Here is a 72089-nt window from a genome sequence, read left to right as displayed (position 1 = left end):
ATCATCTATAGATTAGATTAGTTTTTTCTAGCTACAAAATCTCCTAAATTCTAGCGGCAGAAGTAGAGGTGCGACGACATCAATCAACCAGCAAGCAAACACTGCATCAAGAAACTGACGTCTTCTCCGAATCTCCACGTCCGCCATCAACATGCATTGAAGTAACACTGCCGATGGTCTACATCAACATGGGAACAACACGACACCGCTTCGTCCATAACGATGGACATTCATCTCGCGTCCCCTGAAAGGAATCTCTGCAAGACGCTTCATCAACGTCGGCATCAATCGCGTCATCTACGATGGGCAAAAACTGCATCAACCTGGCATCACTGCGGTGGTGACCTCCTACACGACGTACGAAGTACAACAAAAAATCAGTGACCTGACGTCAACAGCGTTCTCTGACATATGTAAAGACGCTTCCAATGGCATCCTCTGACATCTGCATGGTGCCTAATCTATGATTGCAGCTCCGTCTTATTTTTTTTTGCCTTCGGCTATATGCGGCTACATTAACTACCATGTCTAGAACGATCCTGGCAATCACATGATCGGCTACCTCGAAGGAAATTACAACAAATCATCCTCGATAACTCCGGTCAAAAGCGTCCGTGTCATTGTTATCATCCATGACACTCCCGCTATGACTGTGGGTGGGAATAGAGGAGGGAGATAAGGGACGACACATAAGGGGACGCAGTCACTAAGGTGGAGGACCAAGACGACACGGAAGGAAATATAGTCACCGAAGTAGAGGACTATCCATCAGAGATGCAATTGATGATGGAGAAACAAAGAAGAAAAATGGTGAGACACAGGATTTCAAATCCAGTCGTAATCGTTCGCTTTGCTCCCATTACGATTGAGGGGGAATGTTAGAAATATAGATACATAGGTTAGAGATAATAGAGTTCAATAGAAACTCTAGATAAAGATAAAATCCTAGAGAGATACGATAGAATATTTATCTTGTATTTCAAGTTAATTTCTATCTCCTATGTACTCTATAAATATACACAGGAGGATCAGTATAATACACAACAGATCACAACAAATCATAGATTTCTCTCCTATCCAATATTTTCCACATGAATGTCTTCTTTTATACCGGCCTCCTATCCAATATTTTCCACATAGATGTCTTCTTTTATACCGGCCGTAAAAATAAAGATGATCCTCTTAGGAGTTAGGAGGGTCTAAAATAAATTTTCTAGTAGTGTATAGGCTACAACATCTCATTATTGACCGCACGTATATACAATGACACCTTTTCTTTTATATATACTTTGTGCTTATCCAGTGCACTTTTTAGCGCAACATTCAGTGAATCGGAGCAGTGTGTTGACAGTGTTACCTCTTGTTTGAGAATTCTTTTTATCCTTGCGAAGAAAAGGTAGGAACTGTCCAGCTTTCAGTCATTTTAGGAAACTCAAGTTTTTGGTGTATTGTTTGGCAAACTGCTTTCGGAAAGAGAATAATTTAATGCATTACATCAAGTTTTCTATTTGAAAAAGTGAATGCAATCAATAACAAAATCCAACTGGGTGCCGCTATTTTTGTAGCATGAGCCCCTGACAGCAACAAGTATAATTGTCTATTCGTATACCAGACCACGTGAAGAAACAACTGCTAGAATTGCTGAACATTGGACGGCTGGACGACGCTTACTGGTCGTCCTGGCAGTTGCGACGTGAGTGCATCGATCAGCATGCATGTTGCACAGAACCACGGACAAGTCTCATTGCATCCAAAGGAATAGCAAAACAATTTAGTTTTCTAGCAATGTTATACTCATGTTTTGTCTGAAACGTGGTGAGCTTGGTCGGCATGTTTAATTGTCTGCAACTTCTTTTTTTATATAACAAACCATTGGCGTAAGTAGGGTAGAGTATAAATCCGCCCACAAGGCCGTGTTCTGCCGTGTTCTTTTTTAGCTTCTAGATGAAGATAACGTTAATTATTTTTTTATAACTATTTAATAATGTAAACAATATTACAAACTTAAATATCTATTTTAAAAATGTAAGATGATGAACTATATAAAAATATTTTCCAAAAATGCACCATTGTGCGCGTGTAATTAAATGCAGAGAAAAATTCTAACAAAAGTTTAGAGTAAAGAACGCAGCCAGCCAAGATAGTCCTATATCTGAAAATAATGGACAACAACAGGTCCCCTAGACTCCTGACATCATGTTTTAATCTTGTGTGTGAAGATAACACTTCAAGAATCTATATGCCGTCCCTCTTTCCAAAAAAATTCACAGTAGTCTTCTAGTAGGTGATTGTTTGGTTTTTTTACATTATATTTGTAAATAAAAAATAATTTATGCCTAGAATTTTTATTATACGTAGGCCAAAGTTAAAAAATAAAATTCAGTGAAAAAACCCTAAAATCAACTCTAAATTTAAGGCTAAAAATTTAAATTTTGACTTATAAGCATAAGAGAAAAGATGGGGTATAGAAATGTAGTACTTATGGGACGAAACGACTGCATAGTAAAATAGATGAGGATATTTTCTTTGAGTTGATAATTTATTTTGATGCGGCATTGAATATATTTTGTTTCAAGATTTATAGTAGTTTGAGGGTGCAGTTTGTATCTTGTGATTGTGAGGCCTCTTTGCTTTCTTACACTTCTTGTACTTAGATTTGCCCTTTCCGATAAGCACATGCCAGTCAAATCATTTGAGTTCTCGCTGGAATCTGCTGTTTATTTTGTTTCTTGATTTTGATGATTGAGGAATAAGGAATTTTTACAAGCATCTGTAATCTAGGACGTGAATAGATAAGTTAACTTATTCTAATACGAAAAACATAGTAATATATTAGTACATGATTAATTAATTATTAATTACTGAAAAACTATAAAATAGATTAATATGATTTTTTAAAATAACTTTTTTATATAAAATTTTTATAAAATATACACTGTTTAGCAGTTTGGGAAGCGTGCACATGGAAAACGAGGGAAGATAAGTTAACTAGTATAGCTGCCGAACGCGGTGTGTACATTCAGTATTTACTTTTGGTCCATTGATGGAATTCTCTACTATGTTTTGAAAGTTTTATTATCTTAGTGAAATCCTATGTTTATCTCAAAGTTTGATTAGGCAACGTGGACCAATAAAGTTGCAGGCAAGCCGTCATCTTGAGAATTTTTATAAATTTACGCATATTAAAGCTACTTTCTTTGTCACATTTTCTCAATCTAAACTAAATACAAAGCACTACAGGGATGGACCGGCCATTGGGTGAATAGCCATCCAGGTTCAACGAACCTAATAATATTTCTAGTAGGCCACCCCAATCCGCTGCACTGTTACGGCGGCACATTGCTTGTACTCATCCCATTTTTAAATAATTAAAAGTGGAACTGTTCATTCTTAAACTTTAACGTATCATCATTTTATAAAAAAAAAATCAAAACTTAAAAGGATGTCCTCTTATTAAAGTGTTCCTAAACATAAGCATAATACTTTCTTATACTATGATCTACTCCATCCATTCTAAAATTTAAATATTTCAAATATTTAAATTTTATACCATGATACGCGTTCATTACCATAATTCTCATTATTTCAATGATTACATAATCAATCAAATGCTTTTGCAAAGGGAATCTAAACAATTCAAAATTCAAAAGCTGACCACTAAAATGACTAAAAGGTAATCAATCTTTTGCCAGTCTTAATACTCCTTTTCCTTTCATAATATAAGACTTTTTAATTTTGCCTAAATTCATGAAGAACTAAAAAATCTTAAAATATGAAATGTATAGTAATTGCTAAACAACTTAAAAATACTTATATTTTAAAATAAAGACAGTATTAATTTAAAAGTAGAGTAAACTATGCTCAAATATGACACCTTCAAAGCATGGCTAGTAGTGCACATCTTTGTTTTAACCACCAAGGTCATTAATGGTCAAGATGAAAGTGTCATTTTTAATAACAGACAAAGTATTTTAAGAGAATTTTAGAGGGAGTGGTTTTTTTATCCTGGTTTATTTTTTACAAGGAAAAAGATGAATGCCCACTTTTCACCTTTTCCGTTTATTTTCAGCCTTAGTTCCCCATCAAGTATCCAACTGTGATGGCACTTTTCATATTGGTGGCCTTTCACTTCGAATTCCATCAAGTCAAGCCACTTTGGAAGAATTCTTTTTTATGAAAAGAAGTTGACTAAATTTCTCTATTACTTCCTTCAACTCATACTTACTACTAAAGTATCATCGTTATTAAAATGGGAAGTAACTTGACTATCCGCAGGTTAATTGCTGTGGGAACAAAGCAAGTAGTCTATGTGCAGGTTGTGAGAGTGACACGAGTCTTTGGTTTGTGCACGAGAGGCTTGGTTTCGAAGCAGCACATCGCACTCGTTGCGATTGACGAATGCAGTGACGGCAATTTTTTCATGCCCAAGTAAACTAAGGCCCCGTTTCAGTTCCAAAAAGTTTTTCCAAAAATATTACATCAAATTTATTTTGTAATTAGACTATGTTTAATACTTCAAATATGTGTAGGATCGAAACAGAGTAAATACACCTACCAGAGAGGAGTGAATGGCAGATAGAACCAAAACCCAAAAATCTTTTAGCGGAAATAAAAGATTATGCCGCCAATCTGGTGTAACGCCAGATTTTAGCAAATCGCCGCTATGGATTAATCTGTGATTAAGACCGAATCCGACAGGAAACAGAGCAATCGGATAGAAGACCAGGCGGAATACGACTTGGATTCAGCCGATGGAGTTCGAATCAGATAAGAAATAGAGTCCGATTAGGTCTAGAATGTTACAAATAGATTCGGGAATAATCAGAGTCCATGTAATTTAATTTTATCTGTTAATTAGAGTTAGTTTAGAATTTTCTTTTATCTCTAAGGTTGTTAGAGTCCAATCGAAACTTATGTGTTAAAGATAGAATCCATCTAGGAGTTTGTTATTTTTTTTATCTATTAGGAGTTAGAGTTGTATGTCATATCCAACACGGCCTAGCCTCAACCTGAGGGTATAAATATATATGCCCGGGGTCATTGTTTTTTATCTACACATCAATTAGATCAAACACTTTCGGCGCATCGCCACCCTCTTCTGAGGTTTCAACTCCGGTGGAACTTGGCACCTGACGTGGGGCTGCATCGTCTCAATCTCTGACGGAGGGGTAAGTCCTACGTTCTGCCGGGCCACGGTAATCGTTCGGCTAGATTACTAGTTATCGAATCAGTTTCACCTTAGATCATTTTCGTGTTTTGAGTTGATCTGGTCAACCATTTTGGGCGATCTATGTTAGTTTGATATTCGCTATTTGATATATTCAATCTAGTACTGTCTCGGTTAGGTCCGATCTAGTAGATTGCGTTTGTCAAATGGTTTATATCAGATTGATGTATTTTACTCATAGTTTTATCAGAGTACCAGCCGATAAGTTATCAGTCATCGACTCATTGGCTTGATATCAATCTAGATCTGTTTAGTATCTGTCCTGACATTGCTAAGTTTAATCTTGAACTGTCTCGGTTGGGTCCGATCTTCTATAATTATTCTTAGCAATCTGGACTACATATTTTATATATCTTGGTTGTTTATCTGCCGTATATAGCCGATGATTTGTGCCGATCTATATGCTTATCATATTTACATCAACTAATTGTTTTACTGCATTGTTTTTATACCAATCGGCTTGGTATAGTTAGATCGGCAGTTATTTATGTTGCATCGGGTTATGAGAATTACATGCAAATTGGTTTTAGCCGATCGTAACAAATGATTCATTGTTTATTCCAAGTAATTCGTCGGTTTATCTATGTCACGCCCAGAAATTTACACCAAATTTCTGAACAATAGCATGTATTAAATCTCGGTCCAGGCATCAGCCCGAGTACACACTATGACAAATTAATACACAGTTCCACGGCTTAAAAACAAATAAAAACAATTATCTATCGAAATGCAGCGGAAAGAGGAAAACAAGACTAGACCATCTAATCTTCAGCTTCAGCTTGCGAAGACGGCTCCACACCACAGGCACTCTCGACGGCGGACTGAACCTTACTTCAACCTTCGGAACAACCTTCTTCTGACACCGGCTCTGGCGCTTGCTCTGGTGGGGGAAAATTAAGCAAGGCTGAGTACAAACCACCGTACTCAACAAGTAACACCCAAGAGAGGGAGAATAATGAATGCAACAGGGTATCAAGGATAGGCTAAGGTTAACTTGCACAAAAGCTGCAGTAATTTAGCAAAACAGTAGATAAAATAGACTGAAATAAAAGTGAAGTAAACATTTAAAATAATCATCCACTGTCCAACGTTACACCACGTTGCAACAGGCCCAGACCGCTGTCGAACGTTACACCACGTAGCGATAGGGTCAACCCTCTGTCCAACGTTAAACCACGTTGCGACAGACCCAAACCACTGCCAACGTTACACCACATTGCGCAGGGTCAAACCAGTTCCAAGATTAATAAAATTATTAAAGGGGTTCAACTAATCCCAGTGAGTCTGTCGGTTCGCCCAATAACCGCGGGCACGGCTATTCGAATAGTTTTACTCTGCAGAGGTGTACAACTTTACCCACAAGACATGGCTGCCAAGCATGTTACCATGCCCCAACGTATCACCACGATACCTCAGTACGGAAACCATGATAAGACCTTTCACCTAACCCTCCCTAGACAATCGCACCACACTTCAGGTTTCACCCCCTCCTTTACACCAAGTCGGGCAGTCCCCTCTTGTGCCTTGGTAGATCCGGAAGCAGGAGAAGCTTTCGTTACACCACGATTGCCCGTCCATACTCCATCACGCCTACCCTTGCCTGGGTACGTCGAATAGGGACAAGCTAGATTACGAGTCTCACCGTTGCCCATTCTGGCTTGTGGTTAGTACGTGTAAGACCTTCAGGGTTTCCCGAGAACCGGTCCTTAATTGCCATGGGCACGACTCTCAAAACCATGCACCCACAGCCCACCATAAGCAATATTTTAGTTGTATTAAACCACATCGGGAAATGAATAATGATAACAACCATTGAAGGTGTACCAAAGTGCAACAATAATTAAATAATAATTGGTGAGCTAGTTGAACTAAGCATGGCTAAGCATTGACTAACCCTAATTCTAGTCAAATTAACCCTGGGATGACAATAATAAATGGGAATCAACGGATATAAAGGTAAATGCCCAATAGATAAATACAATAAATAGATTTGCATAAAACAATGCATGTTTGAATGTAAAAGCGGGGGATTTTATAATCATGGGTTCAATATGATCAAAGAAGGGTGCCACTTGCCTTGCTTAGACCCACGAGGAACTTCGGCGACGACTTCGGGAACGAACGGCGCTGCGACGGGGTCAAAACCTACGACAAACAAGGCAAAACAAACAAAACAGGCTAAAAAACTACTGAAACAGAGAAAGAAACTATTTTTAATGGATTCTTGGCATTTTTCTGGATTTAATGAAACTTGAATGGACCTAAACGGAGACTAGATGGATTACTTATGAATTTTAGAAGTTTTCTGGGTTTTTAACTAAACAGAAAAGTCCTAAATCAATTATTGCGCAATTAATGGGGCTGCTGACGTCAGCGAGGAGAGAGGAACTGACGGCTGACAGGTGGGGACCACCTATCGGTGAGAGAGAGGGGGAGGTGGGCGGCTGACACGCGGGCCCGGGGAGGAGAGAGAGGAAGGGGCTGGCGGGGAACGACTGACGGGTGGGTCCCACTCGTCAGCGAGAGAGGACAGAGAGGAGCGAGCAGAGCGCGCGGCTCGCGGCTCGCGGCGCGACGGCGCGGCGGGCGGCGACCGGCGGACGGCGGCGCGGACCGGCGGGTATGCGGCGGACGGCGGCGATTGGCGGCGGCGGCCGGGAAGCGAGGACGTCGGCGGCGCGAGCAGCGGCGCCCGAGCGCAGCGCACGACGACGACGGCACGGCGGCACGGCGACGGCTGAGGAGGAAAGGGGAGGTGGCGATGGCGATGACCGGCGGCACGAGGGCGTCGACGTCGGCGACACCGACCGGCGACCGAAGGGCGACGACGGCGTCGGCGAGGAGGAGGCAGAGACCGCGGCGGGGTGGCGCGGCTCGGAGCGGCGGCGGAGCAGAGCGGAGGGAGAGGGTGGCTGAGCGGCGGTGGAGCGGAGCGGCCAAGTGGCAGCGAGAGAGGAGAGGAGAGACGGCCTCGACGGCGGCGCGGGGACAGTGACGGCCGGCGACGGCTCGACAGCAGAGCGGCGGTTGGTGGTCGGCGGAGGCGAAGGTGGTGACGAGAACAGCGACGACGAGTCGGCGCGGACGAAGACGGCAGGTGGAGGGGCGATGGCGATGGCGCCGGAAGGTGGAGGCGACGGCGGGCGCAGGCAGCGAAGGCTTGGTGGCCGCGCGACGATGGTGGCGAAGGGCGGAGATGCAACGGCGAGCACCGGCAGCGCCCGACACCAAACGACGGCTCGCGGGATCGGGTGGCGGCGGAGGACGTCGGCCGACGGCGAGTGGCGGGGCGCACTTGCGGTCGCACGAAGAAACAGAGGAAGGGAGGAGAGCGGGCTCACCGGGGTGGCGCGGCGACGACGGCCGATGCGATGAGATCGGTCGGTGCCGGGCGACGGTGGCGCGACGGCGCTGCGGAGCGGCGGCGCAACCGGATGCGGCCAGAGGAGCTAGGCGGGAGCACGAGGGAGGAGTGGGGTGGAGTCGGCCAGGCAGCGACGCAGCTTGGCGGCTGAGCGGCGGACGCGACCGGAGCGGCGGCGCAACCGGAGCAGTGGCGCACGGTGACGATGGCGAACGGCACGGCAACAACGGCGTGACGGCGACGACGAGAAGGCGACAAGCGGGTGACGCGGCGGACGGCGACCGGCACTTACCGTTTGCACGGGGAGGTCGGCAGCGGCGGCGAAGAGGGGAGAAAGAGGGAGAGAGGAGCGGAGCGCTCACCAGTGGCGACGAGGAGCGGCAGCAGGTCGGCGAGGATGAGGCAGAGGTGATGACGCAGACGAGCGACGGCCTGCGACGTTCGGGGGCGAGATCGGCCGACGGCGTCGAGACGACGGGGCACGGCGGCGGAAGGGACGAAGGGGCGGCGACGAAGCTCGGCGACCACCGGTGGCGACGAGGGCCGGCGGAAGGTCGGCGAGGACGAGGCGGAGGTGGTGACGCGGGTGGGCGGCGACGTCCAACGGCCGACGGGGAAAACGGCGGCTGACGGCGACGGAGGGAAGCTTCGGCGGAAAGGGGGAAAGTGGCGGCGGGGCGGCGGCGCGAGGATTTTATAGGTGGTGGCGCCGGCTAGGGCGGAGCGGCCGGTGGAGACCGAGTCGACGACGCGGCGAACTCGGCGGCGGCGGTTGCGGCGGTGGTTGCAGCGGCGGCGCGGCGGAGGACTCGGGGCGGCGGCGGACTCGGCTGGCGCGACGCGGAGGCGGGGGCGCTGGCGAAACCTGGTCGCTGACAGGTGGGCCCCACCTGTCAGTGGCGCGAGGGGAGGAGGGAGGCGAGACGGACTCGCGGCGAGCGCGGGCGCGGACGCGCGAGCGAGCTGGGCCGGGCGGCGGCCCAGGCGGAGGCGCGCGCGGGCGGAGGAGGCTGGAGCGGGAGGCCGGCTCGGCTGGGCCGGCCGGGCGGGGAGAGGTGGGCCGGCTCGGCTGGGCCGGCCCGGGAAGGAGGAGAGGAAAAAGAAAAAGGAAAAAGAAAAGGAAGGGAGGAAAATTGGACTTCGGCCCAATTTGAGAAGGAAGGGAAAAAGAAAGGAAAAAGGAGGGAAAAAGGAAAACCCCACTTTTGCCGAATTTTAAATTATTTTGTTTGGCCAAATTTTATACTTCTGCAATTTGAATTTAAATCCAGTTAATCGATTTGCGAGCCTCGATTTAATTGAATTAGGTTCTTTTTAGAGGGATTTTTCCTGAGTTAATTAAGCCAATTGTTGCTTACGGATTTCTTTTTACGATTTAGGCTTGGGATAAAACCCCGGGCGTGACAAATCCACCCCCCTTAACAGAATCTCGTCCCCGAGATTCGGAGGAGCTGTTAAAGAGGTGCAGACAAGCAGCCTAGAGTTGGCAGAACTTACCTGGAACAAACTCGGGTGCGGCTTGAGCTTCCTTGGCTGAGACTTGATTGACTTGGGCTTGCACGAATCCTGGTTTGTTGCGTCTTGGCTGTGGACACTCCTTGGCGAAGTGACCCGGTCTGTTGCAGTTGAAACAAACCCCTGGCTTCTGAGCTGGTGTTGCCCGGCTTGGCGGTGGCAGTGCTGATAAGGGCTGCAGTGGTCCTCCATTGCTGTCGTTGTCATGGGGGTTGTAGTTGCTTGGGTTGAAAGGTCGGTGTTGACGAACAATCAGTGTCGAAGACCCCTGTTGTTGTCCAAAGTGCAAACGTGGCTTCTGGTTCTTTCCTGTGTTGACTTGTTCCGCTTTTCTCTTGCGATCCATCTGGTTGCACTGGTCCTCCTGGCAGATTGCTTTGTCCACTAACTTCTCAAAGTCCGCGAAATCCTTTGAGATCAGCTGTTTGGTCAGGTCATCATTCAATCCTTCAAGAAACTTCTCTTGTCTTTCAGCATCGGTGCGCACATCTTCCGGGGCATAACGTGCTAGGCGGTTGAACTCATGGAGATACTCTGTAACTGTCATATCCCCTTGTTGTAGATCACGAAACTCTCGCTTCTTCTGTGCCACTATTCCATCCGGCACATGAGCTTTCCGAAAACTATTGCAGAACTCGTCCCAAGTGATATCTGTAGTGGCAGTCCGAGTAGCCAGAAGGTTATCCCACCAAACGGAGGCGGGTCCCATCAGTTGGTGAGTCGCGAAAGCGACCTTCTCTTGATCACTGCACTCCAAAAGATTCAGCTTCTTTTCGATTGCATGTAGCCAGTCATTTGCTTCCATCGGGTTGGTTGTGCTCGCAAACGTCGGTGGTCGAACTCGAAGAAACTCTGATAACCTTGATTGTGCTGGCAGTGGTCCTTGGTGTTGATTTTGCTGCTGATTCATCCAAAGCTGCATCACCTGTTGGTGTTGTTGTTGCATCTGTTGCATCATCATGGTCATCATCTGAGCCTGGTTGGCTAGAACTTGGGCAATCATCGGGTCCTCTTGTTGCGGCGGTGGCGGTCCATTGCGCGAACCTTCATGGTTTTCTTGACTTCCAGTTGCTCCATTGTTGTTGCGGTTACTGTTCCTTGTGTTCACCATCTTCAGAGCAGAAGGAGAGAACAAAGGCAGAGGAGAAAATCAAAGGGGCTTTTCTTGAATTACTCGAGTGAAATTTTCTGATCTGGATTAAAACACTTAAAAGAGCACTCAACTCCTGGTGGTACGACCATAACGCCTCCACTTGTTATGGTGAACCGCTAACCCCAAAACAAACCTACACACACAAAAACTACCAAGCAACGACTAAAAGGCGATGCTAGGGTAACGTCTACGGCTCGAAACGGCTGCGACGACTGAAGAAGCAACGCTTGACTCTTGAACGACTTGTCTTCAACTTGAGAGCGACGCTTGGAGTAGCGCAGACCTGACTCTTCACCTCTGGAAGAACTTGACTCTTCGGTCTTGACACTTGATCAGCTGAAGTCGTTGTCGACTGCTGCGACGAAGGGACGGGCTCGTCGATGGGATGACACACATCTATAGAGATCAAGGTTTGAGAAGCAAGTATGCTCAGCTAAATTTTCAAAACCAAAAGACTCGACTCTTTTTTTTTTTAAACGACTCAAATTTTGCAAAATCTAATGCATATGAAAGAAGGCTCCTAGGGTTTCCATTTGGCTCATCCTACGGTCAAGATTGGCTCTGATACCAACTTGTCACGCCCAGAAATTTACACCAAATTTCTGAACAATAGCATGTATTAAATCTCGGTCCAGGCATCAGCCCGAGTACACACTATGACAAATTAATACACAGTTCCACGGCTTAAAAACAAATAAAAACAATTATCTATCGAAATGCAGCGGAAAGAGGAAAACAAGACTAGACCATCTAATCTTCAGCTTCAGCTTGCGAAGACGGCTCCACACCACAGGCACTCTCGACGGCGGACTGAACCTTACTTCAACCTTCGGAACAACCTTCTTCTGACACCGGCTCTGGCGCTTGCTCTGGTGGGGGAAAATTAAGCAAGGCTGAGTACAAACCACCGTACTCAACAAGTAACACCCAAGAGAGGGAGAATAATGAATGCAACAGGGTATCAAGGATAGGCTAAGGTTAACTTGCACAAAAGCTGCAGTAATTTAGCAAAACAGTAGATAAAATAGACTGAAATAAAAGTGAAGTAAACATTTAAAATAATCATCCACTGTCCAACGTTACACCACGTTGCAACAGGCCCAGACCGCTGTCGAACGTTACACCACGTAGCGATAGGGTCAACCCTCTGTCCAACGTTAAACCACGTTGCGACAGACCCAAACCACTGCCAACGTTACACCACATTGCGCAGGGTCAAACCAGTTCCAAGATTAATAAAATTATTAAAGGGGTTCAACTAATCCCAGTGAGTCTGTCGGTTCGCCCAATAACCGCGGGCACGGCTATTCGAATAGTTTTACTCTGCAGAGGTGTACAACTTTACCCACAAGACATGGCTGCCAAGCATGTTACCATGCCCCAACGTATCACCACGATACCTCAGTACGGAAACCATGATAAGACCTTTCACCTAACCCTCCCTAGACAATCGCACCACACTTCAGGTTTCACCCCCTCCTTTACACCAAGTCGGGCAGTCCCCTCTTGTGCCTTGGTAGATCCGGAAGCAGGAGAAGCTTTCGTTACACCACGATTGCCCGTCCATACTCCATCACGCCTACCCTTGCCTGGGTACGTCGAATAGGGACAAGCTAGATTACGAGTCTCACCGTTGCCCATTCTGGCTTGTGGTTAGTACGTGTAAGACCTTCAGGGTTTCCCGAGAACCGGTCCTTAATTGCCATGGGCACGACTCTCAAAACCATGCACCCACAGCCCACCATAAGCAATATTTTAGTTGTATTAAACCACATCGGGAAATGAATAATGATAACAACCATTGAAGGTGTACCAAAGTGCAACAATAATTAAATAATAATTGGTGAGCTAGTTGAACTAAGCATGGCTAAGCATTGACTAACCCTAATTCTAGTCAAATTAACCCTGGGATGACAATAATAAATGGGAATCAACGGATATAAAGGTAAATGCCCAATAGATAAATACAATAAATAGATTTGCATAAAACAATGCATGTTTGAATGTAAAAGCGGGGGATTTTATAATCATGGGTTCAATATGATCAAAGAAGGGTGCCACTTGCCTTGCTTAGACCCACGAGGAACTTCGGCGACGACTTCGGGAACGAACGGCGCTGCGACGGGGTCAAAACCTACGACAAACAAGGCAAAACAAACAAAACAGGCTAAAAAACTACTGAAACAGAGAAAGAAACTATTTTTAATGGATTCTTGGCATTTTTCTGGATTTAATGAAACTTGAATGGACCTAAACGGAGACTAGATGGATTACTTATGAATTTTAGAAGTTTTCTGGGTTTTTAACTAAACAGAAAAGTCCTAAATCAATTATTGCGCAATTAATGGGGCTGCTGACGTCAGCGAGGAGAGAGGAACTGACGGCTGACAGGTGGGGACCACCTATCGGTGAGAGAGAGGGGGAGGTGGGCGGCTGACACGCGGGCCCGGGGAGGAGAGAGAGGAAGGGGCTGGCGGGGAACGACTGACGGGTGGGTCCCACTCGTCAGCGAGAGAGGACAGAGAGGAGCGAGCAGAGCGCGCGGCTCGCGGCTCGCGGCGCGACGGCGCGGCGGGCGGCGACCGGCGGACGGCGGCGCGGACCGGCGGGTATGCGGCGGACGGCGGCGATTGGCGGCGGCGGCCGGGAAGCGAGGACGTCGGCGGCGCGAGCAGCGGCGCCCGAGCGCAGCGCACGACGACGACGGCACGGCGGCACGGCGACGGCTGAGGAGGAAAGGGGAGGTGGCGATGGCGATGACCGGCGGCACGAGGGCGTCGACGTCGGCGACACCGACCGGCGACCGAAGGGCGACGACGGCGTCGGCGAGGAGGAGGCAGAGACCGCGGCGGGGTGGCGCGGCTCGGAGCGGCGGCGGAGCAGAGCGGAGGGAGAGGGTGGCTGAGCGGCGGTGGAGCGGAGCGGCCAAGTGGCAGCGAGAGAGGAGAGGAGAGACGGCCTCGACGGCGGCGCGGGGACAGTGACGGCCGGCGACGGCTCGACAGCAGAGCGGCGGTTGGTGGTCGGCGGAGGCGAAGGTGGTGACGAGAACAGCGACGACGAGTCGGCGCGGACGAAGACGGCAGGTGGAGGGGCGATGGCGATGGCGCCGGAAGGTGGAGGCGACGGCGGGCGCAGGCAGCGAAGGCTTGGTGGCCGCGCGACGATGGTGGCGAAGGGCGGAGATGCAACGGCGAGCACCGGCAGCGCCCGACACCAAACGACGGCTCGCGGGATCGGGTGGCGGCGGAGGACGTCGGCCGACGGCGAGTGGCGGGGCGCACTTGCGGTCGCACGAAGAAACAGAGGAAGGGAGGAGAGCGGGCTCACCGGGGTGGCGCGGCGACGACGGCCGATGCGATGAGATCGGTCGGTGCCGGGCGACGGTGGCGCGACGGCGCTGCGGAGCGGCGGCGCAACCGGATGCGGCCAGAGGAGCTAGGCGGGAGCACGAGGGAGGAGTGGGGTGGAGTCGGCCAGGCAGCGACGCAGCTTGGCGGCTGAGCGGCGGACGCGACCGGAGCGGCGGCGCAACCGGAGCAGTGGCGCACGGTGACGATGGCGAACGGCACGGCAACAACGGCGTGACGGCGACGACGAGAAGGCGACAAGCGGGTGACGCGGCGGACGGCGACCGGCACTTACCGTTTGCACGGGGAGGTCGGCAGCGGCGGCGAAGAGGGGAGAAAGAGGGAGAGAGGAGCGGAGCGCTCACCAGTGGCGACGAGGAGCGGCAGCAGGTCGGCGAGGATGAGGCAGAGGTGATGACGCAGACGAGCGACGGCCTGCGACGTTCGGGGGCGAGATCGGCCGACGGCGTCGAGACGACGGGGCACGGCGGCGGAAGGGACGAAGGGGCGGCGACGAAGCTCGGCGACCACCGGTGGCGACGAGGGCCGGCGGAAGGTCGGCGAGGACGAGGCGGAGGTGGTGACGCGGGTGGGCGGCGACGTCCAACGGCCGACGGGGAAAACGGCGGCTGACGGCGACGGAGGGAAGCTTCGGCGGAAAGGGGGAAAGTGGCGGCGGGGCGGCGGCGCGAGGATTTTATAGGTGGTGGCGCCGGCTAGGGCGGAGCGGCCGGTGGAGACCGAGTCGACGACGCGGCGAACTCGGCGGCGGCGGTTGCGGCGGTGGTTGCAGCGGCGGCGCGGCGGAGGACTCGGGGCGGCGGCGGACTCGGCTGGCGCGACGCGGAGGCGGGGGCGCTGGCGAAACCTGGTCGCTGACAGGTGGGCCCCACCTGTCAGTGGCGCGAGGGGAGGAGGGAGGCGAGACGGACTCGCGGCGAGCGCGGGCGCGGACGCGCGAGCGAGCTGGGCCGGGCGGCGGCCCAGGCGGAGGCGCGCGCGGGCGGAGGAGGCTGGAGCGGGAGGCCGGCTCGGCTGGGCCGGCCGGGCGGGGAGAGGTGGGCCGGCTCGGCTGGGCCGGCCCGGGAAGGAGGAGAGGAAAAAGAAAAAGGAAAAAGAAAAGGAAGGGAGGAAAATTGGACTTCGGCCCAATTTGAGAAGGAAGGGAAAAAGAAAGGAAAAAGGAGGGAAAAAGGAAAACCCCACTTTTGCCGAATTTTAAATTATTTTGTTTGGCCAAATTTTATACTTCTGCAATTTGAATTTAAATCCAGTTAATCGATTTGCGAGCCTCGATTTAATTGAATTAGGTTCTTTTTAGAGGGATTTTTCCTGAGTTAATTAAGCCAATTGTTGCTTACGGATTTCTTTTTACGATTTAGGCTTGGGATAAAACCCCGGGCGTGACAATCTATTAGCCTTATTGATCTTCATGTTCCCTAAAATCATATCGTGTTTGACTGCATACTGTCTTGGCTCGTCCGATCGATTAAGATTAATGAGTAACTTGGCGGATTACGTTGGTCTAATATTTATTTCAAGTCTATCTCTATTGACGTTTCTAGCCGATACAAGCTTTTTACAGCCGATTGTTCTGTCTATCGGCTAACTGTTAAAGCACCTACATCCGATCGGTTGGATATTTAATCACCTATCGGCTCGATAGCCGATCGGTTTATTTTGCTGTTCATCTTGTTAGTTGCAGGATCAAACTGACTGGCACGCCTACGCACCTTTTCTAAGAATTTAGGTCCTGCACTGGAGCTGTCTAATATTAACTCGCAGGCATTCGTGTGTGACACATCAACGTTTATATTTTAACGTCAATATTTGGTTATGTCGATTCTGAGATTAGCTTGATCACGCCACTTTTGTGCCGCCGATCAGATTGTCGAAATCCAGAAAATCACCAGTAGATGAGAAGCAGAAGACGTATATTGAATGCTCTTAACTTTATTGCTTCAACTGATATTTACGAAGTGCACCAACAGCACTCCTCTTAGAATTATTGATCTATAATCAATAACTATTCTCTAATATTCTAATTTTAAATCTCAAAAAACACACCAGGAACATATTCTCGGTACCTATTAATCTTTACTACTGAAAAAATACGTAAATTTCTTTCATGGTACGTCGCTTACATCATCGTTCGTCAGCCACGTTCGTGTCCGTGTTGAGGAAAATCCGGCATTTTTTTTCAAATAGCGACCTGCGAAATACATCCAAACCGGTAGGGGAAAGATCTCGCGTGCAGTCCGAAAACCCATCTCGCACCACTGCCGGCTGGGTCCCACAAACCTCCGCCCCCACCTGTCAGAGAGATGAAGCTGGCGTGGCTCAGGTGACAAAAGGCGAAGGACCTGTGAACCCAGGCGCCTAACGTGCTTAAACCCGTCTCGTCCCAGCCTCCTGGCCCTCCTCCGTGCAAAAGCACGTGCACCGGGTTATCTCTCTACCGATTTCCCTGACCCGGTGGGCCTAGGAACGTCATGCCCCACGCGTCGGTGGGTGGGGGTGGGTGGGGCATGTGGATGGATGGGACCGACAACTGGAACCGTGCGGACTGGGAGATGTGAGATATCTCACTGAGCGGTGTTTCTTTATCGCATTGAATTGTTTTGATACTAATTAGAAGTATTAAATAAATATTATTAATAAAACTCACCTCATACTCTGGACTATTTCACGAGATGAATCTATTGAGTCTAATTAGTCCATAATTAGCGAATGTGGTGCTACGACAAACATTTGCTAATCGTGGATTAATTGGCTTAAAAAATTTGTCTTATGAAATAGCCTTTATTTATACGATTAGTTTTGTTATCGGTCTATATTTAATACTCCTAATTAGGCCCCCTTTGATTCAAAGGAATTTTAGAGGATTTTATTCCTATAGGAATTTTTCCTACAAGCCCTTTGAATCAATAGAATGATTTCTATGAAATCCTATGAAATTCCTATAAATGCATCTTCCTATACAAGTTTTGGAGAAATTTTAACAAGAGGTTGAACCTCATGGAAAAAATCCTTTGAGTCTATATCTCTCCTTAATTTTCTGTGTTTTTCTTGTGGTCCAATCAAACGGTCATTCCTATGTTTTTCCTGTGTTTTGTAATCCTGTGTTTTATCTCTATGTTCTTATCAGAATCCTATGTTTTTTATATTCCTCTGTTTTTTATTCTTGTGATTCAAAGAGGCCCTTAACGTCCAAACATCCGATATGACAAGTGACTTAAAAAAAATCACTGATCCAAACAGCCACAGATTGGTACGTAGGAGTATCTATCAAGTATATCTATGTGCCTAATCCCTTCATTAATTCATTTTTTTTGCTTTTTACCTGTACATTAAATTATATACATATAACATGTATATCTCGTGTATTTTATGGATTTTACGTGAAATGATTGTGTATCTTAGCCATGGTTCTGCGACAGCCTGAGGGGCTGCACTGCAGCCTCCGCCACAGAGAGAAGCGAGGAAGACAGAAAAATGATAGAGCGATAGTGTTTCCTTCTGTTTTATTTTCTCTTTTTTTTCGACCGATTTAGGTAATATGTCAAAATGTGCATTATACTAATGTTTTCAGTGCATTTCCAAGATGTGCATTATACTATTATATTTTAGTGCACTTCCATGAATAGTAATGGTGTCTAATTGCCATCTCTATAAAAATACATCTGGTCCAATCACAAGTTCTTTATCTATCCATATTTTATTAAAATAAAAAATCAATTCTTTTAGCTTGAATAATAAACAATAGACAGACAACGCTTGGGGCTTGCTGGTTTTTCCATCATCCAATCCACAACAAATCGAATGAAAACCGTTTCGGATTTTCCTTCGATGTTTTAGTTCGCTAAGTTTGAAAAGTCCAAAGAGCATAGACTAGCCACGAAGAGATCGGATTAGAAATAAGTCATTCGCAAGTCACAAATAGACACTCAGGCAATTCTTTCTTTCTTAAGAAATAAATAAGAGAGAATCTCCTGGGAAAGACGGCTATGCCTCCCAAATCCCAAGCGATCTCAGTTGATGCATAATAACCTAATTGGTTTTATCACTTTTATAAAACTTTGTTCACCGTATAGCAATAAAAATTAAATACTACTGGTAAGAATTTATTTTCGTGTCTCTTCATGACAACGCACGGACTTCTACATAGTAATAACAAAATAATCAATTCTAAACCATCGAATTTCTATCGGACTCGGCGGACACAGCCGCACAGGCCGAACCAAACTCCTACCGCGTACGTACCGTAAATGCATCCAACTGCTACAGCATTCACCGGGCACTGTTCACGCGAACTGTAGCATCTTCCTTTTTTATTTCTTCTTCGCATCCCATTCTTATCCAATTTAATTCGCTATTTTTCTAGTGCTTACACACAGCATGTGAACCCCATTACGATTTCATCCCACATGGTGTCCCTTCACCATGTGCCACCTCGTATTCAACATCATCAGTACCTCAGCTCGTCCCTAAGTTTAGTCAAGATGCTCCTAACGTTGACCGATATTGAGCTCTAAAGATCACGACTCTAGTCCAATCATGTCACATGTCATCTCGACCATCCAGCCCTCAGTTCCTCTCTGAACTTAGTCATGATCCGTATCCCGAACATCCAGACCTCAATTTCTCCCTGAACCTAGTCATGGTCCTCGCCATTGACCACAGTTGACCTCAAGTCATCTGCACACATAGAGACAAATAAACCGTTTCTGGGCACAAATATCGCAACCTAACGCACATTAGTTACACACACGACACCAACATCATAACTGTTATTGTTCATCACAAAATATTGATCATGACTATGATCTTACAATATGTAACCGTATGCGTTGATGTGATGTTTTTGCAAAATAGTTTTGCAAACTGAACGCGCTCTAAGGTATAGCAATATTTAGCTAAGGTGGTCAGGCATTCCCTCTCATGTCTCACCTTTCATTTGATATATCTGTTTGTCTTTCAGTTTCTTGCAGGTATATTGGAAAATAAAAAATAATATATAAATAATATATGTGTTCTTGGCATTTTAATAGCAGAGGCTTAAAATAAATTATAATAAAAAACCACAAATAATGTCTAGATTTAAGTTTAAAAATTTAAAATTTTCTTATAAGCATAAGATAAAGAAAAATAGCGGCGCCTTGATTAGTTTCATTGATTAAAGGAGGGTCTATGATTGATGTTGGATCTCCGGGATCTACAGCAGTTTCTAGCGATTTTCGGTTTTCATAGCAATAGAAAGAAGCATGCATAGACCCTTCTTTAATGTCAGTTCTAGAAAACGAAAGACATCATCAGGGCAAGAATTTCAATTTTTTTAAAACTTTTTATTTTAAAATTTTAAAACTAAAATGTCTCAACATATTTTCATATTTGAAACTTTTGATCATCACTTTGTCTGACATGACCAAATATGATCATGTCACTCTGTCTGACATGACCAAACAATATTGTCCATACCAATAAGAGTTTGACATGATAATATTGTTGTGTGATGCCATTTACGATAGTGTGGCCAAATAATGCTGAACTGTGACCAAATAACATTTTCACACCGTCCAGACAGACATGACAATGTTATTTAGTCACAGCAAATATAAAGATGTGACCAAAATATTTAGATATGATACTAAACTCTAAGATAATTTAATTTTAAAATTAAAAATAAATAAGGTTAATGAAAAATATTCTAAGGGCGACGCCACTGCAAATAGCTGCTCGTCACTAAGAACCTCAATTATGCTTATGTTAATAAGCCAAAATTTAAATTTGTAACCTTAAATATAGAGTTGATTTTTTTATTGTAGTTTGTTTTCTAGTGTTTTTGCTTTGGATTGTTGAAAACACGTATATAAAAGGTTTATTTATAAATTACTCTTTGTTTGCCAATATGTTATTTGATTTTTTTTTCTTTTTGCATAAGAAGCAAAACAATGATCACCTAATTTGCCATTGCCGGAGGTCGAGGGTAGCCGGAACCATCTATCCTTCAACGCTATTTGAAGTATCAACAAAGACAACTGACATGACCTAAGTATGTGATCAAATATATAGTCATTAGTCAGCACATATTAATAGATTTGGTGCCGGTGTTCAATGGTCAGTGGACGTGCACGCTTGTGTTTTGTGGGGACTACTAGTTTTGATGTCTCCAATCAAGCATGTGTATAGAAATTAATTAAGTGGTAATGTGTTATCGGGTGTCCCAAATTTTTGAATGGAGTGGATGACTTCAATGACGACGTTTATGATTTGACAGTAACTGACCAAGACGATAAGCATACGAGTAGACTACAGTACCAGTAACTGACCAAGACGATAGGTTTACGCCTTATCCCAACGTCTCCCGTTCTTGATCTTAACTAAGCACAATTAACCATATCCCGGTAGGGATACGAGTAGACTACAATGCCCTAAAATAATCTTCCATCATGTAATTTCATCACGTAAATCAAGAACCATGCAAGTAGAAATCATGGATCATTATCATACGGCGCGTTGTACAGTGAAAGAAGATACTAAAAAGATGAAGTTGTGTTGATGATCTGATGCATGATGATATAGAGGAAGCAGTCGATCGTTGCATCTCAATCTTCTATTCCACACGCATGTATAGCTTTGTCAATCAGCAATATAATTTGGCGGTGCCTCTTCTGTTATCCACACGTATAAAGAAGGAACGTCATGCACGCATGTGCTAACATCTGCATACCATAAGTATAGGGAAGGAATGTCGTGCAAGGATGTGCTAACGTCCGTGTGCGGCTAGGGTTTTGTCTCGGGAGGAGAACGGCTAGGGTTTTCTTATGCTAAACCAGCCTCCTTGCCCTTATATATAAGAACGGCTAGGGTTTTCTTATGCTAAACCAGCCTCCTTGCCCCTATATATAAGACTCGAAACCAGGCCTCCAAGGCTAGTACAAGTCCTATTCGGATCTATCCGAACTGGGCCTGTATATATTGGATCGATATCTAACTCCCACATTCCAACCCATTAAGTTGTGACCCATAGATTCATAAATACTCGGTTGTAAGGCGAAAACTTATTTTCGGTCCACATGCTAATAGCGACTCCTAGCAGAACATATTGACCCGCCGAGCATCCATAAAGATCACCTCAGTTGAACCTATAGTGTATCATTGTATTAACCTCTTTGCCTCACGATAAGTGTCATCCTTTCAATAGCTCAATGGTTTTCTTCATCCTATAATATATCACATAACTTGTGATTGACTTCTCAATTACCTTTGGCATGGCTATGCACTTTTATAATCTATAGCATCGAGGGGCCCAGAGATATCTCTCCAAGGGATGGGCAAATTCTATCTTGATTATGTACATCCCACTACATATTTCATGGTATGTCAGAAGACTATTTTTATGACTAACCAGTCATGATGTAGCGTTTAGTAGTCGCTAAGCAATCCATTACACATATTGAGAACCATAATAATCTTAAATCAAAGGATTATAATCAACACTGAGTGAGAACACTGATGGCACATTCGTAATGTCTCATGTTGGATCTATCCAACATCATGTTCTCCAACATGTGTCGACATGATCAATTTGGTATCTTCATACTATGATCCATAAGACATGATCATCAATCAATGCATGTGCTGATCATCTAATCACATTTGTTCCATATGTGATATTTAATCAGGGAACCTTTAATAAAATGGTAACTTACAACATAAAGAATCTCATAAACGAATCATATATTCATTAATCGATAATAAGTTATCTATGTCAAAGAACGATGCATGATAAATATGTAAACATAGTATGTGATACAACCAATCTATGATTGCCTCTAGTGCACATTGCTAACAGTCCCGAGAGTATCTGTTATAGAAGTAATTGAGAACTTACACACATAAGATGAACAAATAATTTGATAATTCAAAAAGATGTGGTTTTGAAGATACTCCATTTTGTCTCAAAAAGACATTAATTTTTTGTTTATGAGTCCAGCTTTAACTATCCGTTATATTTGAAAAATTTATAAAAAACTCTAAAAAATTAGTCACACATAAAGTATTATTCTTGCTTATCATCTAATAGTAACAAAAATATTAATCATAATTTTTAAATAAGACAAAAAGTCAATCATTGTATCAAAAACTAAAAAATAAACTTATTTTAGGATAGAGAAAGTAAGTACTTAGGTGATTTAGCCTACGCATATAACCAGGAGGCGAAGTACTCCCTTCATTTCATAACGTAAGATGTTTGATTTTTTTTGCTTATATTCAAAAAATTATGAAAATATCATTTATTTTGCTTGTGATTTACTTTATTATCAAAAGAACTTTAAGCACGACTTGTCATTTTTTTATATTTGTACTAATATTTTGGATAAGACAAATGATCAAACGTTGCAATTAAAAAAGTCAAACAACTTACATTATGAAATGGAGGTGGTATTAATTACTATCTTTCGATGAAACAAAACTCATCTAACTAGGCAAAGGATGTGTTTATCATCTAACGAGGCAAACGATGTGTTTAATTTGTGGATCAAGTAGGATGGATTACAACCAAACTAAGATCGTAGGATGGTTGGTTGTATTTTTTTTGTTTGGTTGAAGGGATAAGTTTAATTATGTTTTTTTTTGGATGGAGGGATATGATGAGATGGAGTGATCCTGTGACATATTTAGATGACAGGATAGAGGTGGAATGACTTATTACTTGCCCATGTTCTGTCAGTGAGGTTACCTTCACAAAGAAATTTTCAAATAAAACAATAAGTTTGGTTCATTTTTAAAAAATTACACAACATAATTGTATTAATATTAATACATATAATATTTGAATTGTTCGTGCTATTTTAAATAATAATAGAGAAATACTAAATGTAATTGCGCATGCCATTCCACCAAAAATTAGAACAATACACATAATCATGCATCACAGGTGCGTCATGGACAAAGTGGGAAGAAGCCGTCTAGTTGTTTTTGGCGGATTATCTCATCCTGGATCGAGAGAATATTTTCTACCTGTGTATATCCCATCTCATATTATATACGAACCAAACATCCATTTGATATGGCTTTGACCCAACCTACTTAAACCTTGCAACAAAACACATCCTAAGAGAAATTCAGTATCTAATGGCCAAAAATCCTAGGGGCGGCTGGTAGGGATGCACATAATCGTAAGTTCAAAAATTATTCCATTGTTAATTTGTTATTGTGTGCACAGCAACTTAGATACGATTTGGAGGCCATATTAATGTCGGATCAATTAAAAAGAGGACTTAATTTGGGGGTTTTCCATGCATTACTCGGGGACACTTGGATAGATGGCTAAGATGGGCATGCTTCTTTTAATTCGGGCAGTCCACGAGACTGAACATAGAGTTTTTTTTTTAAAGGAGACTGAACAGGAATATTGTGAATTGCATTATCCTTGAGCTGACGCATGTTACCACGAGGCGACGGAGTAATTACTAACTTTCGATCAAACAAAACTCAAATAAAAATCTACGCTAAACTAAGTAATCCCTTGTAAAAAAAATGAGACGGAGTATCTCGGCTTGTTTAGGAGAGGTTTAGATTATGAGAAACTGCTGTTTGGTAGCCAGCTTCTTTTTTCAGAATTCTCAGAAACTGTGGACTGTTTAGGACAGCTGCTGACAGAAGCAACTTTTTCGAAAAGCTACAGCTGTGAGAAGCTTCCTAAACAGACCCTCTATAAGCAAAAAAGACATAGGGGCGGCTGGTAGGGATGCACATAACCCTACATCACACCATAGGGCTATGGGTCCAAATTCATACAGTTTGTCATCATTTTCAGAAACTTTCTAAAACTATTTCATTGTTAGTGTGTGCAGCTAACTTAGATAGGATTTAAAGGCTATAATTTTGGATCACTTAGAAAGAGGATTTCAGGAGTTTTCCATCCATTCCTCGAGGATCCCCATATAGGCTCCTGGACGCATGGACATGTTTCTTTTAATTTGGGATAGTCTAGGCTCTGTTTAATTTAGCTTAGGATTATTATAATCTGGCTTATTAGAAACAAGATAAAAGAAACAGATGAATTATTATAGCATATTATTATATCTAGAGCCCAGGTTACCATAAACCGATAAGCTCATCTAAAGTGTTCTTTTAAAGATTATTGGGTGATACCTAATACCGTTCGATACTTTAAAATAATTACCCAACTTTGTCATTTCTTTTTTAGTTTAGCTTATAGAAATCTGACTTGATAGTCTAAATTATAATAATTTCATGTTCAAACAGACAGGGTCTAAATATAGAGTTAGAAAAACAAAGAGACTAGCCATGAATATTGAGATTTGCATTATCCTTGAGCTTGTGTGCGTCTCCCTTTATTGGTGAGTACAAAAACATCATCACAGAAATTAGTGGCACACATTTCTTAAATTTCGACTTATACAAATCTAGAAACACATTTATCGATCTAATAATTGAGCTGTCCTGCCCGAGCTCTACTGCACTACATGTTCACAGTAACAGATATCCTTATCAAGATGTATCAAGCATACCAATTAATTAACGATAAAAACTTAATATAATAGAATACCATATTGGTATATTTTTTGAGGTCATATCTGAATCATTGATTGTGTTGGGTTTAGTTTTCGAGAAAAATGTAAATATTGCTTACCCAATCTGAAGAACCGGCATAAAAGGATCACTATCTTGGAGAAACCAGGGAGCGCCGGCAATGGTGCACGCCGTCAGAATCCGTACGCACCTCTTGTTATTGGTTTTAGCTCGAGCATGCTTTCTCAACGTCCTTAAAAGTCACCCATTAATTCTATCTAAACAAGAACCTTCTCCATTCTCTCTCTCTCTCTGACATCATTAGCTTCCAAACTATTTGCGCATTTTTTGTAAGAATCCATAATCTGGTAGATCTCCTATTTCATAATTACTCTTTTCACCTTATACAATCACTCTGTTGTTTATGTTACTCTGTTTCTATTAGTTTTGGTCAATTCAGAAGCGACCGATGGCGGCAAACAATGGAACAGCAGTGAGGAAGATGGTATGCCCCAAAATAGAAATACTTGTATTTCTAGACGAAGGAAGTACTCTTAATGTAGTAGAAGATGGATTACAATTTAAAGTGTTGAGGAGGTAATGCGTTACTAGGTGTCCTAATTGTTCGATAGAAGTGTTGAAACCTTGCACAAACAAGATAAACAAATAATTTGATAACTCATAAAGATGGGATTTTGAAGAGGAGTAATTAGGTAGTTTAGCCGACGCACGTGATCATGAGGTGAAGTAGTGATGACTAACTTTCAATCTAATAAACTCAAATAAAAACCTAAGAGAAACTAAGTTATTATAGGTGAAAAAAGTCAGCGTGCACAAACCCTACCATTTGTCGTTGTCTTTAGGAGCCATCTAAGGGTCTGTTTGGGAGAGCTTAAGATTCTGATAAGCAGCTGGTGAGAAGCCAGCTTCTCAGGATCTGGAAGAGTTGGGTTTCCTAGGTTCCGATTTATAGTTTATTTTCTGGATTCTGTAACTCCACATTCTTATTACCTGAGTATTATTTGGAAGAGTTTCTAACTTCTGAAGATTCTATGAGAAGCTGCAACTACCAGAAGCTCCCTAAAAAGGTCTAAACTATTTCATCCATTGCAACTAATCCAAATTGGATTTGGAGACCATAATACCAGATCGATTAGAAAGAAGACTTTAGAAGTTCTCCATCAATTACTCAAGGATCCCCATATAGACCATCGGACAGATGGGCATGCTTGTTTAAATTTAGGAGGGTCCAGGAGGCTGAACATGAATATTATGAATTACATTATCCTTTAGCTGGTGTTTTGTCTCTCTCTCCCTTCATTCCTAAGTAAAAGGACATAATCACAAACATTAGTAGCACCTATTGCTCAAATTATATTTACGCAAATTTAAAAGCATATTCACCTGGTAATTAAGCGGGTCATGCACGAGCTCTTGGGCACTAGATGTTCACAGTCAGAGTTGCCCTTGTCAAGAGGTATCAAGCATAAAAAAAAATCAATTAATGACAAAAGCTTAATATAATAGATACCATAGTGATCGATAAATAATATTTATCGAGCCCATAACCGAACCATTGATTGAGTTGGGCTAGTTTTAGCTAAATGTAAATGTTACTTGCTATTTAGGCCAACAGGTCATTGAGTCACACTTATAGGTCTTGTTCGGTTAATCCTAATCACAAGAGGATTCAAAGGGATTAGGGTGCGATTTATTCTACACCTTTTGTGCTGCGGAATTATTCTTTCCTAATCTTCTCCAATCCCTCTCTCTTGGGGAATAACCGAACGAGTCCCTGTGTATGTACAAAAGAGTAAGCAACGTAAGTTTTGTTATGCCGAAGAGCTTGAGAATTGCAGTTCCTTTACGGACAGAAAACAAAAACAAACTTGAGTTTATATTGCATATATTTCAGAAATTCATCCATTACCTGGCCGGCAAAAGGGCACCCGTATCCAATCTGAAGAGCCGGCAAAAGGATGATCACTGTCTTGGAGAAAACCAGGGTGCGCCGGCAACGCTGCACGCCGTCAGAATCCGCAGGCAACCTCTTGTTATCGGTTTTAGCTCCACCGTGGTTTCTCCACGTCCTTAAATCTACTCCGTTAACTCCATCTAAACATGAACCTTCTCCATTCTCTCTCTCTTCAACATCATTATCTCCCAATACTCACTGCACATTTTCTGTAAGCACCCGTAAGATATCCTACCTCGTACATAATTACTCTTGTGTTTCTGTAAGCACTCATTGATTAGTACTGTTTTCTGTTTGTTTCGGTCACTGTATTCAGAAGAAGAAGAGACTGATGGACTGGAGCGGCAGCCTGTGGTGTTCCTCAAATGACACAGGCTACCTTGCAGGGAGTGAAGCTCGTCGACGGTGCCTGGCATGTGCCACAACGACAGCACGACGTCGCTGAGGGCGAACACCGTCGACGAGCTCCACTCGCTGCAGAGGAAGCCTGTGCCGGTGGAGAAACACCATAGGCTGCCGCGCCAGTTTATCAGGTCATATTCTTTCTCTAGCAGTACGAGGATACTCCGATATTTATTTTAGGTTGATTAGCATAGACTAAGTAAATATTAAAATATTCTCTTTAAGTCATTCCAGTGATTAATTATGGAATATTGAATTAATTAGTTTTTCTTTCTAAACATCTTATTGATATTGGAGTGACTGGGATAATTGAAATAATAGAAATCAATATAGAAACATTATATCGTGGTACAAAGTTTGAATTATAGAAATACTTGTATTTTTCAAACTGAAAGACACGCCGTTTGCGCATAACGATAAAATTACATCCTATGTCAAACCATGCTTCTTCTGCATCTTCTCTTCCGAAATCCAGGAATCCTTCTGGCCACAAACGTTCATTAGTTTTGTTAGAAATTTCGCTGTTAATCGAGTGTGAACTTTTTGGGCTGTGTGATCATGACTCTGTCGTTAAACATCATGGTCTAGTCCTCGTTATTATGCTTGATCATTCGAGACCTACCTTAGGCCCCTTTGAATACACGAATGAAAAAACGAAGGAATAAAAAAATAGGATTTTGATAGTAATGTAGGTGTAAAATAAAGGATTGCAAAACATAGAAAAACAACGTAGGTATAGCCATTTGATTGGGCAACAGGAAAAATATAGGAATTTGAGAAGAGATAAACACTCAAAAGGATTTTTTTCCATGAAGCTGTTAAATTTCCCCCAAAACTCGTATAAGAAGAGGCATTATATAGGAATTTCATAGGATTTTATATGTTTCATTTCTTTGATTCAAAGGGTTTTGTAGGAAAAATTCTTATAGGAATAAAATCCTCTAAAACTTCTATGAATTTTCTTTAAATCAAGGGAGCCTAAAATTATAACTTGTGAAATAATATGTTGAGAGATTTTTAGGGGATACATATCTTTGTCTGAAGTAGCATCCATGGTCCATTAGGTTTTTTCTACATAAGCGTACCAGTTTGCGATAGTCATTTGGCCATTGTGATTAGTAATTTTCAAAATTTGTGATATTTTTTCTCGATTTTAAAAACATTTTTTACGATGAAACAACCGTTACATTTGTACGCATGCATGCTGCTGTTATTCTTAATACTACTGATTTTTCATATCTATGGGTATTATTCCTCTAAAATAACACATGTGGCTATCATTTTCATATGGATTGACATCTGGATATAATTTATAATGGATTGTACAGTGCATCCTTGGCATCGATGACACATGGGGTTGGGCCAAAACTGGTCAAAGGTGACCCAGCAAGCAAAAAGGAAAATGGCAACGTTGTGACACATCACCAACACAGTGTCACTGTCCCCACCATCAGTGTGGGCGACAGTGACCTCAAGTTCACCTGTGTTATGTACAACCTATCAACTTCTGGTACACACATCCAAACACTATATGCATTTGACACGTACCAACACATTTGCTAATCTGGATTAAATAGCATGCACATATATGCTTAGAAAATGTTATGGGTCATCTTTTTATTTTTTTATTTAGAAAAAATCAAACGAAAAAGCTTATACACATGTTCTTAACAATTTAGAAACAAATATTGAAAATAAATTATGATAAAAAATCTCAAAATGAACTTCAAATAAAAGGTTGAAAATTCAAAATTTTTCTTATAAGCATAATTGAAAAGATGGGGTTGTATATTTTTTTTGGTTGTGCAGAACTTTATGAACATGCAATCAAATATGAGAAAGGGTCGTTCATTACATCAAGTGGGGCATTAGCAACGCTATCAGGAGCAAAGACCGGTCGATCACCTAGGGACAAACGTGTTGTCAAGGACGAAACAACTGATGATCTCTGGTGGGGGAAGTAAGCATCCATGACCAGAGCAAATGATCAATTTAAATTTCCAAATTCATTGTTAATACTCTATAAGTCGAGCAAAATAAATAATATATTCTCACATGTTGAAGGGGGTCACCAAACATTGAAATGGATGAACATACCTTCCTTATCAATAGGGAGAGGGCTGTTGACTACTTGAACTCCCTCGACAAGGTAGGCTACAGGCTATGTAAATTGTATCTCTATTCACAAAATATCATTAAATAATGTACCATTTATTTATTTTTAAATAATGTACATCAGAGTAATCGTAGGTTTTGTTTTCGGGAGTAGTGTAATCATATATATTAGCAGACTATTAGTTTAATAGTGTTATATACAAAATTGATAATTTTATACCCCATCCCTTTTCCATTTGACACGGTTGACTTTTAGATCAATGTTTAACCATTCCTGTTATTCAAAATATTTATATAATTATTAATTATTTTGTTACTATTTGATCTACTACTACAGTAACTTTAACATGACTTATAATTTTATATATTTAGATAAAAAGTTTGAATAAAAGAACGACAAATATAGATCCAAAAGTGAACTACATCAAGTAAAATAAACTGGAGGGAGCAGAACTAAGCGCGTTTATAGGTAGTGCTACAAAACAAAAGCTGTACAATTTTATAGAACCTTGCATCTGCGTTTGAATATGTACTATTCTACTGTCTTTAATGATTAGTTTGATTGCAGGTGTTTGTTAATGATCAATTTTTAAACTGGGACCCCAATAATAGGATCAAAGTTCGTATCATCTCTGCTAGGGCCTACCACTCCCTCTTCATGCACAACATGTAAGTGCAAATGTTGGTAATAGGAAATGGAGACAGCTCTAATGGTTTCCACTATATTTTAGGTCACTCCTTATGCTTCACTGAACAAGATAAGTATACCCTAACTTGACCTTCATGCATGTATCTCAAGCATAAATAGCACAAACTACCAGAATTTGCAATATCTAATGCTTCTGGTTACATTATACGCTCTACATGGTTTTTATATGACATTGTTAACTTTTATGTGTACGTTTGACCATTCGTCTTATTCAAAAATTTTATCCAAATATGTATAACTATAAGTCATACTTAAAGTTCTCAAAATAATAGATCAAATTATAACAAAAAGTCAATAATTATATATATCTTTGAATAAGACGAACGGTCAAACGTAAACATAAAAGTCAACAGCGTCATATAAAAAAAACATAGAGAGATTATCGGATTATCATAGTCAGCGAGAATCCCAATGTTCTATTGACATGATACTTAGGAATAGTACAAATTCAGCTAATAATTTGTATATAAATAGTTCTAAGTATTAGCAGAGAGCTACTGTTGCCTGATGGGTCACAGGTGATGTACAGGTGCATCCGGCCAACATACGAGGAACTAGAGAATTTTGGCGAGCCAGACTTCACCATATACAATGCTGGGCAGTTCCCATGCAACCGTTACACACATTACATGACATCCTCAACAAGTATAGACATCAACCTCAAGAGGAGGGAAATGGTTATACTGGGCACACAGTATGCTGGGGAGATGAAGAAAGGCTTCTTCAGCGTGATGCACTACCTCATGCCCAAGAAGCAGATCCTCTCCTTGCACTCTGGCTGCAACATGGGCAGAGAGGGTGATGTAGCCCTCTTCTTTGGATTGTCAGGTAGCTGAACTAATTACAATGGTTTCTGTAAGTGAGTTCTTTTGTTTTTGATTACTATGTGTTATGATGCTGTGACTAATGTTGCATGTTAATTTAATTAAGGTACTGGAAAGACAACTCTGTCAACAGACAGGAATAGGATCTTGATTGGGGATGATGAACACTGCTGGAGTGATAATGGTATCTCTAACATTGAGGGTGGCTGCTATGCTAAGTGCATAGATCTTTCTCATGAGAAAGAGCCTGACATTTGGGATGCAATCAAGTTTGGCACAGGTATGTGCACATCACTTCTGGAGTTTATCTACCCAACAGCTTCGGATTTATGTATACCTATTTTCTTAATTATTAATCTCAATGATGAACATTTAGTGTTGGAGAATGTTGTTTTCGATGAGCACTCCCGTGAAGTTGATTATACAGAAAAATCTGTCACAGGTAATTAAATATATCTGTAGAATAATCTTACAGGATATAGAAACGTTGTGATACAAAAAGGTACCTAATTCATTACAATCATGATCTGTTCTGCAGAAAATACCCGTGCTGCTTACCCTATTGAATACATAGCTAATGCTAAGATACCATGTGTTGGGCCACACCCAAAGAATGTTATTCTACTGGCATGTGATGCATTTGGTGTCCTCCCTCCTGTCAGCAAGTTGAGCCATGCACAAACCATGTACCATTTTATCAGTGGCTACACTGCATTGGTAATGATAGAGTTTGTTTGATTTAATCTCTATTAATTGAAGGGACAATTGGACTTAGTTTTTTGTGTTGCTCCATACATGGCACTACTATGTAGGTGGCTGGTACTGAAGATGGTATCAAGGAGCCGCAAGCTACATTCTCTGCTTGCTTTGGTGCAGCCTTTATCATGCTCCACCCAACTCGGTATGCTGCCATGTTGGCAGATAAGATGAAGAAGCATGGAGCTACTGGATGGCTTGTCAACACTGGCTGGATAGGAGGAAGGTAAAAACATTCTTAGTGCTGAGTAGTTCATATGATGTGATGTCAACACTGGTTGGATTCTATTCCATTATTGAACAAAAATTTCAACTAATTAAATGGCATGAGTAAGAACAGCTGGGTTTTAAAGGGATGCCACTTGTTTGGGTTGGAATCAGGGACTTATATTCCAAAGTTTCGAACTTTGTATGCTCTTTCAAAAGTAATTTATAGCACTCACTTAGAACACAAACACATATATGTAATGTATTCTCTGACAAGCCTATGCTGTTTAAGTATATTGAAATATGAGTTCTCTACGATCCCTTTATTGAAAATTGCAGTGTATACCTTGGCCTACTGAAAATTGCTTACTACTTTATGGTTCTTCAGTTATGGTGTAGGTGAGCGGATCAGTTTGGCCTACACTAGGAAAATCATCGATGCCATTCACTCCGGTGAGCTCTTGACTACAAGCTACAAGAGGACAGAGGTCTTTGGACTAGATATCCCCATAAAAGTTGAAGGAGTTCCATCCGAATTGCTTGACCCCATAAATACTGTGAGTACTTAAGAATATTTTCTGCAAGGGATTTTATATTGCATATTAGTAGTACTAAAATAGCTTCACTAACCATTTTGAACTATGGTGTAGTGGGAGGACAAAAACTCATACAAGTCGACACTTCTTAAGCTGGCAGATCTGTTCAAGAAAAATTTCGAGGTATTTGCAAATTACAAGATCAGTGTTGTTAGTGACCTGGCTGATGAGATTGCTGCTGCAGGACCAAGTTTCTGATTTTAACGAAACAGAAGTAGTATGTCTTAATGTGTACGTTATGCCTCCATCCCAAAATTAATATAGGTACCTTTAGCTGTGTAAGATCAAGTGCGTAGCTAAAGGTAGCTATATTTTGTGATGGAGGGATACTAAATAAAAGATATCATTTCTGTTCCTTAAGGATATGATGTAACTAGAGTTACCACTCATTTTGCTGTAATTTTTTGATATCTCATGGTACTTTCTAGTCAGGATACCAAAAAGTATCACAAATTCGCACTAAAGATATTGTATTAGCATATTTCAAGACCGACTCATTACCCCAAAATTACTGTAAATAAAGTGACCATTCTAAGGATGGTAAAATATATTAAAAGCTGTCAATACCACAACATAGGAAGTTTTTGTGTTCTGGAATGGTTTGTGTCTAGATTGATAGTGGTGTATGTTTACTAGTTGACATTCAACGTGTTACCAGAAGATTTATGTTCGTTCAAACAATTTTGGAAAACAAGCATACCAAATGTAAGGGCGTTGGTATTGTCCATCAGGAAGACTTCTGTGAGGAATGTTATAGAACAAATTTACTAGCCACTGTTTCGCTCTCCCGAGTGAAGAGAACGGAAATAGGCGGAGGGGGATGGCATCCTGAGTGAGTACTCCTCTAATGACGATGCTGTCTCAAATCTGTAGGAATTGTTGGAGATGAGCATTAGCATCCTCGTTGGCTTTCCCATGAAATGGGCTAGCCGACACCATTGTGATGAGACCGATCATGATCTCAAAGTTAGCATCCCCCATGTTGATGGCATGCTCAGTAGGCACACGTTGGTAGAAAATTAAGAAGCTGAGCACTCACAAAGGTCTTCTGGGCTATATATAGTCTTATAAGTTGATGGTATGGATTTGACTGGTTCGATCAGGTGTCGTCAGTCTTAATTGCGGAAGAACGACACGAGGTTAGACTCTTCTCATTATCTTTTTGGGATCCTAAATGAAATTTGTTGGCAATTCAAAACAAACCATACTGATAACTCCTGAGTACCACCCAATAAACTCACGGCTTTGATTGGTTCGATATTTCAGTGAGTTGATGATAACAACCATACAATATGTTGTTGTGTTCCGCCTTAGCGATCGATATACCTCTATTGGGTTGTTGATATTGCTGTGAAGATCCACCTTATTACTTTAAGCAAATCGAAAAAACAAGCAAGAACAAGACAAAACAATCTGATATTGCAAATAACAATTGAATACAAATTATAAGTTAAGGTTCCATAACGAGTAAACCGGTGATCTAACCCATGCAGCTCAAGGCCAAGCCAACCTTGTCTGACCGCACAACCTGGTCAATAGGCCATGGCCCAACAACCCCACAAGTCTCACTCTCTCCAAAAGAAAAGTTCCAAATTAAATCGATCCTCGGCCTGGAGAAACCAAGCCCAAAACTCTTCGGGCGGTAGCCCAATGATCCCAAAATCTAGAAAATACAAGTCCATTTCAAATCCCTTTGGTATCCACATGTCAGCATGTGTTTATTAAATTTTCTTTTTTAGAAAATATTTAAGGTTTTTTAATACTCTAGAAAATGTTGTAAACTTTGAAAATTCATATCTTTTAATTGGAGCTCTATTTAGCCCATTCAACTCTCAAAATATTTCTAAAAATAAGATCTACAATTATAGTATTATATTTAGTACTAATTGTAGTTTTCATTGGATTTTCTCTTTTGTGTCATTAGACCCTAGTACCAAGGATCCACCAACCAAGGATTCCCCAAAGACGAGCTAGCTTAGGACCAAGGCAAGTCATCCTTGACCATGTTGCACCTATATTTAAATTTAAATTTATTTTATTGTGAAGTATGCATGGCTTAGAAACACCATTATTCTAGCTACGGTTGCGAGTCAAGTCACAAGGCCCAACATATTGTTAAGCCACAACCTACCTTTGATTGTTGATTGACTCCTATATCCTTGTCACTCATTGTCGTCTTGATCCTCGTGCTGCCTAAGTGCGAGTGTAGATGACACAAAATGAGGACATCTCCAATGATGATATAACTACACCAAGGACCAATTACATGTGGTCATGCTAGTCATCGTAATTATCATATAAATATGTTCATGGTGTTGCATAAGCATGATTTATTGATTGGGATACTACTAAGTGGTTGTGATGTTGGTACTGTAGTCAGGAACAAAGGACAGGATGAAGAAAGGTTGTCTCTGTCTTGATCTCTTAAACATGGTCAGCTTCAAATGAGTATAGCGGTTGATGTAGATATCCGTTTGAGTATATTAGTACTTGATGTAAAGGTCTCAAAGTTCACCTTGAAACGGATATAGCCTCATCTCTAGATTCCTCTCCAATCAATCATAATTTCTAAAATAGTACTAGGATGTCACTACCTACTGGTGTTGCGCCACCAATTTTGGGCCATAGACCCATGTATCAAGTTGAGTCCGTTAGGGATACATCTTAGGGTTAGGGGACAACCCCAAGTCGTCCTCCCACCAATTTTGGGCCATAGGCCCATGTATCGGGTTTTGTTTAGATCAAAGTTAGCTTTGCTAATTTGCTGTGTAATCCCATGATTGGTAAGATTGTCGGTTTGCTCATTGTAGAACCCCACCGTCTGATACTTTTGCTGATTTAATCCTACATCCTTGTTTTGCAATTTGAGTTGCTTGTTCAAATTATTCTTGCTAGTTCTTTATTGCTTGCAGGAACAAACAACCTCATGGTTAGGCTAATAATGCATCCATCAAGTTCACAACTGCCTCTAGAGTTGGTATCATAATCGCTAAAGCACAACGTCCCTGGATAGTTATAGTCAGATCGCCAAAGTTGCTCCATTCAATTGATTTATCATCTCATCGAAATATCGGGACACCCTACAGTACATCAACACCCCTCTTATTTACAAATGTTGCTATGTTTATAAATTGGGGTGGAAAAGTTTTGGAAAACCGATCCGAGTGGGTAGAGGTTTGAAAGAGAAAAGCTTGGTCATGGGGGTCATGACCTAGAAAGTGAGACGCTCGCGTGGAATGTAAGGACCAATTCCTTGGGGAATTGCACTGAACTTCAGTAAGTGCGACAACCCGAATGGATTGGAACAACCTTGACTAAGTAATTTGAAGAACTGGGATGAGTGGTCAAAGCGAGTCAGCGCGACTCGGGTGACATAGGGCACCAACTTTTATTTTGTGTGGTTTGAAAACGTAGAGTATATTGTTGACGGTGGTACTCTCCCCAAAATTTAAGGTCCAGTCATGATAAATGACTTGTGAGAAGGGATTGATACATGGGTCTCTTTTATGATCGTGGAGTTGTTAAAAAGTAATTTACTAACTAGACTAAGGCACCCGTCTCTTTCCAAATATAGGGATATCACTTAGATTTTCTTTATAATTGTATTCGAAAACACTCCATTACTAAAGAAGCCAGGGCACTTTCCTTCAACTCCTTTCATGTCAATTAAATTTCTCATGACTTGCTGAGTATGCCCCGTACTCATCCTTGTTGCTATAAATATTAAGCGAACCTAGGTGACGGTGACCTAGATATGGAAGATTACATCCAAGAGAAAGCGGAGTTTGAAGGATTTTAGGTTTCGGTCTAGACCTAAACCATTGCTTGTGGGTTTAGGTATAGCTTGTCACTTCTGCTATTGTCTTTTGTGTGTAAGCCAATTGCAAGCCCAAGGTTGCTTGACACTGCAACCTATGTAAGCTACCTTAAATAATCTGTGACAGTCAATTAAGTTGTGATCCATCAATGTCATGTTTATACTAGTGGGATTCCTAGGACTGGTATATGCATACAAGTAAAGAAGTTCCACCCTCGATAACAACTATAAAAGGTTAACGGGAGAGGGGTGATATACCAATCAACCAACATCTACACGATGGCTTCCTGTGACCATTGGGTACAGTAGTGCTTCGCCCTGTCGTGCCACACCACAACCATGTTGTTGTTACCATCGGTCCAAACCCCACCACATGTCTTCACTTGCACCGCCGCCCGCACACATGCAACACCCCTGATAATGCTACCCGCCATGGTCCTCGCACCTCATCGGTCTTGTTGTATCACTACAGAGCTAATTCATGCCACCCTCGTCTCCCCCTGGCCTATCCTGCTACCAATTCCACTCGTCGCGGTAGCCACTGGAACAATGGACCAAAGACATTCTCATACCCAAGAAAAACAAGAGTGCATGCATCTCCATGGTAATGATAAGACGAGCATGAACTCACGAATGAACTCACCTGATAATTGAGTTGATGTGCATGGGTGCGGGTAATAGGACTTTGAAGTGGAACTTGCGACAACATGGATGCATCGAAGGCATTGATGCCCTCTTCATGTGTAGACATGGATGTATCTATAGTGTTGATGTCCTCATCATCCCTACCGCGACACCCCTCTCCCCTTCTCTACTACCCCAAGAAGCTTATGTGAGGATGAGGGAAGAAAGGGGATAAACCCCTCTCCCATTAGACTAGCAGGTAGTCCTCACCTATCAGTCAAACAAAAGTCTAGATATTTTGACTCTTCCCTTAGAAAAATATTTTGACTAGAAAATAAAAAGGGCACAACAGGGACTTTTCAGAATATTTGATTTCATTTAGATTCAAATCTTTAAAAACTAGTATCTCCTCCCTTCAAAGTCTAGATTGAGGAAACCTTCAAAAAAGATGTTTAAATTCAAAACCTACCCACTGGCACTAGTTTGGCATTTCCCCCAATTTTTTCTGTCTTTATTAGTTTCTTAGTTGTGTTAAAATATGAGTTTGAATAGTCGGTTTGTTAAATAGGCTACATCTACAAGGAGGACCTTCTACCATGAAAGAGGAGGTTGCTGTAACTAAGCAAGGCAACGTACTACACGCCCTCTTCTTAAACATGTTGCACCTATTGTAAAATACTTCATTTGCAAATAAAATTGCATGCTATGTTAAATGCGTACCTAAATTTTGATTTAAGCTTTCTTTTGATATTGATACCATGTTCCTTTATGGCAAATGTTACTTTATGTTCGTAGTCAATTATTTGGCAATGCTTAGTGTAGCCTATTAGAGTTATCTTGCTTTCTATCAATGTTGGACATTGATAAGATAGGGGATGGTTGCTTCGAGTAGGGAGCAATTGTCCATAGGCAAGTGGTGAGATGAAATGCCACTTTGTGAATCACATGAAAACCACTTTTGAAAACTAAAATTAATGAACAAAACCATTTTCGACTAGGGGCAGCATGGATTGACTTCGCTGGTTCATGGACAAGGTTAGCATTGACCTGTGGACACGCTTCTCTCGTATGGGTTTAGATCTAATGGACTAGGTGACTTTAGTGGTGCATGTGGACACCCCGAGTATTATGTCATCCAGTGTCCAACGTGACCACCACATATTATTGGAGGAGTGGGATCCATACACGTATAAATAGCCACTCGTCCTCAATGTGTTCATGATCACGGTTGACAACCTTCTGTTATAATAACCAGAATACCAAGTAGTGACCGCAAGACATAACCGTAAGATAGCTGGCCAGTCCACTCCGTCATATCCCCATCAACCACTCAAAGGTGGTGACCAAAAGCAAACCCCGGTGACCCGATTCAAGGTGCTATCCCCGATTATCTCAAGCGATCAAAACTCGTTACTCATGCTTAGCTAGTCACTTACCATAACCCGGATAATAAGTAGCAATGTACATGACAGAACATAGGGTCCGAGGTCCCAACATACACAAAAAAGTAGCAGCGGAAGTCCCAAATAAAGCTCATAAGCATAAAACAAAAGCCGATGGTGCCACAACCCCACGAGGGCAAACCAACCGGGCAAGAGCCAAGCTGCAAGAGAAGGGATCACTCACTGCCCTCGCCACCCCCCGCAGAGCAATGACCACACAAGAAGCCCAACTCATACCTAGAATCCTCACTTGAAAATGCAAACACCGGATTAAGATTGTACTTGCAAGTCTTACTCAAAATTATATATGTAAGGGAGAGAGAAGTATGCAAGGTTTACCTTAACTTAAGCCATCTGGGTTCAATATTTGCATAAAGCCAATTTTATTGAGCAAATAACATGTAAAGTGGTTAAATAATAGTAAATCTAGCATTATTTTAACTTATGGACAACAAGTATATAATTCTGAAATGCATAGGCAAAAGAGCCCAAACGACACTCTCATCGACAACCAGGGACTACCAAAGTCCACACCATCAGGGCACAACATGCCAACATCACCATTAAACATAAACCCATCCATATTAATCCACATTTGATGCCAACATAACTGACTAACACATCAAGCAATGTCCATAACCGAGGACGCGACTATTCGAATAGATTATACTCTGATTAGATGTGTACAACTGTACCCACATGAAATGAACAAGGATGAAAAGCTACACACCCCGTCGAGTGTGCTACGTGAGTGATACAAACTCATTACATGCCTTTCCTAATCCCACCCCAACCAGCTATACCGCGTCGGGGTTCCCGATGACTCAGTCACGTGCGTGTGTGGTGTGACCAAGATAGGCGCTCCACGCGAGAGGCACCCCCGGCCAACATAGGCACTGGAGGCCCTCCAAAGGGCTACCTGCCCTCATGTCTCTCCAACGTGGTATAAATGATCACAATAGAACTAGTAAAGAGCAAGCCAGCCCCAAATAAGGCATGTGGTAAGTACGAAGGGTACTTGAATAGATGTCAAAATGTTCAGTCCTTAACGACCCAGACGGGGCTACTTGCATCAAGGAAACCAACCTCCCTTCATCGCCCTATCACTCGTCCAAGTCCAACATATTTCATTAACCATTATTTAGTGTAAGTGCTCAAGTTTTATGCCCAGTACTACAAGTTGTCCACATACCACAGTTAATAACTTTGTCCAATCATATAGTTCAATTAGTACTAAGCATGGCTAAGCATTAATGAATAAAACAACCCTAACACTCATATACAGTGGTGACAAGGTATAAGGGCAGCAATATAACAGGAAATAAATGTATAATTAGAATCTACCCATTCACCCAAAATCGATGTTTTAATTAACATCTAGGCAACACATGCATATATATATAGGTATAGTTTTGCAACCAAAATATTTATAGAGAAAGCATAGGTTCTATATGCTTAGGTGGTTGCCTTGCTGCTGAGGATAGTCACTATCCTCCTCTGGATATGGCTCGTTACTCTCCAGATTCTTCGAATCTACTGAAAAGAAGCAATATGCAAATAAATATGCACATGCAAAATGATCAATAAATCATGAAATAAATACATCGGGTAGAGCACATGATAACTTAAATTTAGGTGAAAGAAACACCACAATAACATTTATGGTTTAGGAACTAAAAAGTAAATCCTATAAGTTGAAAAGTGCATTTTTACCAACAATATTATTTTTAGATGAAAGTAAACTACTCACTGGTCCTACGAAAAATTATTTCACAACCATATGTGTTGGTATGCTTTAGTTATGAATTTTCCTAGTTCAAACATCATGAGGGTTTTTAATAGTGTACATAGAGCTATTCCCATTTCTAGAGGTATTATTAGTCCAGAAGTTAGCACTTTTTATTTCATAACATTAAAGAGATCTATTTTATGAATCTATAGGAATTTGGTTCAATGAATTCGGAGTTCATATGAATTAGTTATGGATTTTTAAACTTCATACCTCTTTTAGCTCAATAGCTAACTCAGAAATCGGTTTCTATTTTCACTCCCCTTTTGTCCAACTTCCACCGAACTCTGCTCACATGGCAGCAACCTGGACGTAGGGTCATGCGAGGCTAAGGCCTTGGGTTGATGGCAAAGGACAGAGCAAGGCCTCGGGCTAATGGCAAGATACGTTGCCTAGGGCTGCTTCAACCAAAATGAAAAGAGATGAACTCAGGGTGAGTTGCAGCCACGTTCTAGCTGCAGCAATAGAGTGGACAACCTATAGAACATTGCTATAGATGTTCAACATGGAGGGAATTCAAAAGAGGAACCATTGATGAAAAGGAAGCTCACCAAATGAGAAAAACAAAATGTTACTGCTGCAGCCCTGCAGGCTGAAACCACCACTCTCTTATTTCTTCTCGATCTCTCTCAGCAATCTATACATGTGCAAGCTATTTGGATGGATGGAAAGCTTAGAATCATGGGGATCTAGTGGTGTGACATGTAAGGCTTGATTCTTGCATTTGTTTATAAAGATTTGAGGAGGGGAAAATGAGGAGGGAGCTCAGCTCATGGAAGAAGAGAAAATAGCAACGAAAGAAAAGGAATGGGAGGGAGATGAAGGGGTTTTCTCTGCCCCTCGCCCTTAATTCCTGAAGTGGGAGCACGCCCATGGGTGTGTTGTGGGGCTAAAGAGAAACCCAAGGTCAGTGACAAGTGGGCCCAAGTCGTGGCTGTCTATGAGTGTGAGAGGTGGCTAAAAACTGTATAAATTTGTTCTTGCCATTTCTAGGATTTATTTTCATTCCCTCTCTTGGTAAATTCTATTTGACTAGGTAAAACTTGTCAAAAATTATGCAACTTGGTACGGTGATAGGTGTTGGTTTCTAGGTTCCATTTTTCAAAGTTTCACACATAAATTTCAAGTATTTTAAATCTGATGAAAACATGAAATTGGTTAGGTTGAAAGTTGGTTTGAATTTTTACGAGGCCTAAACATAGAGTAAAATTTTCACAAAATTTATATTTAGTTCTGATAAATAAACTAATATTTGAATAAAATAGTAAACATGTAACTTTTGTTCAATTTATTGCTCAAATAGAAGTGGTTTCAATTTTACCGATTAGAGTTAATTTTGTTATCGCATATGATCAAATTGCAATATAGTAAATATGAAAACTAGAGGACAACAAATGCACTTCTAATTATCTAGTTATGAACCTAGGGCTATTACAGTGCAGCACCCCACTTATGGCTGGTTCTAATCAGAGTGTGGTGTTGTGATTCACGAAGGAGGAAAGCGTGTGTTGTTAGTGATGTGTCGAATAAAATTTACATCTGCTTCTCTGTCCTTGATACCTTTGTATCTAAGGCTCGTCACACCACTAGTAAGGTGGGACATTGTGCCAAGAGCTGCATGAGGCTTGCCAAAAATTTATTGACTATGACCCCTGCAAATTTAAAATAGGACAACAAAAAAAGTGAAAAAAGTTACACATATCATGATTTGTTGGGAAAAAACAAGAACCACAATGTATATTGTGTTGCCTTGAACATCATCACAAATAAACCACCCACAAGGGCAAGACATAGAAGAGTTCATACCATCTGTGACAACTTGTCTAGTTTCTTCCTTGGCAGCATCCATGGAGGCTATTGAATTAGTACTATCCACAAATAAAGCTTATAGTCAAGATTCACGCACACATGAATATACCATGACCGATATAGATCACAAATACTGTCAATGCTAACCAGGTGCTAAGATACCATTTTTGAGAATATCTATCACTTTTAAAAAGATGTATTGATGCTGGGACATATAATAATCATGTGTCGGTGAGTGAATGTCGAGGATGAGTAGACAAGCATCTGGTAGTCCTCGGTGGAGTTGCCGATAGGTATTCACCATTCTCTTTGACCCTTGAACATGATTTAAACCAATTGTTTAAACTTCTGAATCCAACCAAATAAAAGAGAGAAAAATAGCAATCCAACCAATAATGTAGCATCAGCTAGAGGGGCGAGGAGGCAAGGCCACTATCTAGCGATGGCACCTGAGGGTGACGCCAACAATGATATCGCTATGGGGACCTAGGAGGAGTGGACAACGAGGAAGCCTTATGGTCGTTGGTGGCGATCTAGTGGCAATTGAAGATGAAGGTGGAGAGGGATCGGCAATAGGCTTGAGGCTAGGGCTGGATAACGAGCCAGCTCGACTTGGCTCGGTCCAGCTCGTTAAGATAACGAGCTGGCTCGGCTCGGCTCGTTATCGTAACGAGCTAAAAACCCAGCTCGGCTCGGCTCGTTATAAAGCTCGAGCTGGCTCGTTAGGCTCATGAGCCATGCATAAAAGTTAATCTAAATAATTTTTCAATAGGTTATACAAGCAAATTTTCATTTCAAACATGCAAATCATAAGAAATTGTATTTAAATATTAAAGTTTCAACCAACAAATCACATGGTGAACCTATAAAATACTGAACACATGCATTCTAGGGTGAAATCAATCAATGCCGGTAAATCTTATGTCTTTGGTCTAGCTCATTAGGCTCACGAGCCAGCTCGAGCTGGCTCGTTATCTCTAACGAGCTAAAATGCTAGCTCGGCTCGTTAGAAAAATGAAACGAGCCGAGTTTGTCACGATTCGAGCGAGTTAACGAGCCACGAGCTTTCTGTCCACCCCTACTTGAGGCAGTGGGCGCGATGGTGAAGGTGGGGCAACTGTGCTAGTGGCTAGGATTTACGGGGATTAGGGAGGAGGGGCTGGTTTAGGGGTAGTGCAAGGGAGGAGTATGTCGTGTGTACAGTGGCCCGGATGTTGTTGGTGCAGGCAATACAAAATAGAAAAAATAATACATAATTAGTTATCAAAATTCCGTAGACAACTCGACTAGAACTCAAGCTATGGCAGAACTTCTACTCTACTCAACCTACTGTTGAATCCTCCTATGGCTGCAGCCATGGAGGTTTATCTCGCTCTCATTTTGATAGGATATCAACCTCCTATGGATGTAGATATAAATATTCTGGATATTGTTTCTCAGTGACTGTGGTTCTCAGTAACCTCCTATGGATCTACCAATAAACCTCTTATTTTCATTAGTGTATCTCTTTTCTAACTTTATATGTCTCTCAGGTACAATCTTTGTCTTGTAGGAACGGACAACAATGGTTTAGCTGAGTTTGTGATGTTTGACTGTATTGTTCATAAAGCTATTGATTGTACCGTTGTAAGCCTTGTCAAACTTGAGTCTAGATGACATGTTAAAAATAAGTTACATGATACCTAGATTCATATCTCGTGTAGGGTGATAAGCGAAGGTCATCCAACCATTGCTATTTTGTTTCCTCTCTTTTTTTCTATATCGATGCATCTTTGTAATGCATAGGCTGCAAGTTACATTCCACTATGCAACATAAATGAATTGTGAAGCATATAAATGGATACAAAAAAGTTTTTATAGGTATTATTTATACATTTTTTGAATTATCAGTATATATTGTTGCTTTAGATGCTATATATAACGATATTACTGGGATGAATGCAATTCATACTGGAAAACGTTCTCGTGGTGGTAACATATTCGAATGACGCGTTTTGAACTACACGGTTACTATGGAAGACATGCATGTCCATGTTTACTTGCCAATCTATGCATGTCCATGTTTATTTGCCAATCTATGCCTGCTAAAATGACTAACAGAATACAGGACTGCATTTGTTTGTAAATTGGTAGTGCATTTATTGCGTGAGTATTTAATGTAGTGATCTTGTGAGAAAGATAAATAATATGGTTGTTATATTAATCAGAAATATTATGTTTTACATACGTTTTAGAGTGTGTATTTTTTCTTTCAGTTTCATGTTTTGGAGTGGTATTGTTGAGAAATACCTTTTTCTGCATAAATCAAGTTTTGCCAAAAAAAATCATACAATTTAGACATTTGCACTATGTACCATTCACAATTGTTTTATTCAGTTCCTGTAATTCACACTTCTTTGTCCTAAATCCTTTTTTGGGGCGAAAAAGAAAAGTATATATATCACTCGAAATTAGTGGCGGGCAAATGTTACAAATCCTAAATATTCTGGCAAAGCCCCTAAATCCTAGTTGCCGAAAAAGCGGCCACTTTTGGGAGTGGAGCGTTACGCAACCATCCACAAACCAAAAGAGAAACAGAAAAAAAAAAGCAGCAGCATTTCCTTCCTGTTTACTTCTTCCCCAATCCCCCGATCGAAATCCCTTCTACTTCCTACTAGTATCTCATCGATTTCGATCCCCGCCCGAGCATCCAGCTCGTGATTTGCCCGAAAATTCTTTGCCTCCCCACCACCCAACCTGAATCCGGGGAGAAGAAGAGAAGCCAAGAAAAAGCTTTTGCAAGTTCGATCGATTTATGATCCAATTTTGAAGATACTTCCGGCCACCGCTGGTCCATTCCGGCGCCGCCGTTTCCCGGAGATGGGGAACATGGGCAGCAGCGGCGGCGGCGGCGGCCACCGTCGACGGAACAACAGCCACGGCCGGCATCACCACCAAAACCAGCCTCCCACGCCGCCGCCGCCGCCGCCGCAGCAGCAGCAGCAACAGCAACCGGAGGTGGCGCCGAACCGCTACGTGTTCGCGGCGGCGAGCCCTTTCCCGCCGCAGTACCCGGGCCCCAACGCGCCGCAGTACTACCCGCAGTACGGGAACTTCTACCCGCCGCCGCCGTCGATGCCGGGGCCCCTACCGGCGCCGTACGACCACCACCACCGCGGTGGCGGGCCAGCACCGCCGCCACCGCCGCCGGCACCCCAGCCAATCCACGCCGCAGGGGAGTTCCCGCCTGCTATGCTGCAACAGCACCCCCAGTACCATGCCTGGGGTGGTAGTTTCTCCTATGGTCCACCCGCCCAGGCGCCAGCGCCGCCGTACGTCGAACACCAGAAGGCCGTCACCATCCGCAACGATGTGAATCTAAAGAAGGAGACACTCCGGATCGAGCCCGACGACGAGTGCCCCGGACGGTTCCTCGTCGCCTTCACCTTCGACGCCACGGTCGCTGGAAGGTGAGCTGCTTTGTGATGTTTATGTATACATACTTCGTACATGCTTTGATTACTCCATATATAGTTACATGTTATAGTAATATATATTTGCATATATGCATGCATGCATGAGCTGGCCATGTGACCGTAGGATGTGATGACTCCAGTTTCTTGTTGACTCTGATGTCTTGTTGAAATGCTCCTGCTTGTTTTTCCCTCATGTTGACCTTGACTTTTCATGTTGACTCTGACCATAGCTGTGTTATGTCGAGAATTTTGATGTTCCCAATCTTTGATCATCTGAACTTGAGCATTTTCTTTTAAATGCCCCTTGACCTGGTCTTTTACTATATTATGTCACACTCACATCTGAATAATCATAGTAAAAAGCGGAACTAAAAAAGCTTTATAGAATTCTTATACCTGAACAGCTTAATTCCTACAAGTGATAAAGATCATTGTGAAAATTTATGTTTTTATGGGTCAATGGACACTCTAAAATTTTAGATGGTGTGCTATTTATGTTTGTCAACCAAGGAGAGACCAACAAATATGGCAATAGAGCTATCTTGTACCCTGAGAAGTAAAGGAATTGAGCAGTATGTTCAGATCAGCTCCATGTAGGTTGAATTTTGTTTGACTTAATTGGCAAAGTTCATTACAATGGTGCCTGATTATTTATTTATTTTAATGGTTATTGTATTTGAGTTAGTAAATGTTAGCCAGTTTTTGAGTTTTAATCAGTCGGTGGGGTATATTATATTTAGCAAATGGGGCCTGCTTGGTTATGTTGGTTTTCTGATTGAGCTTGGATTGTGCACGTTGAAGTCCATCCTGGCTTGACCTCTGTGCCTAATATGTCTTCTCATTGTCTCTGTGCAGAGATTAGATTAGTTTTTTTTTCTCATGTATTCACATATCTTTTTGCCCACTTAAATGCTGCTGCCACCGTGTTGATGTGAAGAATGGTTGTGGCTTCTCAGTTCTCACTGCTCCATGACATGACCCTTAGTTTCTGCTGGATCTATATATTGGTTAAATTTTTGCCATACTATTAATTTATGTTGGTTTTGTCTGCTGGACAGCTACCCAAGGTTTTGGTTTTGCTTTGACTGCTTTGTTGTTTTAATCAGAATTTTTCTGATATATACTTATGCACTTTGGACTGTTCAGTTTTGCATCAAATTCAGTGTAAAGGTTGCTCTTTGTTGGTACCCTGAAAGATAGGTAGCAATAGGGTACTTGCTACTGGATGCTCATCATGTTTGATGCTATAACTTTTTAACCAGCAAAAGGATAAGTGGCAAGCGGCAAAGAGAATTCAAACTTGCATCCTCTTTGAGTCATCAAAGTGAATGTTCTCTTGCATTTTGAAATCTTTTTACAGCCAATTAATCCCAGTTTTTCATTGCCTTGACCTTATATATGTCATATGGGAGGATAAATCTCTGTGAACAATATGCCATATTGTAGAAATGCCTAATAGGTTTTCCAACAAGAATAATTTCTTTATCCATTCTTGTAGTTGTACGTTCTTAAAATTTTCGTGGGGACTTGGATGACATTCAATTATTAACAAGTGAAGTTGTGAATCCAACATAACATAGGCACTAGTGCTCTATGATGTCTGTGGAAGCTTGAAGTTTGAAGTCAACTACTCCCTTCATCCCAAAATAACTTCATCTTTACCCCTTCTTATTTGTCCTAAAATAAGTTCATTTTTGAGCAACCATTGCATTGGATTGCTCATTGTATTGGAGTCTATGAAAGTAGAGAACAAATGCATTGGTACTAGATAAATGGTGGACAATTGCATTGAGACATAATAAAGTGGTGGGTATTCTAGTCCTTTTGCTTTTGTATTGGTATGTGTGGGATGGATGAAAATGAAGTTATTTTGGAACAGAGTATTTACTTAATTTACTCTGGAGTTTTATTGCTGAAATCAAATAATTACCTGTCCCAGCTGGTGAATGTAAACAATGAAGCTGTAGTTCAGGCCCACAAGGGCAGTGCTAGGGTGTATAGGATCATACAAATTTGTCTTTTGTTAGTCCTCGCTTTGTTTAAGAATCCAGAAAGATCATGCTTTGAATCTCTAACCATGTTGTCTTGTTGAGTTATATATAATATCAGGTTTAATGTAGTAATAGAATGTACCCCATGCTCTGTAGTTAACAATGGATAATAATTATGACCTTCATTTCTTGCTTCGTAGTTCTTTACCTCTAGAAACTTGTTTGCTGCCCGCTTTCTTTCTTGGAGGTGTGTAATCCTTTACTCTATCTCTATAACCAATGTTCTCTGATGGGCCGATCGGACCTGATCGCCAAGGCACTGATCAGGCGATTAATTGTCGATCAGCCTGATTAATCAAGGCTGATCGGTATAGTACTACGGTACATTTACTAGAACATAAGAACTCTATATACTATGTAATGTGCACATTAAAATGCAATAATAGAGGAATTATTTGATGGTTAGACGGTACTTACCTTTGAGCTTTGATGTCTGAGGGGGGGGTGAGGGGACTAAACTAGTATACCCTACCTAGAATGGGCTGGCCCAACTAGAAGTCTAAGACTGCCCAGGCTGGCCCAATAGTCCAGGTTGATCACTACTCCGTTCTGATAGCCCGATTGGTCGGGCCTAATCATTGGCTAATCAGACGATCAGGTTTCTGATCAGCTTGATCGTTTCAACTAGCCAAATCCAGGTCAGGGGTCAATTATCCTGATCAATCACGATTTGATCAGATAACATTGTCTATAACTGCTCTGGATACTGCCATCATTAAGCGCATTGATTGATTTCAAGTTACTTTTAGTTGGTTTGGAACTTCTATTTCTTACCTTTTCATAAATGTATTGTGTTTTTTGTTGAACAGCATGACTGTTTACTTCTTTGCAAAGGAGGAGTTGAACTGCAACCTTACAGCAACAAAAGAAGATTTACTCAAGCCAGTCACTGTAACATTCAAAGAAGGTCTTGGTCAAAAGTTTAGGCAACCTTCAGGGACAGGAATTGACTTCTCGTTGTTTGAAGATGCTGAATTGTTTAAGGAGGGAGAGATGGATGTATATCCACTTGCTGTGAAGGCTGAAACTACACTTTCAATTGGTCAATTGTCAGAAGGGGAAGAACACAAGTCACAAACTCCAAATTCACAGATTACCCAGGCTGTATTTGAGAGGAAAGAGCATAGGGATTACCATGTTCGTGTTGTTAAGCAGATCCTTTGGGTCAATGGAACAAGATATGAGTTGCAGGAAATTTATGGAATTGGAAATTCTGTTGAAGGTGATACTGAAGGGAATGATCCTGGGAAAGAGTGTGTTATCTGCCTATCAGAGCCAAGGGATACAACTGTCCTCCCGTGTAGACATATGGTAACTCTTGATACTAGCCTTGAGTTTATACTTGTCCTTTATTTTACTTTATGCTGAATATGTGTGTATAGATTTATACTGTCTTGGGACTAGCTCTTGAGTCTATGTACTGTCCCCCCTTTGGTTCATGTTACAAATAGTAGATGTTTATGGATTTTGAATGAGCAATATTTCAAGGAATTTCGCTTCTTAATTAGCAATACCTATACATTATAATAGTAGGGAATACTCCTACTGCGCTTCAGTAAAAGATAATTAAAAAAGAAATTTTAAGATATAATTCCCTGGAAAATCGGTGGCTATTTACTTCCGATTTCTTTTTGCTCTCTGCAAATGGTGATCGACATCACTCTGAAACTTTCGGAATGAAAATTCCTTTGACATTTTCATTATGATATGCAGTGTATGTGCAGCGAGTGCGCAAAGGTTCTGAGGTACCAGACCAACCGATGCCCCATCTGCAGGCAACCTGTGGAGCGACTGCTCGAGATTAAAGTCAACAACAAAGGTGAAGAACAGCAGCAGACACCGCAATCACCACCACCACCACCTTCTACCGCACCTTTGCAGCAGCAGCAGCAGCAGCAAGAGTCACAAGCCTGATTGCGGTTGGGCATTCATTCATACACATGGCATTCACTACCTGATGCCTGGTTTGCTGCCTCCAATATATAGACAGGAAGCTCCCTTGAATAAGTTGGAAGAATCAGGAGAAGACAGTGTTGTTGCGGTATTTAGTACTATATGTGAGCACAAAAAGGCTCGCTGCGCCGTGGTTTGCAAACTTGCATATATTGTTCGGTAAGGAACGAATGGGATGATGCATCCACGAAAACAAGGTCTGTACAGGAATTCTCTCTACTTTGTATTGCTGCGATGTTGATGGAGGTTGGAGTTTGGTATTTGGCTGTGGTTTTATGTTCTTACTAAAGTTGCGCTTTGTGGGAGCGATTATGCGTGTAATGAAACTTGGTTAGCCTAATTATCTAACAATTACTTCCACCAAACAAGAGCTAAATGGGGGGATTATTTCCCGGTTAATGGCCATCTGAATTGTCAGCAATCAAGTAACTCTAGTCTTGTTATATTTCAAATGTCGAACGTGAAAACTGGTTCACAACCGAAATCTATAAATGTGGAAGTCTCTTGTTACTATCCTTAACAGCCTAATGCCTGGCAAGCTGATCGATGAAAGATTGTCACGCTTGATCATCATCATCGAATGGTGCATAAACATGTGTTACTACAAAATTCGTGGTATGTTGTTGGCCAGGTCTAATCAAGACCGAGCTCTTTCAGGCTGTAGTGAAGCTCCAAGCCGTTGGTAACGTTGAAACCTCATTTTATTTTTCCTTGAAACCTCATTTTATTTTTCCTCTACATGTTCTCTCTCTCTCTCTCTCTCTATCGTTGTATTCCTAATAAGTATGAACCTTCTAAATATAACATGTTTAAAATTCCTATATTTTGAATTCATGCGGGATTTGTCAATACATGACATTCCAATCTGCTTTTTTTTTTTCAAATCCGTGCAATGGAAAGGAGCCATTAACAGGCTCAGAGCAGGAAGGAGAGCCTTTGACGGCCTGCTACACAAAGAACAAAGAACAGGAAGAGAGGGTAAAACATCACAACAAAAGGAGGCCAAGAATGGAGGCACAAATGAATTCTAGGGAACACAATAATCTGAAATACATGAAGACTGAGAGAAGATAAACACTAGAGAAGTCGAGCTAGCGATAAAAGTCCCCAACGATACAAAGCAAACAACTCAAACTGACGAAAGGGTGCTACGACGGAAGCACCAAATTAGTCTCAACTGGACCAAGCAAAGAAAAAAGGTCCCAACCGACGAAATTGTGCTATGACACAAGCACAACGCCAATTACGAGCATAGTTATTAGGACCGGACCAAATCGACGCCTTTGGAAGAAGATATATTCTCCACCACAGAGCTATGGTCAAATCTTCTTCATGTCAACCAAGGAGCTCGGCGGCTCTTTTGATAAGCACTTCCTTTGTCCCTCCAACCTTCGCTTTTCTTGCACTAAGGAAACATTTCAGATCTGCAACTGTTAGCAAACGCAACTCGCCTCTCTTATGATGATCTGTCACCTGAAATTTGGTGTCAAGCTATTAATTTATTAAAAAGCAAGCAGTTTTATATCTAATTGATCCTTAGAAATTTTCGAGGCAAAAGTTCCTGTCACCTTTCTAACTATGTCATCATTGGATATGGATACATCAGAGTTTGCTTTTGAGTTCATTAAAGTTAATAACTCAATGCTGTTAGCTGCTGCTCTTGCTTTTGCCTTCGTTGCCTTTTTAGCTAGTTCATCCTTCTGATGATCTACCACCTGAAGGCATAAATTCATCGTTAAGATGACCACATCTATATGGAAAGTAATCTAGAATATAATCGACAAGAAAAATTATAATGTTACCGTTTTAGTGAACTGGCCTTTGGCATCTTCTGTTTTTGTCGTTGGTTTTGTTACTGCAGTTAGCTCATCTTTGTAAACCTTTTGTTTAGTTCTTGTTTTTGTTGCTGCAGTTTTCTCATCATTGATGACTACACACTTTGATGTCAGCTTTCTTACCTTTGTGCTAAGCACATCAGTCTTGACACCTGGCATTGTTCTTGCTTCACCTGGGACTCGTGGTATACAATCTTTACTGTGCATAGAGAAACATCTGAGTTAGCAGCAAGCAAATAAGATTTTGATGTGTGCAACACAGTGCATGTCCTGCAAGAAAGATATGCCCGCCATATGTCGTGTATTCTTATTGCATTGGAGTCAAAACTATTCTCACTCATCAATCAGTCCAGATTTAGAGAATTTTCCATTTTATCCAGTTCTAGTATCCAAGCATCGTTGTCAACCTGTAATACTGTACAATGATTATTCCCGTTGTATAGTAAGAATAGAAATGTTATTGCCTGTTGCTGCCCAACTGAAGCAAAAGAGTTAATGACCCTCCCAAACTCCCCCAATAAGTTGAATGGTTTCTCTGAAGTACAAGAGTACAAGACATCAGATATGGCTGAGGTAGTTCTTCCACACTATTTTATGCAAGATACATTTTTACATGAGAACAATAAATTTTACTTCTTCAGTTTTTTTTGTTTGACGCCGTTGACTTTTTAGTCTATGTTTAATCATTTGTCTTATCAAAAAATTCATATAACTATTAATTATTTTGTTATGATTATTATTACTAAAGGAACCTTAAGAATCAATTATAATTTTGCATATTTGCGCAAAAATTTTAAATAAGACGAAACGTCAATCCAAAAGTCAACGACGTGAAATAAAAAAAAACAGAGGGAGTATGTTAGATGACCAAGAATAGAATTGGCTGACACACAAATAATAAATATGAAAAGACACGTATCTTCTTGTTTGCATCCAAATTTTCCTTTTGTGAGTAATCCTGTAAATGCACTGCACGGAAGGAATGTTAGATTTCATACCAATTATTACAAATTGTATCAATTTCCTGATAGTACTAGATACCTTTCAAAGTTACTTTTTGACCATTTCTAACAGGAGATTCTGCATGCTTTCTTTTATGACTTCCAGAAACCTGTAAGGATCACAAAGGGTTTGAGCCATCCACAAACGTCATGTTTCAGTAATCATGTAGCGCACTGTGACCATTTGCATCAATATTTTGTTAACATTTGTAGACCTATTCGGCCAAACAGAAAATAGTGCTAGTATAGATGTTACTAGAGGATGTTAGGACTTTACCAGTGCTGAATTTGTAACAGAAATATGTCTCAATCTGTCCGAATTATCATCATCAGAATGTTCTGCAACATGTGTTCACCAACATTATAATGGAAAATGAACTCAAAAGGAGAATGCACCAAAAAAATTGAAGAAAGTAAAGATGTTCAACACATGCATTTACTGATGAGTGATGATATAATATTTACCTGAAGAACTTTTCGTCTTGTGTCTCTCTTCTGATTTACTTCTGCTAAATGATGGCTTCAACAATGTAACTTGTGCTGCATAAGATTTGAATACAGAAAACTAAATGAACTTATTACCACTCTAAATTGCGAACAAATTGAGATATACACAAAAGTTGCATACTTAAGATAATAAAACAACGATTATCACTCTTGTATTTCTTGAAATAAACTGACAGAGTAAAGGAAAATCTAATCTTACACTTGTATAAATTGGTTCGAACAACAGGTTGTGTTTGGCAGTCATTGATGGAACATTTTCCATTGTCAGTGCCATCAATGTCAAAAGATAGAGTTGCCACCTGAGTTTTGGTATTCCACAGTTTGACACTTGTAGAACATAGAACATCAGGTTTTGGAGTGCGAAAGTCTTGAAGAATAAATACAGAGTAAGTATGCATCTTCCAGATCATAAAAAAGAATTTTCAGTTGTAGGAGAAAGTAACTTGCTAGATTGTACCTAGAGTCAAAGATAGATCATTCATGACAAAATTTGTATGTCCAGGGCCTTCAGAATTTTTAGTCCTTGCATTGATTATAGCCTTATCCCAGCTAGGCAGAGTTGCTGTTGAATTGAGTAGCAACTGTTCCTGCAACATTAAAAGATTCGCCCTGTTCTAATTTCACAACTACTTAGTGAAAAATAAAGTCTGACATTGTTTAAGATTTAGCTACAAAATTGAATCTCAGTTTAATGATCATACAGAGATACAGTATTTCCCTTGCCTATGTAGATAAAAAAAGCAAATATGTTACTTTTTGCTTAGTACTTAATAGCATCATTGCCCCTTTTAAAAAGGGGCAGGTGGTAGTGGTAGTAAATCTGTTGCTGACCTCCTATCCCTGTACTTTTTTTTATGGATTACCACCCCCAAAAAAATAATACTACAACAGTCCAACGTAATTGAGCTGCCAATTATATACAATATAGAAGTTAATCTATAATTAAGGCATGTACAAAATTCTATTGCTCCTAGTGGCAAACAAGTATATGCCATTTTGTTGAAAAAAGAACGTATCTATTGTTTTATATGTAAACAGAACAGGCCTTAGAGTGAACAAAACACACTCTTAACATTTGAATGAAACTAAACAACAGTTCCATGAAAATGCAGTTGCATAAGCAGTACCTTGATTACTAGTTGATTCTGGCCAAAGAAGTTCCAAGCTGAAATAAGGAACACAAGTTAAAAAATTAAGGGCCTGTTTGGCAGGACTCCAGCTCCCAAATATACCTTTCCTTGAGCTGGAGCCCAACCAAACGGTTCAGCTCCAACAAAAAGGCAGCAGAGTGGGCTGGAGTGATCTGAAAATATGAACTAGAAGGGTGGGGTGGGGTTAGGGTCACTCCACTCCGGACTCTGTTCCAGGAGTTAGATTAGGAGTTGGAGCCATGCCAAACATGCCTAATAGATGTTGTTTCTTGCAAATATTCCCTCCATTCCACGTTATAAGACTTTCTGATCTTGCCTCGATTCATTACTAATGAATCTAGGCACATATACATTGATATATGGATGAATCTAGGGAAACCTAGAAAAAATCTTATAATATGAAACGGATGGAGTAATTAGTATTCATAAAACAATTATATATTGAAGAAAGAAATACCCACATAATCATGGTTATATTGCCTAACATGAACGTTGGAGCATTCATTGACTACAAACATGCATTAAAAGCTCACAGTTTGCAGCCAAGATTTTCGTAAGACTTAGCAACACAATATCACTCACCACTCAATAATCCCATAAAGGATTGCAAGGCAGACATTGCCTTTGATGCTCTAGAAGATTTGGGGGCTGGTTGAAGCCCTGAACCTTGGAGAACAAATGAACAAGGGAACCTACATAATTAGGAGATAATAAACATACGAGTGCATATAGAGATCAAGTGACAGGCAGTAATGCTCAAGATACCAATACAAACTGTGCAAAATCAAGAGGCACAGTGGATATTTAGCAGGAAAGTGCAGCTAATTAACTACCACATTTCAAGGGAAGATCCATAACCAAATCTGACAGCTTCATGATAAGTGTAGTCTGCCTCTAAACCATGCTGCAGATATGTACATGTGTAAAATGTTACTTGGGGGACCAACTCCCAAAGGAAAAAAAACAGCATATTTTAATAAGGTACGAAGTACCGTATTTCACCTTAAGTGAGCAAAGCTGCATAAACTTGTCCAAGCATTGTCCTGTAGGGAGTATCTTGCTAAAACCTATTATAGGAGAAAAAGAAATCTTCTGAAAAATGAACTAAGCAGAGGAGTAACACAGAAAAAAGGGAAAAAATAAATTACAACTCTACATGAAGTTTAATTTTCATTTTTACACCACTAATTTTGAGCACTTCTTGTTCATGGCATCCTTTCATCAGGTCCATTTTCATTTGCCATTCTTGCCTAGTTCTGGTGAACATTAGATATCACCGACGACCGTGGAGGCTGCCGGCTGCCCTCTATTGCCAATCACCATGGAGAAGCTAATTTCACAGCCCAGAATGCCTGTCCAAAAGATTATTCCCAGGGAAGCTAGCTATGATTACCCGAGGTCTCCATTCTCATTATTCAGGCCTCAGGGCCTTTACCTATGCTGTGGCCATTGCCATTTCCTGGCAAGCTGATCTCCAGTACCCCCTGTAGAGAGCAGTCCATGTCTAATAACACTGCCAGAGAGAGGATAGCTAGGTTCTCATGCATCACTTGACTACATAGGAAAAAGCAAGTCCTTGGTACCATTCACCTGCAAAGTCTAGCCTTGTCTCTCGGCCTGCCCTATCACAACCAGGAGCTCACAGGGATCATTATATGTATGCATCTATTTCTTTTTACTCACTTTTTAATTGGCCTGACTACATGTAAAAGCTATGAAAGTCATTGTGCTGAGCATAGCTGGATGCTGATTGAATCTGACTACATGTGAAAGCTATGAATGCCACCTGTTGAGCAGAGACTGATTGTGACATTTTCTTTCTTTAGGTTTCTAGCATCGCTCTTCTTTGCTTGGCATTGCTGTAGTGAAGAGGATGGCTGGAGGAAGGAATAGAACATGCATTCTTGTTTTTTGAGGAAAACAGATGTGTGTGGAGTAAAATCTTGAACAATATAGCATCAATGGCAAAAATAAAATGTGGCTTGACAGAGGAATGGCATCCGGAAGAAATGCTCAATTAATGGCACAAATGAAAAATTAATATTTCTTAGTACCAAAAGCATAATTTTCCCAAAATCATTAGCTTACCAATCACATGGCCTTCCTGAAGTGTTGGAAGAGTTGTACAGGCTGTTTGGAAGTTACAATCACCCAAAATTACTTTGTTGCCATTTTTGAACGTTTCCACTTTATCAGAGCTGATAGAATCAAAGAACTAGAAGCAAAACATGTATGTTCATTGTATTATTTTCTTCTTTGTTGTGGCAAAGGAGGAGAAAGACAAAAATACCTTATGTGTCATAAATCGAAGTGCATCTGGTGAGACAGAAAATTCAATATCATCATTCCTCCCAAGTTTGACTTCCTGCAGCCATTTGGCCACAAAATATATAAGTTGATTGCCATCAAGGCAAATAAGAAAGTGTAGAAAACAGTGTACCTAAACAATTAAACAGCTGAACTGCAAAAAAAGAAAAAAAAAAAAAGGTTAGGGTGCAAGGGACAACTTTTTTTTTTTGGGTAACCTAACAGAATATAATAACTTTTTTTGCCCAGTATATTGTGTACAATCCTTGTTCCACTGAATAAACCATATAAGAAAGTAGTTAGGGGCTGTTTAGTTTGTACTCTCACTTTCAGCTGCCTGATATGGCACAGCGGTACAGATGTCCGATTGATTGATAAGCACAACTTAGTTATTGTCATTTTGATAAATTAATTGCCATGGGGCGGCAACTATGGTTTCGGGAGCATGCCATGGAAATATGGTGTACATATGAATTTATGATGCGATGCACTAAAGCACATTAAAAACTATCCTAGGCAAACAACTTACCTTGATTTCTAAAACAATGATAAATAATCTTTCTTATGACAAATTTACATGCTGAATTATCTACAAATACAGTTTAAATTGGCCTGCATCAAGATTGTTCTAAACAGAACTAAAGTCAGGCAAATGGGCTTGTGTAGAAAGAAAGAAACCAGAACTGCTGTTGCATGATCTGTTATATCTTTTTGCACATCTTCTTTCCATCACATATGGATCAGGCTTTGACTGATCGTCCAATCACATGGTCGTATCCTCATCATGTGAAGAAAACGCATGACACTTTTTGGACAGAAGAAGTGGCATGCAGACATGTAGCATTGTAGAAATATAGATCCTTTTTCATGTATTTTTTGGACGTTGATAGTTTTGTAGATAGGGAGAACGGCACCATACCACGTTCACCGCGCATAGATCAGTTCTCTCCTCAGTCGCAGCAAATGTCGAATGGACATACACGCCCTCCCCAAGACACCTCCATCCATGCTCAAGCATCAGGGAGCGCAGGCCGCACTCGACCGCCTTCGCAACCAGTGAACCGGAACAAACCACCTCCTCCTCCTCGCCAACCTACAAGGCTACAACGTCAGAACCCAACCAAACCAGCGCAGCCTCACGAACCATTTTACTCGGTGAAGCAAAACATCGAGCAGGTGGTGGGCGCGTGCTCACCGCGGCGCCCTCGAACGCCGCCGCGATCTCGGACGCGGCCTCCGCTGCTGCGCAGGCCTGGCATCTCTGCAGCGATGCGACCCACACAATTCTCACGGGTTAAAGCCTCCGTCAAGAACAGTGCGACGGACGAACACCTCTTCACTTTCTGTTTCCGTGACCTGGTAGACTAGGAGGACGTCGGACGGGGGCTGGAGGAGGCACGCGAGGCGACGGCGGCGGGAGAGCCTGCAGCAGAGGATGTCGAGGTCGATCGCGGGGACGGCGGCGGGGAAGGAGACCTGTCGGAGGAGGAACGGCGGAGGCGGCGCGGAGGGGGCGGCGCGAACGAGGACCTTGTTGCGGAACATCTGGCGCCGCCGTCAGGCGTCGCTCCTTCCGGCCGGGCTCCTCCGCTCCGGCCTTTAAGCCCTTGGCAAATCAAGAGCAGTGTGGGTATTCTTTTTTGAACTTTTGTTCCGATTTGAGACCTACATTTCAATTTTTCATCCATAACCAGACAGTCATCATTCAAATTTAAAGTACATGTAAATTTTAATTTCAATGTACTTCCTCTAAACTTTAGAGCATATCCAAGACAGCACCTAATATTTAGTCCATAAAAAAAAAATTGGGCCTAAAAACGGGTGTGTCTAATTGCGATCGGTCGCGGACGCACTGCGCGAGCGAATGAATCATCGCTTGATCGCTTCTACGGTTCTACCTTTCTCGTAGGCCCACACGCCGCCGCCCAGCAAAACAGTCCGGACTGCCCGCTGCCGTACCTCTATAATATATATACCAACACTTTACATATGTAAACTTACGTATAAATTTATGTATATACGTGTGTATATATATATATATGGACACATATGTATATACTTTAGAAATATAAGATTATATCTAAAAACTTTAGACATGTAAACTTATATATATAAACTTTATACACGTAAAGTTATATTATATAAACTTTATACATATAAAGTTATATATATATATATATATAAACTTAATATATACACACATACATACACTCCATATGAGAATCTACATAGATATAAAAACTATATATAAACAAAAAATTATAGATATAAATTTAATATAGGAAATTCTTTATACATATAAATTTATACATGTAAACATTATAAATATAAAGATAAAATTTCTATTTTGTAAAATAAAAAAAACTTACACCTTGCAAATACTGGGCCTTAATTTTCTCAGCCCATCAAATCTCCATTGCTGGCGGCCCAACAAGCTTGGCTGGCGGCCCAACAGTGCATGGCAGCAGAACAATGCACTGGTTTCTGAGAGTGTTCGCGCGCGCTCGACTCCGCACGAGCGTGCGCGAATTAGCCTTTTCGCCTAAAAACTGCCCCTCAGCCCGCGTGCTCCATGCACTCCATGCATATATCATTCTATCTCATTTTTCCTAGTATCGGCTATCCCTCTCATAACAACTTTACCATTAAACTTTAAACGGTTTTACTCTAAATTATTTATTTGATCTGTGATTTGATTACACCGCCGTATACATTACACATAAATCTTTATAATGTAATTTTGGGATACGAAGTCTTAAATCTGTAATTTTGTGAAAAAAATGATATCAAATATGTAGTTTTATGATACGCGTCGTTTAATTTTTTTAGCTTTGTGATAGTTTGACCAAACTATACGTAGTTGTGAAATTCACTCTATTTTCAATATAGTGGTGAAAAATTTAGTGTGGTTTCATCAAATAATATAAAGAATGTTTCACCGTTATTTTGAAATGTGTTTCATTATATTAAAATTTTTGAAACATAATTGTATCACGATTGAAACATTGAGCTTTCACAGAGGAAACATTGATCAACACCGCTAAAAGAAAAATGTTCCACTGCTATATCAAAAGGTGTTTAGTACTCCATATTGAAATATTAAAACACAGTTGAATTGATCATGCATCGGACTGGCTAAACTATTGCTCGATTTCCGTTAGCATTCTTTTTAAACTACTAAATGATGTATTCGTGAAAAAAAAATTATATAGAAATTATTTTAGAAGATCAAATAAATCTATTTTTAATATTTTTAATGAGTAATATTTAATTAGTCATATACTAATTACGTTTATCGTTTTCCGCGCAGCCTCGAACGCAGGCTGATCGGCCTCGTGCGACTTGGAGAGATTGATCTCGCCTCCGCGATTGGCCTCGCGCGGCCTCAAGTGTCAACGCGCCTGTGCAATTGGACTAGGATCACCCAGTAACGTCAAAATTTTGTTGAAAATGTCCATACTGATGTTATGGCACATTTTAGAAGTTCTCTGAACTCTATTTTAAAGGTATCGCTTGGAGAATTGGGTGATTCTTTTAGCATACCCTTTTTGTTATCCTAATAAATAAATTTAGGACTATAGTTTTAAACATCTTCTGAAGATACTCTAATATGTGATAAACAATCAAATTTCCAGAGAACTCCGGAAGCACCAAACGTAAGTCCCCGTCTCTTTCAGTACGTAAAGGGATTGTATTTATTTGTTTAGTGTGTGGTGATGTTTGTATGTATCCATATCTATCTTATGTTATAGTGCACTGACGTAAAAGATTAACGACTCGTAGATCGGTCATGATCGTCTTCTTCTAATCAAACCATCGATCTCGCATCTACCCAAAATTCCGCGGTCCGTACACTTTCATTTAATCGCTTTTTAGATAATGGATAATCCAGCTTTGACTTAAAAAAAGCTATAGCCACTTATTACAGTCCGAGGTTCACATATTAGAGCGACACTGTGATTGACCAAATCTCTTCACAATGGACTCTAAACATAAACAAGCCAGAGAATAACAAATCAAGAAGAGATCATGTTGCTAAATCTCCAGCCAAAATTCACAAAGATTTGCATGACGGTAGATTCAAGCTTCCGGCATGCATCGTAGATCAACTCTTTAGTATCGTCAAACTTTTGTAGTTACGCCCAAAACTGGCACCAATATGTTGCCCTGAATAATACCTGCATATATGTTTTAGATGGAGATTTATCAAAAACTATATCATTTCTACTCAACCATAGAGCCCAACATAAAGCAGATGCCCCTACTCGAATTGTTTTTGCAATCTTTGATTCAACTCCATTCAACCATCCTGCACCCATATGAGTAAAATTTGTTGGTATATTCAACGCAAAAAATACGTTAACAACTCTCCATAGGAATTTAGCAAAATGACAATCGAAAAAAGATGTTGTGTAATTTCTTCATTAGAACAATAACAACACTTAATCGCTACAAACAAATAAGGAAAAACAAGCTGAAATAAGGTAAATGATTGGTATAAACTAGACCCGCGCTTTACTGTGGGATATATGGATGAATGCATATTCAATATATTGAAATAATACATGAATATACTTAATATGGGATATATGGATAAATACATGTTAAATAAGTTTAAATAATGAATGAATATACATTCGAATATTGTAAAAAAATATTGTGAAAATAGTAAAGAGGATGATGATTTGATATTGTTTCATATTAATCTTTAGAATCTAACAGGTTATATATGATGTAGCATGGTTACATAAACTTTAAATATAATAGTTGGTATGTAATGGTTATGACATGCTATGTTTGCATGTTGAGCTTATATAGCATACTTGCATGAGTTTAAATATAATAGTTGTCAGTGGGTGATGATATGACATGTGTACATGTTAAGCTTTATAGCATGTTTGCATGTTGAGTTTATATAGCATGTTTATGTGAGTTTTAAATATAATAATTACTGGTGGGTGATGACATGACATGTGTTCATGTTGAGCTTATGTAGCATACCTGCATGAGCTTTAAGTATAATAGTTGCTAGTGGGTGATATTGCATGTGTGCATGTTGAGCTTTATAACATGTTTGCATGTTGAGCTTACATAGTATATTTACATGAGCTTTAAATATAATATTTGCTAGTGGGTGATGATATGACATGTGTGCATATTGAGCTTTATAGCTAGCGGGTAGGAACTATAGATAAGGGAGACATAATCACTTGCGATATATATATGTAATAGATACATAAACTTTCGTTTAGTTGCTGCATTTGCTACAAATAGATAATTGACATAGTTTTTTTACGCCTACAGGCTACAGTATATGTGATGAATATGCATGTGATCAACAGTTGCACTTACCAATAAATTGAATATATACGTCAATATATATGTGTTGTTGTTTTGGTCTAGATTATCTAGGTGGTCAACACCGCAACTAAGCAGTCGTCACAGAGCCACGCGCGCTAGGTGAGCCGCACACCCTCCTGCTCCAGAGCAACATTTTACGATGCCACGCAGCACCGCTAGATGATTCCACTACGCCGCCATATAAAAACATCAAGAAGCCCAGTTGCTGATTCCCCAGCGCCAAATAAAGCTCGTCCAAACCCTATCGATCGGCACCCGCACCAAACCTCGCCGGTGATTTGGCTATCGTCGAAAAGCTCGTGACCACCTCCATCAGCACCGCATGCTCGAGACAAGGCTCGGCCACGTACTGACTCCCAAGTGCAAAAGCCCACCGGAAGGATGTCTACGCCGTGGAGCTAAACCCCACCGATGCTTGTTGTTGGCGAGCATCACCATGACCTCTTTCTTCTGTCAAGGTTCAGGTATTAAGACGGATTAATTTTTATTTGTTGATGCACATATTAGTTATGAATTTTAGAAACCAATGTGCCAAAATTGAATTTCTTTCCCATCTAAGCTTATAAAATCTTCATTTAAGTCCGTATGCACATGCATATCTAACAAACTAACAGGCTACAAAATATGAGCATGCTTAGAAGCACCAGCACAGCTAGGCGTGGGCATTTTTTTACCGAAACCACAACCGAACAGAGCTGAAGTGATGGTTTATTCGGTTTTTGTTATTCGATTGGTTTTAATTTTCATCAACATTTGTTCTCTGTACGTAGCTCAGCTTCTGCCTTTCGAAAAACGTTCTTACTAAAAAAGCTAAAATATTTCCTATTAGCCCAATAGTCCAATACCCTCCTCTTCCCAAGGGCCAAGGCCTAATGGAACTGTGCGCAGGGGAATCGATAGATAATGCACAGCCGCATAGGATCTAAACTCAGGATAAATTTGTCCCGGAGAGTTCGATAAAACGAAAAAAACAAACTGATCTACATCATGTTTTTCTCTCTATTTTAATTTTTCTGGGAAGTACCTCGGTTAGCATTTTACAAAATCCAAATTATGATTAAACTAAAAACCAATTTGATTAAATAAAAAAACCGAGTGTTCACCCCTAAACACAGCGAGGTTCTCTGTCACCGACTTAAGGAGTTTTTAGAACCAAAATTTAGTACAATTTTGAAAAATTTATTAGCTAATTGAAGCATCTGTGATTGATGCAATCATATTTTGATTTTACAAAGCTGCAAGAATGACAATTGGCCAGTGGTTTTCTGCTATTTTAAACAGAGTATCGTTAGATAATTTTACCTTCAAATACTTGACAGAAAAAAATATTATTTGGATATTTGTTTTATAGGATTGCATTTGAAAGCATTCGGGATATCTAGCATTTGTTCGAACTATCGTGGCTTGAAATTTATACCAATTTCCGAACAATAGCATGTATTAAATTTCGGTCCAGAAATTAACCCGAGTACATAATATGACAAATTAATACACAGTTTCATGACTTAAAAACAAATAAAAACAATTGTCTATCGAAATACTTTGAAAAAAGAAACAAACTGAAACAATCTAATCTTGAGCTTGGCGAACACAGCTCTACTCCACAGGCATTCTCGATGGAGGACTGAACCTCACTTCACCCTTGCGAACAACTTTCTGACTGAAGCTCTGGCACTTGCTCTAGTGGGAGAAAATTAAGCAAGGCTAAGTACAAACCACCGTACTCAACAACTAACACCCGGGAAATGAAGAATAAATGAATGCAATTGGATACCAAGGATAGGCTAAGGTTAGCTTGCACAAAACAAAACAGCAGTATTTAGCAAAATAATTGATGAAATAGAATAAATAAAAGTAAATTAAACATTTAAAATAAACAATCACTATCCAACGTTACACCACGTTGCAATAGGCACAAACCGTTGTCCAATGTTACACCACATTGCGACAGGGTCAACCCTCTGCCCAACGTTACACCACGTTGCGATAGACCAAAACCAATGCCAACGTTACACTACATTACGTAGAGTCAGACCAGTTCCAAGTAAATCACCAGTTCCAAGTAAATCAGATTCTTAAAGGTTCAACTAATCCTAGCGAGTATGTCAGTTTGCCCTTAACGGTGGGCACGACTATTCGAATAGTTTTAGTTTGATCAGAGGTGTAAAACTTTACCCACAAGACATAATCTCACTGCACATTAATGTGCGCCGATGTACCACCATGATACCACGGAAAGAAAATTGTGATAGGACCCGTCGCATAACCCTCGCTATTCAATTGCACTACACTTCAGGTTTCGTCCTCTCCTTTACACTAAGTCAGAGAGCCCCATCTCGTGCCTAGGCGAATACGGAAGCAGCATAGACCACCGCAAGGTCCATCTATACTCCATCACGCTCACCTAGCCTGGATACGTCGAATAGTCCGAAGCTACACTTCAAATCCAACCGTTGCCCATGCTGGCTTGTGATTTGTACATGTAAGACTTCCAGAGTTTCCTGAGAACCGGTCCTTAATTGTCATGGGCATGACTGAAATCCTAGGGAGATGGTCTAGAGGGGGGTGAATAGACGACCTAAAAAATCTTTCGAATTACACCGGTTAGAAGCGCCGGACCATCCGATCTAGGCCCTCAGGTTGAACCGAGAGCTCTGGCCGGACTGTCCGGGTATGAACACCGGACTGTCCGGTCAACAGAAGACGGGACTTTTTAGTCCTCCTTTCTTGGTGGAGTTCCCACGAACGTGAAGTGTATGTGTGTTGAACAAGAACTTAGAAAGAGCACAGAAACAACAGGAAACCAAGAAAAGCACAAATATGGACACGAGAGATTTTTACCCGAAGTTTGGATCCTTCGATCCTACTCTCCGTTGAGGCACCCCACTAAGCAGGATCTCTCTCGATCCTTTTCCTCTCTTGGCTTCTTTACACAAGATCGACACGGGTCTCCGAATTCACTCCTAGGCACTAGCAAGTCCTTGACCGACCACCAAGGTCAAGATCAACCTCTTGCCTAGCCCTTATATGCAATTCACTTTATCCGGCAACCTTCTAAGAAGAAGCACAAGAATCCACTAGAGAACTTGCCTTTTTCCTTGTGGAGGTTAGGCGCCAACCTTCACAAACATGATCCCGGGCGATCCACAAAGCTTGGAGGCTCGCGGGTGTCACACCCGGAGTTTCGTCCTAAGCCTAAAATCGTAAAAAAAAATCCGTAAATAACAATCGGCTTAATTAACTCAGGAAGAATCCCTCTAAAAGGAATTAATTTAATTAAATCGAGGTTCCAAATCGACTAACTGGATTTAAATTCAAATTGCAGAAGTATAAAATTTGGCCAAACAAATTAATTTAAAACTCGGCAAAAGTGGGGTTTTCCTTTTTCCCTCCTTTTTCCTTTCTTTTTCCCTTCCTTCTCAAATTGGGCCGAAGTCCAATTTTCCTCTCTCCCTTTTTCTTTTTCTTTTTCTTCCACCCCGGGCCGGCCCAGCCGAGCCGGCCCACTCCCCCTCGGCCGGCCTAGCCGACCGGCCGCTCCCCCGCCCTGCGCGCGCCCCCGCCTGGGCCGCCGCCCGGCCCAGCTCGCCGCGTCGCCCACGCCCGCGAGTCCGCGCCGCCTCCCTCCTCCCTCGCGCCACTGATAGGTGGGGCCCACCTGTCAGTGACCGCCTCCCCGCCCGCGACGCGTCGCGCCGAGTCTGACTCCGCGCCGTCGCCGCAACCGCCGCCGCCGCAACGGCTGCCGCCGAGACCGCGTCGCGCCCGACTCGGTCTCCAACCTCCGCCCCGCCCTAGCCGGCGCCGCCACCCTATAAATCCCGAGCCGCCGCGCGCCGTCGTCCACTTTCCGCCTCCGCCCGAGTCGCCGCCGCGCTGTCGTCGTTCGCCGCCGCCGGTTGATCTCGCCGCCGGTCGCCGGTCGTCGTCGTCCAGCTGCGTCACCGCCTCTGCCTCGCTGTTGCCGACTTGCTGCCGCCCTCGTCGCCGCCAGGGAGCCTTCCCAGCGCCGCGCATCCCTTCGGCGCCCGGTCGCCGCCACGTCCAGCCTCCTCGCCGTCGCCAACCGATCTCCGCCGCCACCGCCGATCTTCCGCTCCTACCCGCGTCGCCACCTCTGCCTCATTCTCGCCGACTCGCCCGCACAGTCGCCGCCGCCGGTGAGAGCCTCCGTCCTCCTCCCCCCTCTCTCTCCCTTCCCGGCCGACCGCCGCCGAGCCGCACGTCGTCGCCGGACGCGTGCGGAGCACGTCCTCGCCGCCGCCCGCTGTTGTCGTCGTTGCCTTCGCGACGCCGTCGTCTAGCCGCCGCTGCCTGCGCCCGTCCGTGTCCGCGCTCGTCGCCTGGTCGCCGTCGTCGCGCCAGTCCGCCGCCGCCGCCTTGCTCAGTTGCGCCGCGTGCGCCGCCGTCTCGGTTGTCCGCCGCGCGTCGTCGCCGATCGCCGGTCGTCGCCGTCGCGCCGTCGTTGCCGTCGCGCCATCGTCGCCGTGCCGTGCGCCGCCGCCGTGCGACGCCGCTCCCGCCACCGCCAGCTCCCGCCGCCGGCCGCGCTCTCCGCTCCCCTCCTCTCTGTTCCAGCCTCGCTGACGGGCGGGCCCCACTCGTCAGTCGCCACCGCGCCCGCCCTTCCTCTCTCTCCTCCCCGGGCCCGCGTGTCAGTCTCTCCCTCCCCCTCTCTCTCACCGACAGGTGGTCCCCACCGGTCAGCCGTCAGCCTCCTCTCTCCTCGCTGACGTCAGCAGCCCCATTAATTGCGCAATAATTGATTTAGGACTTTTCTGTTTAGTTAAAAAACCCAGAAAACTTCTAAAATTCATAAGTAATTCATCTAGTCTCCGTTTAGGTCCATTCAAATTTCATTAAATTCATAAAATTGTCAAGAATCCATTAAAAATAGTTTCTTTTGCTGTTTCAGTAGAGTTTGTGCCTATTTTATTAATTTTTGTGTTTTGTCGCTTAGATTCGGACCTCGCCGAAGAGCCGGTTTACTTCGAGATCGTCGCCGAAGTTCCCCAGGGGCCAGAGCAAGGCAAGTGACACTCATGCTTGAACATATTGAACCCAGTATTGCAAATTCCCCGCTTTATTATTTCAAATGTGCATTGTTTTAATTAAAGTATTTACTATAGGTTATTTTCGGGTAAACCTTATTATTATGCCGTTCTTTATCCAACTTTATTCATTGGTGGACCAGGGGTAACTTGATTAGAGTTAGGCTTAGGTTAATGCTTAGCCGTGCTTAGAACTAATAGCTCATGGGATCACATCTAATCATGCTTAGTTCTGAATAGCTGAGATATTGGTTCATTACCCGGTTCGGGTTATTGTCAACTAAAATATTGATAATGGTGGGCTGTGGGTGCATGGTTTTGAGAGTCGCACCCATGGCAATTAAGGACCGGTTCACGGGAAACCCTGGAAATAATTAAGTGCTAACCACATGCCGAAATATGGTGTACATTTTGATAAATTAATTGCCATGTAAGACTTCCAGAGTTTCCTGAGAACCGGTCCTTAATTGTCATGGGCATGACTGAAATCCTAGGGAGATGGCCTAGAGGGGAGTGAATAGACGACCTAAAAAATCTTTCGAATTACACCGGTTAGAAGGGCCGGACCATCCGATCTGGGCCCTCAGGTTGAACCGAGAGCTTTGACCGGACTATCCGGGTATGAACACCGGACTGTCCGGTCAACAAAAGATGGGACTTTTTAGTCCTCCTTTCTTGGTGGAGTTCCCACGAACGTGAAGTGTATGTGTGTTGAACAAGAACTTAGAAAGAGCACAGAAACAACGGGAAACCAAGAAAAGCACAAATATAGACACGAGAGATTTTTACCCGAAGTTTGGATCCTTCGATCCTACTCTCCGTTGAGGCACCCCACTAAGCAGGTTCTCTCTCGATCCTTTTCCTCTCTTGGCTTCTTCACACAAGATCGACACGGGTCTCCGAATTCACTCCTAGGCACTAGCAAGTCCTTGACCGACCACCAAGGTCAAGATCAACCTCTTGCCTAGCCCTTATATGCAATTCACTTTATCCGGCAACCTTCTAAGAAGAAGCACAAGAATCCACTAGAGAACTTGCCTTTTTCCTTGCGGAGGTTAGGCGCCAACCTTCACCAAACATGATCCCGGGCGATCCACAAAGCTTGGAGGCTCGTGGACCATGCCTATCCGTCTAGGAGCTCAAACTACAATAGTAATAGGCCTCCACATCTTCACATGCATCCATTTGGTCGCTCAAGATCACATGATCACTCTCTTGAAAGCTCAAGAACACTCAATGTCACTCACTAATCCCTCTCAACACAACCTAGGCTATATTCTCTCTTTAATCACTCTAGGAGGTGTTGGGATTGGTGGGGGAGGCTTGGAGATGGCTAGAACCATCCTAGGAACCCTACAGTTTGAACTGAAAGCCTCACCAACGGCTAGAATCCCGAGGTGGAATATATAGTGCTGTCAAACGTCAGCTAGCCGTTTGATAAAGTTACATGGGCCGGACTGTCCGGGCCCAGGGGCCGGACCGTCCGGCCCACACTTGGGTTGTGGCTGCTGCCTGGGGCCAGACTGTTCGGTCCTAACCGAACTGTCCGGTCCAGGCTCTCTGGAAATTTCCTTTCCTAGCCTCTAGCACTCACTAAATCACTCACGGATGCATGTGTTGACTAGGTGACCCCTCTTAATAGTACGGATTATCTTATGACTCAAAGCGAAAAAGAAAAACGCTTTTCTAAAGCTTCAAATCTGTTCTCTTTTCGTCTTACGGGTCACTTCTATTTTAACTCAAACCTTTCGCATTAGAGCACAAATTAAGCTTCGCTTTACTTCTCTGCAATCACAAGTGGTTAGTGCACACATGCTTTGACTAGGATTGTCTTTAATTATCCAAAACCCACTTTAGGGGATAGATGCACTTTCAATCTCCCCCTTTTTGGTGATTGATGACAATACTCATCAAATCATATCAAATCAACAGTAATAGCAGAGAATAATAAGTCCTAGCTCCCCCTAGACAAGTGCCATCAACACAAACAAGCATGTAGATAATGATCAAGTCTAAACCACAAAGTCAGCACTTAAGGTTCAACAATCATTCACGCATACATGCAAGGAAATTAAAGGCGAGCTAAAATCTTAAACAACAATTACAACCCAATGACATTTAAATTGAATAAAACAAAGTCTGATAAATAGGGGTTGATCTGGAGAGGGGAGGGAGACCGGACTGTCCGGCTTCAGGGCAGACAGTCCGGCCGACACTATCTGTCAGTAGGAAAAGATAGTGACCCCTCTTAATTCACTACAACTTCTCCCCCTCTGGCATCAAGGCACGAAAAAGGAAGCATTGTAGGGTGGAATGAGGGGATCACTCCTCATCATTATCATCATCCTCGTCGTTGTTGTCCTGATCATCATCTCCTTCTCCTCGGTTTCCTCATTCTCCTTCTCCTCGGTTTCTTCATCACTATCTTGAGGAGCGCGAGAGAAGGAAGCACCGGCTGCTCTAGCGGCCACCTCTGCCTCATAGGCCACGAAGGGGTCAATGTACTCTTCATCCTCAGACTACGGTTGAATCTTGTGCCCGCTTTCTCTTAGAATCTGATTTATCTTGCGCTCATTTGACTTGATTTTCACAGCATTTTTCTTGCAAATGCCGAAGATAGCTGAGAGCGCCTTCTTAACGGGCAAGGATGGAGAAGAGGCACAAGGCGGCTGGGAGGAGGAAGCAACTGGGCGTCCCTTTGAACCAGTAATCTTGGGTGCTTGAGGGATCTGAGAATGGTACGGATAATGCACACACTCCCCCCCAAAGTAGAAGCCAGTCACCCTTGGAATCATGATGTGCAAGAACGGAGCATAAGCTAGACCCTTGGAGGGATCTAGGACAATTACCTGAATCTCGTTCCATATGTACTTCATCACGCTGAAGGGGGATGCAGAGGTGCACATGCTCCAAAGCAAGGCGGCATGGCGAGCTGTGAGAGCTGACTTATCGCCACTCTTGGGGGAGATGGTGGTCTTAATCATCTTGAGTAGCAGGTCAAAGTGAGGGAGAAGACCCTTGACAGTCCCTAAGGTGACCTTGCTACTATCATCCACATAGAGTCTCCTTATGGTTTCTGGAGAAAGGGCAGGCTAGAGATGAAGGTCGAGCTTGGAAAGATCAGAAGCATCAAGTCCAAGAATAGAGGCAAACTGAGAAATGGTGATGGAATATTCAAGTCCCTCTGTCAACCATCGGACCTTCTCTTCGGAGCCATCATCACTGTCCTCAAAATAAGCACTTGCATAGAATTGACCGATGAGCTCCTCACTCCAATTGTGCTCCAGAGTCATCAAGGTATCAAGATTCTTTTGGTGAAAAAGGTTTACAGCCGTCTTTGCCACCTGACTTGACTATTTTTGCATGAAATCCCAATCAATCCACTTCATCTCTGTGATAGACAACTTCATCCTCCCAAGAAACACGAAGTTGTACCAATCAACTTGGACTTGTGAATAGAACCGATAATCTGAGTTATTTGCCAATTGTTGTTCTGGAGTTCTACCACGAACTGTTCTTGCTCTTGCCATGTTCTTAAGATAGTCGATCGCCTTTCTGGGAGTTTCATGTCCAACGGCCGCGGTCAACACTGGCTTGGTGAAGTGGCGAATTGCCTCTATAGCTGCTTCATGATTTGGGCTCTGAGCATCACAAGGCCGACAGGCTGGCCTTGTGGGAGGAAGAGAGGAAAAAGGTTCCTCAATTCGAATGCCGCTACTTGGACGGCCGCGATTTGCGGTTCTCTTCCCTCTTCTCCTTGAAGGTGACACCTCATCAACCTTCTTCTTTCCAATTCTCCTCCTTGGATATTGCACTGGCGGGGAGTTATCACCGTCTGACTCAACGGAAGTGGAGACAGGGTCTTGACGCTTCTTGCGTCGCTTCTCTGGCACATTGCTACTGCTGCCGCGAGTCATGATGATCTTGCATAGACAAGGAATCAAGGAAGGTATGAACATTTGAGTGTAAGATAGAGCCAAAGATATGCAAGGGTCTAGAACTTGATAGGGGCCGAACAGTCCAGGTAGGGGCCGGATAGTCTAGTCAGGGTTCTCGGCCAGGCCGAGCCCCCTGGCCGGACCGTCCGGTCAAGAACACTGGACCGTCTGGTCCTGGGTAGGGTACCAAAAAAATCGACCAATGCATTTTGAGTTTCGCAACAGATAGGCTAACTAGACATCTAGTAGAATGACCCTATGTGGTTAGAATGGCTTCTACGACCTTAGATTGAGAGATCGGGGCAAAAAAAAGTAGAAAAACGAAGAACGAATCGAAGCAATAACTTGAGTCAAAGTCGTCGATCCTTGTCGTTGGGGTGGATTCCTCACTTCCAATGGAAGGAGAAACGTGGAACCCGACGAAGATTCGACGGTGGAAGCGAGAGATCACTTCAGGGGTTGAGAGGAAGCTAGGGTTTGAGAGAGAGAGAGAGAGGAAAGAAACTGACTTGGAGTCGGCCTCTTAGGGTATTTATTGCTTTGGTCGGACTATCCAGCTAGGAACAAGCGAGAGAACAGGCAGGCCGAGGGCTTTGGTCGGACTATCCGGCTGGGGGCAGAGTTCAAGGAGTAGGCAGACGTGGCAGAGTTCAAGGAGCTGAAGCGAGACTCGATGAGAGGTGTTGACTTTGTTTGAGGACCAGTACAATCATCATCACATAACAATGATCCTCAACAAAGAATCAACCTTTTCACAATCTATAAAACGAGTTTTCGCAATTCACACAAGATTTTCACAATATTTTTCACAAACCAAGAATTTTGAAGTTTTGTATTTGGGGGAATATTTGAGCCTTTCTCCTGGTATTTGAGACCAATTCTATAGAAGAATTGACCTCTAAAAATATGAAGACTCATGTTGTTCTAGCATATGCAAGAAATTGACTTTAGCTATTAAGAAGCTTAGTCGATTTCCATGCAATGTTGCGAGAATCCAAGATATTTAGTTCATTTCTCAACTCACAAAACCTTTTTGCATCTAAGGGCTTGGTGAAAATATCGGCTAGTTGGTGTTCGATTCTCACATGGGTTAGGGAAATGTCTCCTTTGGTTTCATGGTCCCTCAAGAAATGATGTCGGATATCGATATATTTGGTTCTTTAATGTTGGACCGGGTTGTTGGCTATTTTGATAGCACTCTCATTATCACAAAGGAGGTGAATACTAGTCATGGTATATCCAAAGTCTTGGAGGGTTTGCTTC

At 42.1% G+C, this 72089-nt stretch overlaps 3 protein-coding genes across 3 annotated transcripts; 2 read left to right on the top strand and 1 right to left on the bottom strand.

Annotated features, from left to right (window-relative positions):
- The first annotated feature begins 25620 nt into the window (after window positions 1-25620).
- On the top strand, window positions 25621-32966 carry LOC102711015 (phosphoenolpyruvate carboxykinase (ATP) 1-like). The gene is made up of 14 exons (XM_006661615.2): window positions 25621-25656; window positions 27067-27194; window positions 27522-27659; window positions 28857-29038; window positions 29338-29488; window positions 29593-29677; window positions 30212-30312; window positions 30882-31180; window positions 31283-31456; window positions 31553-31618; window positions 31715-31893; window positions 31989-32158; window positions 32528-32696; window positions 32790-32966. Exons 1-14 carry the CDS (start codon window positions 25621-25623, stop codon window positions 32931-32933), a joined length of 2022 nt encoding a protein of 673 aa, XP_006661678.2. The 3' UTR covers window positions 32934-32966.
- Window positions 32967-44715: 11749 nt separating this feature from the next.
- Window positions 44716-49949, top strand: LOC102713855 (probable E3 ubiquitin-protein ligase LOG2). The gene is made up of 3 exons (XM_006662191.3): window positions 44716-45665; window positions 48532-49033; window positions 49436-49949. The coding sequence occupies exons 1-3, from the start codon at window positions 45076-45078 to the stop codon at window positions 49634-49636; spliced, it is 1293 nt and encodes a 430-aa protein (XP_006662254.2). The 5' UTR covers window positions 44716-45075; the 3' UTR covers window positions 49637-49949.
- Window positions 49950-50664: 715 nt separating this feature from the next.
- On the bottom strand, window positions 50665-58400 carry LOC102710730. The gene is made up of 19 exons (XM_015841421.2): window positions 58375-58400; window positions 57833-58141; window positions 57672-57737; window positions 57396-57569; window positions 56460-56534; window positions 56258-56384; window positions 55172-55236; window positions 55003-55073; window positions 54752-54861; window positions 54146-54183; window positions 53476-53605; window positions 53218-53385; window positions 52977-53051; window positions 52789-52850; window positions 52552-52621; window positions 52430-52479; window positions 51478-51711; window positions 51244-51390; window positions 50665-51148 (listed from the first exon to the last, which is right to left on the bottom strand). The coding sequence occupies exons 2-19, from the start codon at window positions 58019-58021 to the stop codon at window positions 51011-51013; spliced, it is 1989 nt and encodes a 662-aa protein (XP_015696907.1). The 5' UTR covers window positions 58022-58141; window positions 58375-58400; the 3' UTR covers window positions 50665-51010.
- Window positions 58401-72089: the final 13689 nt, after the last annotated feature.

This window comes from Oryza brachyantha, chromosome 10 (assembly GCF_000231095.2).
Source record: "Oryza brachyantha chromosome 10, ObraRS2, whole genome shotgun sequence".
In the NCBI taxonomy this organism is placed as follows: Eukaryota; Viridiplantae; Streptophyta; class Magnoliopsida; order Poales; family Poaceae; genus Oryza; species Oryza brachyantha.
This window is presented reverse-complemented; position numbering and strand designations above follow the sequence as displayed.

Bases quoted from the DNA above. Each gene is read 5' to 3' on its own strand.
- LOC102711015 (XM_006661615.2), top strand. From the start codon at position 25,621: ATGGCGGCAAACAATGGAACAGCAGTGAGGAAGATG. The intron at 29,489-29,592 runs GTAAGCATCCAT...CACATGTTGAAG, and splicing joins GATGATCTCTGGTGGGGGAA to GGGGTCACCAAACATTGAAA. The intron at 31,457-31,552 runs GTATGTGCACAT...ATGAACATTTAG, and splicing joins TGCAATCAAGTTTGGCACAG to TGTTGGAGAATGTTGTTTTC.
- LOC102713855 (XM_006662191.3), top strand. From the start codon at position 45,076: ATGGGGAACATGGGCAGCAGCGGCGGCGGCGGCGGCCACCGTCGACGG. The intron at 45,666-48,531 runs GTGAGCTGCTTT...TTTGTTGAACAG, and splicing joins GACGCCACGGTCGCTGGAAG to CATGACTGTTTACTTCTTTG. The intron at 49,034-49,435 runs GTAACTCTTGAT...TATGATATGCAG, and splicing joins TCCTCCCGTGTAGACATATG to TGTATGTGCAGCGAGTGCGC.
- LOC102710730 (XM_015841421.2), bottom strand. From the start codon at position 58,021: ATGTTCCGCAACAAGGTCCTCGTTCGCGCCGCCCCCTCCGCGCCGCCT. The intron at 53,386-53,475 runs GTACAATCTAGC...TTATTCTTCAAG, and splicing joins TGATCTATCTTTGACTCTAG to ACTTTCGCACTCCAAAACCT. The intron at 52,851-52,976 runs GTAAATATTATA...CACATGTTGCAG, and splicing joins CAAGACGAAAAGTTCTTCAG to AACATTCTGATGATGATAAT.